Genomic DNA, 72,089 nt, shown 5'->3' on the forward strand with positions numbered 1-72,089 from the left:
TAACACAACACAGACCGCAGCTCCCCAAGCTAACACAACATGGACCGCAGCTCCCCAAGCTAACACAACACGGACCGCAGCTCCCCAAGCTAACACAACACGGACTGCAGCTCCCCAAGCTAACACAACACAGACCGCAGCTCCCCAAGCTAACACAACATGGACCGTAGCTCCCCAAGCTAACACAACATGGACTGCAGCTCCCCAAGCTAACACAACATGGACCGCAGCTCCCCAAGCTAACACAACATGGACCGCAGCTCCCCAAGCTAACACAACACAGACTGCAGCTCCCCAAGCTAACACAACACGGACCGCAGCTCCCCAAGCTAACACAAGCTAACACAACACAGACTGCAGCTCCCCAAGCTAACACAAGCTAACACAACACAGACTGCAGCTCCCCAAGCTAACACAAGCTAATACAACACGGACCACAGCTCCCCAAGCTAACACAACACAGACCGCAGCTCCCCAAGCTAACACAACACAGACTGCAGCTCCCCAAGCTAACACAACACGGACCACAGCTCCCCAAGCTAACACAAGCTAACACAACACAGACTGCAGGGGAGCTAACAGGGGAGCTAAAGAGCCTAACAGGAGAGCTAACAGGGGAGCTAAAGAGGCTAACAGGGGAGCTAAAGAGGCTAACAGGGGAGCTAACAGGGGAGCTAACATGGGAGCTAAAGAGGCTAACAGGGGAGCTAACAGGGGAGCTAACATGGGAGCTAAAGAGGCTAACAGGGGAGCTAACAGGGGAGCTAAAGAGGCTAACAGGAGAGCTAACAGGGGAGCTAAAGAGGCTAACAGGGGAGCTAACAGGGGAGCTAACAGCCGCAGCTAAAGAGGCTAACAGGGGAGAAAACAGGGGAGCTAAAGAGGCTAACAGGGGAGCTAACAGCCGCAGCTAAAGAGGCTAACAGGGGAGCTAACATGGGAGCTAAAGAGGCTAACAGGGGAGCTAACAGGGGAGCTAAAGAGGCTAACAGGAGAGCTAATAGGGGAGCTAAAGAGGCTAACAGGGGAGCTAACAGCCGCAGCTAAAGAGGCTAACAGGGGAGCTAACATGGGAGCTAAAGAGGCTAACAGGGGAGCTAACAGGGGAGCTAAAGAGGCTAACAGGAGAGCTAACAGGGGAGCTAAAGAGGCTAACAGGGGAGCTAACAGGGGAGCTAACAGCCGCAGCTAAAGAGGCTAACAGGGGAGCTAACAGGGGAGCTAACAGGGGAGCTAACATGGGAGCTAAAGAGGCTAACAGGGGAGCTAACAGGGGAGCTAACATGGGAGCTAAAGAGGCTAACAGGGGAGCTAACAGGGGAGCTAAAGAGGCTAACAGGAGAGCTAACAGGGGAGCTAAAGAGGCTAACAGGGGAGCTAACAGGGGAGCTAACAGGGGAGCTAACAGGGGAGCTAACAGGGGAGCTAACAGCCGCAGATAAATCCTAGGCCCCATCCACTCCCTCTGCTATAGCTCCACTCTAATACTCCTGCACTAAAGTCGGGGATTCAGTTGGACTCAGATCTGCTGCTGTGTTCCCCCCTACCGCTGGTGACAGTGTACATCTCATAAAGTAGGGATAATCCACCCTGGTACTGCACAGCACCCTCTCCCACCTTGACCGTCAGAAGGGGGGCTATGTGAGACTGTTGTTCATTGACTACAGCTCAGCGTTCAACACCATAGTCCCCACCAGACTGGTGGACAAGCTGATCGAGCTGGGTCTGAGCTCCGCCCTGAGCGCCTGGGTACTGGACTTTCTGAGTGAAAGACCCCAGGCGGTCAGGGTGGGGGGTCAGACCTCCAACACCATCACCCTGAGCATCGGGTCCCCCCAGGGCTGTGTTCTAAGCCCCCTGCTGTACTCACTCTACACACACGACTGTGTGGCCAAGTTCAGCTCCAACTCCATAGTGAAGTTCGCAGACGACACGGTGGTGGTGGGGCTGATCTCGGACAATGACGAGAAGGCCTACCGGGAGGAGGTTGAGGTACTGGAACGCTGGTGCCAGGACAACAGCCTGCTCCTGAACATTGGTAAAACCAAGGAGCTGATCGTGGATTATAGGAGAGGACAGCAGGAGACACACACACCACTGATGATTAACGGGGCTACCGTGGACAGGGTGAGCAGCTTTAAGTACCTGGAGGTCCACATCTCAGAGGATCTGACATGGTCAACACACATAGACACAGTAGTAAAGAAGGCGAAACAGCGCCTCTACCACCTGAGACAGTTAAGGAAGTTCAGAGTATAGGGGAAGATACTCCAGTCCTTCTACTCAGGAGCTGTAGAGAGCATCTTGACCGGAAACATCACTGCCTGGTATGGAAACAGCACGGCACAAGACAAGAAGGCCCTACAGAGAGTGGTGCGCTCAGCCGAGCGTACCACGGGTATTGCACTACCTCCCCTGCAGATTCTATACAACAAGAGGTGCAAATCCAGAGCCTGCAGGATAATGAAAGACCCTCACCACCCCAATAACAGCCTGTTCCAGCTGCTGAGGTCAGGCAGACGCCTGCGAACCCCAGATACTAGGACAGAGCGGCTTAGGCTCAGCTTCTTCCCCCAGGCCATCAGAGCCCTGAACAATGAACATTGAGTGCCACAGAACACTGAACTATCCACACACAAGCACACATGAACACACACACGACATGCACGCTGTGCACGCTCACACACTAGCAGCCACTTAACACTTTAACATGAGCGTGCACACACTCATGCCGCACACTTATGGTCAAAAGGAAAGGCCACTTTAAATTAGAATAACAGGAACAGTGTATTGCACTACCAAAGCTACCTAGCATGTCCTATATGCCCTGTAAATAACTATGTACAAATACCGAGATGTCACACCATGTTACCTGTTACCTGTTTATTGCACAATGTTTTTTTTTTATTGGATTCTATTATATGTTGTACCACTGTATTGCACATCGTTGCGGGCAAGACCACCCGCATTTCATTGTATACTTGTATGCCGTGACAATTAAAACTCTTGACTTGACTTGACTTGACCCTGCTACACAATTCATCTCAAAACAAACTGGTCAGACTACTGCTTGACCTTACTCCTAGAACCCACCTCGCCCCTGCCCACGTGACAACGGCTTAGAGTAGATGACAGAGTACAGCAACTTGCAATGGGCCTGTCTACAAGATACACTATACACGATCAAGGTACCCATATGTGTACATGTCAAAATACTTCCCAAAGGTCAGTGAATACCACCACCACAACACCATAGAGGGAGCTCCACAAATCATGTTAAACCCAGATTCGGCTCAAACAGGAACACGTTTCGCAATTATGCCACATCAATGTGGAACGCCCTACCCAAAGCTGTAAAGGAATGTGAATCACTACCCACTTTCAAAACCACTCTCAAAGAACACCTACGGGAGACTGCAATTCGAAACTGGCCCCTGTAAATGTCCTAACCCAACCCAATGTACAGTCAATTACCAAACATGGTTTTGTAATATATTCCAATGTACAGTTGCTTGTGCAGTTGTACAGTGTCCAGTGTCCACCCCTACCCAACCCCCCCACCCCACCCACCCCCCCACCTATAATGTACGTTTTCATAAATGTATTGCCGTATATCCTGATGAATTGAAAATGGGGGACCCTAATGCAAGACGAAAGTCTTTCTCTGGTCTGCATCCCCTTAACAATTGTGTGTATTGAGCTGTACTGTATTGTACCCATTCTGCAATCTGTTAATAAAGTTTTCAATCAATCAATCAAAACCGTGGTCAGTCTGTGCGGAGAAACAAGGATCCGAGCATGGTTGCCAGATCGGATTAACAATATCCGAACCGCCCATTATTATCAAAGGTCTGTCAGATGAAGGCGGACTCTCAAATCTGGCAACACTGATGCGTTGCATTGTGGGGGATCCCGGTTTGAAATTTGAATTGAAGCGCGTTACAGAAGAGTCTGCACCACGTCGTGAGCATTGCAACTGTTGCATCTTCTCCTCAGGTAATTGTGTGCAACACATATATTTTATTATTTATAAGTAATGCGTGCCACTGATATAAATGAGTGCTGTTTAGTCTGTGTTTTCAGTGACTACTGTAACGTTATTAGCTCGATATTATGAAACTGGCGGGGTAAACTACCCGAGCTGCTAACTGGCTAACGGTATGACTAGCTAACGTTGCTATACTGTACCCGGAGCTGATAGCGTTATGACTATGAGAGCTAACTTTTGTTAGCTTGGGGAGCTGTGGTCCGTGTTGTATTAGCTTGTGTTAGCTTGGGGAGCTGCGGTCTGTGTTGTGTTAGCTTGTGTTAGCTTGGGGAGCTGCGGTCTGTGTTGTGTTAGCTTGGGGAGCTGTGGTCCGTGTTGTATTAGCTTGTGTTAGCTTGGGGAGCTTACTAACCCTTACTGTCATGCACTAATAAACTAACCTACGCTGTAACACGCAACACTTTGATGAATATTGTTACTCAGCTGATAGAGTTGTAATAAAATATATAATTTCATTGTTGCAAATATACTGTTACAGTGCTGGATCTCATCAATGAGATGAACGCAGAAGACGGCTCAAGAACAACTACTTCAAGTGGTCGTAAGTGATGTATACATTTTTTTTATTGTGTGTGTGACTGTGTATATATAATATATACTTTTTAATCTGGGACATCATTTTCAAAGAGTCATCCTGTAATGCCTTCTCTATCTCTCTCTCTCCCAAGACGGTCAAGATCTACCAAGTCTTCAAGATCTTCAAGTGGTCATGCTTGTAAGTGATGTATAAAATGTTTTATTGTGTGTGTGACTGTGTATATATATACTTTTCAATCTGGGACTTTCATTTCAACAGCTGGAAAGGGTCATCCTGTGTTGATGGATGCTACAGTATATTGTATGTAGATGTGCATGACGTGGACTAAATTAGAGGTCCTAGATATGCAAAATAATATTGAGAATCACTGGCCTTAGACTATCTACTAACGTATTCTCGCTCTCTCTAGGTTCATGGCCACTAATGACTTCAGACCTTCAGAAGGACAGTATGCTGGATGAGGAAGGTCTTGGCCATGCTGCGATGGCTCCTAGAAGACAAGAACGGAGAGGTGCTGGACCTGGCTGTCAAATGGTTTGTAATGCTACAGTATATTGTATGTAGATGTGCATGACATGGACTAAATTAGAGGTCCTAGATATGCAAAATAATATTGAGAATCACTGGCCTTAGACTATCTACTAACGTATTCTCGCTCTCTCTCTTTAGGTTCATGGCCACTAATGACTTCAGAGCTTCAGAAGGACAGTATGCGTGTAGCTTATTGCCAGCGGAAGAGTGCAAGAATGCTTCCGCATTCGTCACCGCACGCCAGTACGGTAATGCGCCTTTCCTTTCGCCCCGCTCAGACAAATGCATGTAGTACATTGCAACACAACGCAGCATTTCCACGTACATTGCAATGAATCACTTGGAGTTTGAAAGTGATATCAGAAGAAACTACTCAACCTCGGCTGTCTTTAACTAGCAGGACGCTAGTGGGCTAGTCGCTAAAATATATATCGTTTTATATATAATTGTACCAACACAGATATTAGGCAGTACACACATTGTCCTGCAATACATACAGTGAATGCACAGCTACATTCGCCATATATTTCTATCGCTGCTGCGGTCTACAGTGAAATGCAATATTATTATTATTATTGTAAAGATTATCATTACAATCGCAGCCTGGAGAGGCAATGTTACAAGTGTACGAGGGTTGTGTGCAAAGAGCACAGCCTCTCAATTTGCACAACGTGCACAAAATAATAATTGTAATGATCTTTACAATAATAATAATATTGCATTTCACTGTAGACCGCAGCAGCGATAGAAATATATGGCGATTGTAGCTGTGCATTCACTGTACATGTATTGCAGGACAATGTGTGTACTGCCTAATATCTGTGTTGGTACAATTATATATAAAACAATATATATTTGAGCGACTAGCCCACTAGCGTGAAGGGGCTCCTTTCCTCAGAGCAGCCCGCTTGTATCACCACGCTCGGCGCTGCTGCGATGGTGCAGGAGGTTGCCTCGCTAGTGGGCTAGTCGCTCAAATATATATATCGTTTTATATATAATTGTACCAACACAGATATTAGGCAGTACACACATTGTCCTGCAATACATGTACAGTGAATGCACAGCTACATTCGCCATATATTTCTATCGCTGCTGCGGTCTACAGTGAAATGCAATATTATTATTATTGTAAAGATCATTACAATTATTATTTTGTGCACGTTGTGCAAATTGAGAGGCTGTGCTCTTTGCACACAACCCTCGTACACTTGTAACATTGCCTCCAGGCTGCGATTGTAATGATAATCTTTACAATAATAATAATAATAATATTGCATTTCACTGTAGACCGCAGCAGCGATAGAAATATATGGCGAATGTAGCTGTGCATTCACTGTACATGTATTGCAGGACAATGTGTGTACTGCCTAATATCTGTGTTGGTACAATTATATATTTTAGCGACTAGCCCACTAGCGTCCTGCTAGTTAAAGACAGCCGCGGAAATGCTGCGTTGTGTTGCAATGTACTACATGCATTTGTCTGAGCGGGGCGAAAGGAAAGGCGCATTACCGTACTGGCGTGCGGTGACGAATGCGGAAGCATTCTTGCACTCTTCCGCTGGCAATAAGTTACACGCGGACAGTATGCTGGATGAGGAAGGTCTTGGCCATGCTGCGATGGCTCCTAGAGGACAAGAACGGAGGTGCAGGACCTGGCTGTCAAATGGTTTGTAATGCTACAGTATAAATTATTGTATTACATCACACTCACCATCAATGACTCCACCATCACCCCCTCCCCCCTAGTCCGCAACCTCGGTGTCATCCTCGACCCCACCCTCTCATTTGACCCCATGTCCGCTCCATTGTCAAAACTTCATATTTTCACCTCCGCAACATTGCCAAAATCCGTCACTGCCTCTACCCCCTGCTGCTGAATCCCTCATACACGCCTTCATCTTTTCCCTCCTGGACTACTGTAACTCCCTCCTCACTGGCATCACCTCCCGCTGCTTCCATAAACTGCAGATGGTCCAAAACTCAGTTGCCCGCCTCCTCACTAACACCCGGTCCCGCGAACACATCACTCCTGTCCTCCACTCCCTCCACTGGCTCCCGATCAAGGAACGCATTAACTTCAAAACACTACTCCTCACCTTCAAAGCCATCCATAGCCTGGCCTCACCCTGGTCTTAAACTTTTTACACCAAGAGAACGGTGGGGAGAGAATATATAGATATGATGGGGAGAGAATATATACATACAGTGGGGAGGAGACTGTACATTAGGAGGGGGTGGTTGGGAGAGAAATATACATATAATAGACAGTCTCCTCCCCACCGTATGTATATATTCTCTCCCCACCATATGTATATTTCTCTCCCACCCACCCACCCCCTCCTAATGTACAGTCTCCTCCCCACCGTATGTATATATTCTCTCCCCACCATATGTATATATTCTCTCCCCACCATATGTATATTTCTCTCCCACCCCCTCCTAATGTACAGTCTTCTCCCCACCGTATGTATATATTCTCTCCCCACCATATGTATTTTCTCTCCCACCCACCCACCCCCTCCTAATGTACAGTCTCCTCCCAAGTTCAAGTTTCAAGTTTCTTTAATAGTTGTCATACAGAAGTACAGAATACTTTTATACAAAATGCTTCTTACTGTTGCGCTCCAGAGACTGTGCAAGACAAGATAAGTATGAAATAAAATAACATAGTAAAATTAGAAGTAAAAAAATGAGGTCACAGTGTTCAGTTTAGACATATGTACAATGTTCGATGCAGAATAGACGTAGTTACCATACAATATACAATACTGTGCAGTGTACTAATATACAATACTATATAGTGCAAGGCAGAAATGGAGAAATGGGACGAGGTGCAATTTAGGTACAATTCACAGTAGGTGTACGAGTTGTAGTGCAAATCCTTTATCAATAAATATAAAGTGTAAGTGTGTTTGTGTGATCTAAAGTGTGGAGAGTGGGTGCTGCAGTGTGTTGTTTGTTTGAGTGAGTGTGTGCGTGTGGGTGTGTGTGCTGTGTGCATTTGATGGTTGTTGCATAGTGATTATTGTTCGTTTAGCGATTATTGTTCGTTTAGCAGCCTGATGGCCTGGGGATAGAAGCTTCTTCTGAGTCTTTCTGTGCTCGCCTTAAGACTCCGGTATCGCTTGCCTGACCGCAGCAGTTCAAAGAGGCAGTTGTTTGGGTGGCTCGAGTCCTTAATAATTCTCTTAGCCTTCCCCTTGCACCGCTTGTTGTAAATGTTCTGGAGGGTGGGAAGCCCCCCTCCAATTGTGCGTTCGGCTGAACATGTCACTCTTTGTAGTCTGCTACGGTCTTGTGCAGTGCTATTCCCAAACCAGGAGGTGATGTTGCCGGTCAGGATGCTCTCTATTGTACATGAGTAGAAGTTGCTAAGGATCTTCTGACTGACTTGGAACTTCCTTAGGCGCCTGAGGAAGTAGAGGCGTTGTCGTGCCTTCTTCACAACACTGTCAATGTGTGTGGTCCATGTCAAGTCCTCGGATATGTGGGCTCCGAGGTACTTGAAACTGTTCACTCTCTCAACCGGTGCCCCGTCGATGCTGAGGGGGCTGTAGTCCTTGACCCCCGACCTCCTGAAGTCCACAATCATCTCTTTTGTTTTGCTGACGTTCAGGGAGAGGCAGTTCTCCTGACACCACTGTGACAGGTTCTCTACCTCTTCCAGGTAGGCCCTTTTGTCGTTGGCAGAGAGTATGTATATATTCTCTCCCCACCATATGTATATATTCTCTCCCCACCATATGTATATTTCTCTCCCACCCCCTCGTAATGTACAGTCTCCTCCCCACCGTATGTATATATTCTCTCCCACCCCCTCCTAATGTACAGTCTCCTCCCCACCGTATGTATATATTCTCTCCCCACCATATGTATATTTCTCTCCCACCCCCTCCTAATATACAGTATCCTCCCCACCGTATGTATATATTCTCTCCCCACCGTATGTATATTTCTCTCCCACCCACCCCCTCCTAATGTACAGTCTCCTCCCCACCGTATGTATATATTTTCTCCCACCCCCTCCTAATGTATAGTCTCCTCCCCACCGTATGTATATATTCTCTCCCCACGTATGTATATTTCTCTCCCACCCACCCCCTCCTAATGTACAGTCTCCTCCCCACCGTATGTATATTCTCTCCCCAACGTATGTATATATACCGCCATCTTTCTCCCGGGTTGGTGTGATCACATGACTGACAAAGCCGTGCAGTGATAGGCCAGAAGTCAATTCGATTGCATCCAGGCTCGGTTGCTTATCCTGTCTGGGTAGCCCTGATGATGGTTTTTTACATCGAATTTTATACACCGCAATTATGCATCGAATTTTTTACATTGAATTTTATTATACATTCGAATTTTTTACATTGAATTTTTATTTCACATAGGTAAATTCGGAGCAAAAAAATTCAGATACATGATTTTCAAAGTAATTATTTTCAATGCTATAAATTCGGTGTCTGAAAAAATTCAGATACATTTTTCAAAGTAATTATTTTCAATGCTATAAATTCGGTGTCTGAAAAAATTCAGATACATGTTTTCAAAGTAATTATTTTCAATGCTATAAATTCGGTGTCTGATAAAATTCAAAAATCAGATACATGTTTTCAAAGTAATTATTTTCAATGCTATAAATTTGGTGTCTGAAAAAATTCAGATACATGTTTTCAAAGTAATTATTTTCAATGCTATAAATTCAATTCAGATACATGTTTTCAAAGTAATTATTTTCAATGCTATAAATTCGGTGTCTGATCAAATTCAAATACTTCTGTCACTCATTTGCTTCCATACTGTGGCTCTTGTTGTATTTTGTTATCTTGCTTTCCTTCTCTCTCTTCTCTCTCTCTTCTCTCTCTTCTCTCTCTCTATCTCATCCTCTTCTCTTCTGTCGTTGAATTTGTGGTTCGTTCTTTTTATTTGCCTTTTTCACTTTTCGTGTAGGGCAGTGAGTGGAAGTCCCGTCCCCTCCACGTCTGGGACCAGCACGCCTCGCCGGGGCCGGCGACAGCTCCCCCAGACCCCCGCCACGCTACGCCCCCACGTCACCTATTCCCCCGTGGTCCGTAAGGCTATGCCCACGCCTCCCGGGGTGCCCCAGGGGCGCCTCCCGGCCCTGCCCCCTGGCGCTTTTCTCCGGAGCCCCCCCACAGGGCCAGGGGCCTCCCCCTGCCGGCCCCCCGCCACCCCACCATGGCTCACCTCGTCAGGGTCGCCACCCGCCACCTCGCTGGGGTGACGCGGGAGGAGGGGGGTCTCCATGGAGGGCGACGGTTGCTTCTACAACCAGGACTACGAGCCACGCCACGAGCCGCCCGCCTATGAGCAGAGCCCCGCATAACATTGGGGTCTTGTGCTTGGCACTCCGAGCATGGCACTAACACTGTCACGGTTAGGAGTTTGATTCCTGCTGGGGCCACCCGTTGTGAATGATGTATACAGTCATTCCAAAGCACTTTATGTCCTAGTAATAGAGCTGTGCTATAGAGATGCTGTCATTCATTCATAACCAAACCAAAAGACATTTATAAACAACGTCTTACTAAATGCAGGCTTTCATTTACAACTGAACGGCCATATCACTCGTTTTTGTATTAATTCTCCTAAAAAAATTTGCTAAGCTAGACTAACATGAAAGTTTAAGTGAAAGTACACACTTGAGTAAAAGTCAAAGTTTCTACTTTTAAATGTACTTAAGTAGTAAACAGTGAACTTTTTTTCTGACTGTCTATATTCTTCTGATAGCAGGTGTTTAATCAAAGATCCCCTGTGGGAGAAGCTGTTGCAGGGGAACAATGGGTTCATTTCATTGGAGGCTTTGTCGTTGGGTTCAGAGAGGAGGATGTGATATTTTTTTGTTAATAAATGTTTAAATATCTATTCAAGTTGTCATTTTTAACTGGAAAAGGTAGCATGTATGGGGGTAATTGTTACTTTACTTGATATTTGAGCTTCACTGCAGAATGGTGTATATTGTGTACAATGTGCACATACACTGAGAATATATTTCAGTGAGGTAGGAGACAGCATGTAAACTTCTGAATTGTTCAATGAGGGACATGCCAATACTCCATTGGTAAAGGGAAGGGTCCTTAAATATGTGGCATTGTATTACTAATCAACCATTTCCTACTGTATTTCCGGTAATGTATGGTCATAGGCAGATAGTGGAGTAGCTCTGGCAGAATACTGGGTACACAGTAAATTCCGCAAAGTAAATTTGACTCAAACTGAGTACATTTCATTCAAACTGAGTCAAATTTCTTTACTCAGTTTGAATCAAATGTACTCAGTTTGAGTCAAATGTACTCTGCGGAATTTACTGTGTAGTACCATTGCATTGGCAGTGTCGGCTAGGCTTCGGGCAACCAGACCTGGCCCAGTGTGTTTGGGCCGCATCTGGGCTGCTTTAGGCAACCGGACGTTCACCGCTTCCGGCAACCCCGGACATGGCCCAGTGTACTCGGGCTGCAATCGGCCAGTCAGTCATTGCCGCCTACTTGGCCGATTCCGCCAATTCCGGACGTTCGCCGCTTCCGGCAACCCCGGACATGGCCCAGTGTACTCGGGCTGGAATCGGCCAGTCAGTCATTGCCGCCTACTTGGCCGACTCTGGCAACCGGACTTGGGCCGACTAATTTCTTCCGGCCTGCCGGATACAGGCCATTAATGGGCCGGAACTTTTTGGCCACCTGGGAAGCATCGGCTTGCAGTTGTGCATCATGGGACTTGTGACAAGAGGGGCCTGAGCAACCAAGATGAGCTCCAGGCCAGGCACGCAGGAAGTAATTTATACTTGGGGGTGCGGTTGGAGTCGGATAAATAATAATAATAACGTCATATTAAATGCATGCGCGAAGCGCATCATTCGTGATTTTCCATTCATTTGAAAGATCAATATTTTACAATACAACAGACAAACTTGAACACCAACATGTGGACAGTTCACACACGAAATGCAGCAGTTTTTCTCTAATCAGAAGACGAGCGTCAACAAGCGTCAACAACTAGCGTTTGGAATTTCGTTTCGCACACCGCACAGGATCGTATAACCAATGCAGAGTATAGATTAAACAGATTAATGATGTATATTATATTAATGAATATAGGCTTCTAACAGTCAGTGCGCTAGTGACAATTTACACATTTTTGTGACAGAATGAAGTGAACAAACAGACACGCAACCATCTGAAAATATTCATTTCTTTATTTGAAATATTTATTTCGAACATGTAATAATAGTATACAAACTAAGAGTAACTGAACTTTGTGTGCGTGTGTGTGTGTGTGTGTGTGTGTGTGTGTGTGTGTGTGTGTGTGTGTGTGTGTGACTCTGTCACAACAACAGTCGCCGTCCGTGGTGCTGAAACATTAACCAAGTGAGCACGGCGCACTGCGCAGCCAGCCAGGCCGCCGCAGGAGCAATAATAAACACATTATCTATTCCAAAGACGGTGGAAGAACACCGAAGGTGGTCTTGCGTTCAGGAGTGGTGGAAATAAACTCCTTCATGACAACATGAATGTCCAGTGAGTCCAGAATGATGCATATGCAGCAAGGCCAGGTGAGTGAGTCCCTTCTGGGTAACTGTGTTACGCAGCCAGGTTTTCAGGCGACAGAGCGCCGAGAAGGATCTCTCTGAAGAGGCCACGGAGATGGGCATGGAAAGACAGAGATGGAGGAGATTTTCCACGTCTTTGAAGAGTCCTCTTGTTTGCATGTGCAGGTTGGACATATACACAGCGAGTTCGTGAACAGTGCAAAAAGGGAGTTGTTGTTGACAGAGACGACAGCTGTCACTGACACTGGCTGTGTTCTCTCCTCCGGAGGCTCCGGAATGCTGCTGGCATCTGTGTCCATCGACGGCAGGGACTCAGACTCTGAGTCGAGTGTATTTCTTTTTTTGCCTTTGGCTTTGGGCTGATTATTGTTAAAGAAATCGGATATTCGTTTTTGAGACATTAAAATATCATTAAATAGTGGATTTTAACCATTAAAAAAAAAGCATGTTTTAGACTGCTTACACTAAAATGCTAACTAAAAAAATTAAAGTTTTGGATTTTCTTTTTTTTTTGTAAATCTTCTGACACAGCTTGCAGTTACACTCCCTGCCAGCAGGGGGTGCTGCAGCACCCGTCGCACCTCTAGTTCCCGCGTCCTTGCTCCAGGCTGCCATCAACAGCAACAGGAGGGAGGGCCGGTGACAGAACTTTGGCAGCTCCCTGTTCACCTACTGGGCCAACGGGACCCGACCAGGCTGTCATCCCCAAGCTCTCCATGGTCATGGCTGTGGGAATCAACGGAGCCTCGATGACCTCCAACCATGATGATCAAGAAAGTACAGAAGCTGAGCGCTGCTCTAAGTGAGCAGGTTGATGAAAGAAAGGAACAGGTGGACTGACTATTGGGATAACTTCCCAGTTAGAAGATACGCAAGATATGGAAGTGTGCCAGGTCATGGGTGTACACTGGACTCAATGGAATAAGGAGAAAATTGTTATGCTTATAGGGAAATGTTAACATGTTCACAATATATTGCTAAAAGGGAAAATAGATATGACAATTTTGGCAACAAACAAATGCCCCAGATGAGAGTGTGATAACAAAATTGTGTCTATGGCTCTGTTGTGTCTTCACACTAGAACTGGAGGAAAGGCCATGTCATATCTCTTCAACCTTGGCTGTGTTTAAGAGACAGACACTGTTTAAAACTGTTGCCTATAGTGTTTGGGCTGTATACTAGTCAGACTAGTTAAAGTTTTGTACAGAGAAATATGTATTTAACACGAAGTGGATAATATTTCCCTCACAGGAAAAAAGCTTACAGGAAAATAAGATACCCATGCACGAGCAAGGGTCTAGGCATGGTGTAGTGGCTATATTAATGTATAATTAATAGTAATTAAAGTGTTTAAGGGGTTGTAATACCATATCCCTCCACTAGGACATAAAAGGTCATATTAAAGGTCACTTGCAGACATGCCTGTCTTTGAGTGTCAACAAGTAATGAAATGCAATGTCATGTTGTTGATGCAAAATTGAATTCTGAAGTATCATGTAATTTGGCCATATTGTAATTTGGGATAGTATGTCATCATGTGTTGACGGGCCAATTACAAGGTATAATGTAATATTGTGAAGGGATGTCATCATGTGTTGACCGGCCAATAACAGGGTATATGTCATCAGGTATTATTGACATGTTGAATTCTGTGTCAAACTGATAAGAGATTTGCTTTTGGGATAAGGAGCAGAGCCTTCAAGCTGATTGGTTTAATGATCATTTACATCATGAATCAGATGTCCAATAGGCCACAGGATAAATTACACAAGGGTCATTGATTGGTTAAGATCAGTTTAGTACGATAAGAATAACCCACCTCTTTTGTTTGTTATAAAAACTGATGTTATTGTGATGTATTTTAGTCTCTCCTTCAGAAGAACGCTGAAGGTAGTCAGATAGTTATCTCTGTTGGACGTAGCTGCATTGGGCAGAGGTAATGATGCGATATCTCTGATTAGCAGAGACACAGAGACTCAGTTACCGTGTGAAATTGTCGGTATCTTTAATAATAAACTTCTTCAAATTCACTTTAAGGTAAGACTCTGTTTTTATATTATTGCTGTGTAATTATTCTCACCGTATGGGTTCTTAACTGTGATTTACATAATTGTGTAGAAAAGAAATTGCATAATTGTCACGACAGAGGGTTTTGAGTTCACCCACCAGTTTCAGAAAATGCTGATAAAAAGACATAGACACAATCCCTTCTGGACAAAGTTCACTGCGTTATGTGTCAACATAATGAAACACATTTTTTTTCATCTGGCAGCATCCAATGTTTATGCAAATTAGTGCATATTTAATTAGGTAACGCTTATTTTGCATATATAAACATAAGATCTCAGAAAACTTGCAATCCATTTTTTCTTAGTTGTTATGTACATAACAAACTGGGTAAAGTTTCATAGTGATATCTATTCAAATATTTGTTTTGCCTATTCACCTGGCGTGTCTCGCCTTAATCATAACATCTAACTTTTATAGATCAACATCTTACCATGGTCGGCTGTGCAGCATTCGGGTGCACCAATCGGTCAGAGAAAGGGATCCGTATGTATGGGTTCCCAAAGGACACAGACAGGAGAAGAAAATGGTTGGCCAAAGTCAGCAGAAGCAACCTGACCATCACAAGAAATTACAATAATAGAAAACTGTGTGCGGTAAGTTATGTTTCTACTCCACATTTGGACATTTCACTTGTGGATTAAGGTTCAATTTATTTTACTGTAATATGTACATGACTACAATGAAATTGTGATTAGCAATTATGGGGTAAAGTCTGGAATTATTCTGCAGGCACATTTTGAGGGAGACCAGTTCACAGCAAACAGAAAAGGCCATCTGAAATTGAAGACTGATGCTGATGCAAACACCTTGATCGTTGCCATGGACGTGTTTGGTCTGACCGTTGCTCCTACAAATGTCCCACCACCTAGCGTGGCTGTCCATCGTCCCACCAGCCTCTCCATCGCTTCTACACAAATGGTAAGTCAATATATAAATTTAATATGAATTAAATCATTTGTGAAAATTATTTCAGACAATAACGTTCCACCTTATTTAATATTACAGGCTCTCCATCGCCCCACCAGCTCCAGCACTCCACCGTTTTGTAAGCCCCACTTACCAGCTTCATCGTCGCTCCACGGCTTACAGCAGGGCTATTCAACTAAATTGTTCAGGGGGCCACATTGTCAGAAACCCAAGGGGCCAGGGGCCGGACTGCCACGGCGCCTCCCCGTGCTATGAATATATGTACACTTGACACAACACGCAACCACATTTTCACAACTTTTATTTAACTACATTGCAAAAGTAGTATACTTTTCAAAAAAAGTGCTTCATTTATGTGCCACATCTGCAACATCTCCTGCAAAAAGTGCTTCATTTATGACTGTGCAACAACTGCAACATCTCCTCTTCAACATTTCAATATAAAAATAAAAAACAAACAAGTGCATGATGTGCATCTGAACATTCTAACATCAACACTTGAACAAAAAAACACATTTATAGTGCAGCTGAGCTTATGAAAAAGTGCTTCATGTCTGTGCAACAACAGCAAATCACAGCATCTTATTAGCACTTATTGTCCACTCTTAACTCTCAAACATCAGGGGGTGGGGGGCAGACAGGCCTAGCCTACATACACACATCTAATGAGAGCGATTGCACTTCTTTGACTGGGCAATGGCAGAGAAAGAGGGTTCATAGGAAGTGAGGGCTACCCGCAAACAGTGATGCAAATGCTCATTTGTCAAGGAGGCACGGTTGCTTATTTTAATGGCATTCATGTGAGAGAAACTGGATTCACAGGTGTATGTTGAGCCAAACATTGTTAGCACAGATATTGCCAGCGTTTTTATTTTGGGGAATGTCTTGACATGAATACATTTTATCCAAAATGTTGTGGTGGATTCATTCTCAAGTGCCTGCTTCAGAGCAGATGATGCTTGCATGTCAATTATTTCAAGTTGCAGGAGACCTTCATCAATGTGAAGTGATGCAAGGAACTCTTGTCCTTTTGTGGAAATAGCAGCTACATTGGCAAATGGGTTGCTCACAAAATGCATCAATTCTCTGGACATGTCAAATTCATCAAATCGACTTGCAAAGTTTTCCCTCAATTTATCAATGCAATCTGTCATTAATTGAGTGACTTTTGGCTCAATTGTGCGTGTTAACGTTGACATGAAAAAAAATATATAATTTTTTTTTTTTTTTTTTTTATCATGTAATCTTTGGCGGGCCGGCCATAATCATCCCGCGGGCCGGATCTGGCCCGCGGGCCGCCAGTTGAATAGCCCTGGCTTACAGGAATGGCAAGCTCCACCAGGCTTTCCATCCCTCCACTAGCCTGCACTGCAGAGTACAATTACAGTAATGTACAGTAAACATGAGATATACATGCTTCACAGTAACCCATATTACTGTAGTGTACAATAACAGTGCTTCCCACTTCCCAAATGCTGCAGAACAGTACCATACTGTAAATATGGCAAATCTTTACTGTAACACTACAATACAGTAAATCTGCTGCAGTAAAGCTGTAAGTCTAAATGTAAAATGTAAATAAGTTCTTGTCCCACTGTAAGCTTCATGTATGACACAATAGTATAGTTTAGATACATTAAGAGTTAACATTGTAAATTGTATATTGTATAGAAGTGTATATAGGAACCAGTTTCTCAGGAACCTAGCATGTCCTTTTTTTTTTTACCATGCAGATCTCGTGTCTTGATCTATTTTCTTTTTTTCTATGCCCATTTTATTATTGTATTTTGCACAATCAATGCGGGCATGGCCACCCGCATTTCACTGTATGCCCTGGTATGATGTGACAAATAAACCTCTTGATTCTTGGTTGTAATCAGATGTACTAATACGAATACGATCGAAACTAGTGTTGCTCACTTTAACAACGTCAGTATGGTAACGTTATCTAACTGCATTTAGAATCTAACAAGCTATTAACTTATGATAAACATTAACTAAAGATTGCTACATAAAATACCACTATTGACTACATCCATGAGTGGTCTGTGTTGTGAAGGGCCAGATTAAACCGAATATATATATTTATTTATATATATATATTTAATTGTATTTGTATATTCTCTAATATTCCTTGTATATTCCTTGTACAATATGCATTGAATATCCATTCTAGCCTACTGAACATCCCATAATAGTCTCCATTCTACTATTGGTCGAGACCTTGGTGCCAGGCTGCCATACCCCTCAGACCCAGTTCAAACGTACCGCTCAACATGTACGAACAAGTCCTAGTTCCGCGTAGGAATCTGGCTACCGCACCACTAATGGGACTATTTGTTCATAGTGCGTATATATACTGCGCTACTAAAGTAGTACTTCCTTTTCAGTCCAGTTTCTTACCCTCCAATAGAGTCACAGACGTAAAGCCTCCCCGCGACGCCACGTGTGGGAGTAAGGCCAAGTTCGCCTACCATCGGTATTGAGACATCGTGTATATTAATATTTGAATAGTCATATTTGGCACTATATCGTCGAGTTGGACGTAGTCTATTAAGCTAATAATAGTCTGTTAATATATAGTGCTTCGTACGGTGAGAATACTACCGTAGTCAGTACCCCATCGTTTCGGGCAGAGAACTGGCTGCTTATCCAGGGTGGTTGACCCCACGTGAAGCTGCACCCGAGGAGCCCCAGAGCCGACGAGCGAGTGGACCTGTATACCGGATTATTCTACCGACGACAGCCCGCCTTCCCAGGCACGGATTATGCTTTGTATACATTGATTATTCCATGGATAAAGACCCCCGACACTGCCGTGTGTTGGAACCCCCCCCCCCTGGAGAGGACGCAAGGTGAGGAGACGCTCTGCAAGACGAGGTCGCTTCACGTCTCTCCTCCGTGGACCGGAGGACGCCGGCCCACAAAGAGTCCACCTGCTTTCATCTGTGGTCCAAGGATCGCCGGCGCATTGAACGGCACTACAGTGGGTTCACCTGGGATACCCTTGGCCGGATGAGGCAGCCGGATTCTACCCCCCCCCCCTTCCTACTCCTGTCGGCTTACAAGCGACCGGATTAACCCCCCCTAGTGTATCCAGTATATAATCATTAAAGTATCATTGCTGTTATTCCTTAAACTATTCCAGGTCGTATATGTACCACCTGCGCCTTCAGAGATTGGACATTCTCTATTGATATACCGACGAATACTCTTGCCATAAAAGTGCATACTAATTCCCATTCATAAATGTGATTGATTTGATTAAGTGCTTGCTCTACACACCATCGCTGTGTAGAAATAAAGACCTATTTCTAATTCGTACATTTGTGTTGGATCCGTTTCATCTACGTGACAGTGTTCATCATAATATATTTATGCCGAGTACTGGGTGGCCGAATATTAAGTACAAAGGTAGTGGTAGTAAGTATCATATCTAGTAATACAGTCAGGGAATTGTACCCCTCAGTTACAATTGGTCCTTCGAGCCGGATGGTAATTAGTGTAATATTAATATAGTGTTATTAATATTGAAATGGCCTATGATGAACACTCCACGAAACGATCCTCCTAACCAACGCCCGCAGCGCGAACGACGGCTCCCTCAGTACTTAGAGGCTTACGCTGTCAGTCAACAACCTAGTCTTCTACTAACAGTAAACGCGGTAAAACTAGAAAGTAAAAGTATGTCTAACCCCAACACCCAGACTACCCCGACCATAGAGGCCCCTACGGGTTCTAATGTAACTGACCAAGTTCACGGTGGGGACCAGTGGGAACCAGACATGACTTCACACCCCGCCAGTACTGAAGAAGTAGTCCCCGATGAGTCCCGGGAGGAATACAACGCTACCGAGAGAGAACTCGGCACGGAAGAAGACGGGGAGAGCACCGTGGAGATAGAGCTCCAAGGCTCCGCAAGGAGTACCCCGAGGGAAGGCTCCCCTATACAACCGCCTTCTCCCAGCGAGGCAGAGAGGACCCTACAGCAGGCCTTCCTCATCAGCCTGAACGCCGCTGCTGAACGCGACCGACTGCAGATCCAGCAGCGGAGCGAAGAAGAGCATATACGTCTAGAAATAAGACGCATTCAGAGGGAAGAGAATGTGGCCCAAGACCGAGCAGACAGCCAGCGAGCAGCTGCTGGTGCTCTACGGGACGCAGAGCGCGACAGACAGCAAGCGCAACTAATAGAACAGCTGATCAGACAGACAACACCCCCTCCCTCCGCCAGAGGCTCCAGGAACTCGTCTAGACACACCTCCAGGGCGGCATCCCCTAGCCGAGTAAACAACCCTGAACTTGACCAACAGACGAGGTCTATACCCCCCACAGACCACCTCCCCCCACCGGTCCAAGCGAGACCTAGCAACCGGGAAGGAGCAGCATATCCTGTGGAGAGGCTAAACCAGAGACTACAAGCACTGGATGACCTAATTGAAGACGAAGAGGAAGAGGAGGAGAACCACGCCCGACGACAGCACAGTACTCTACCGGACCAGGAGGTCCGGTACAGCCCAGGCTATACTCCCGCGGAGCTGCGCTACAGACCCCCGACTCTATACACGGGTGAGCACGACGCACGACCCGCACCGAGGAACAGCACCTGGACAAGCGGGCCATGGTACACTGCCGGTACCAGCCCATACCAAGGAGCGGGAGGAGACTCGCCTAGGAGGCCTCTCCCCCAACGCTCGCCGATGTATCCACAGTCAGCGTCATACATTGGCACGCCTATGGTACCCGACTTCACCCAAGAGAACCGGGCCCAGTATACAGAACTCTGCATGTGTCTGGAGACCATGTTGGTGGATGTATTGGATGAACGCCATAAATACGCCATCCTACTGAAGCACTTAAAGGTACCCCGCGCACATAATATAGCGCTCGCCTACGCGACTTCCACCACCCCATACACAGCAGCGTTGGTAGCATTGGACCAGAGGTATGGGCGCATATGGGATTACGTGATCCAGGAGATCCGACACATCGACCGCTTACCCCCAGCAATAGACAATCGAGCACTGGACGACCTGTCCATCAGAGTGCAGTCCCTGGTAGGGATGTTGGGAGCGCAGAGAGAGAAGGGGAGGCATGAACTTTACGCCAACTCAAATGTGGAAAGGATCTTGGAGAAGCTGCCGCCCGCTCGACAGGAGCGTTTTAGGCGGCAGAGAGACCAACGAGACCCGAATGGCCCCGAACCGAACCTCCTCGATCTAGCAGACTTCCTGGCGAGAGAAGTCAGCAGCCTACGGCTAGATACATTCGGACGGAGCACCCCTGGCTCCAGAGAAGGAACCAGACGACTAAATGATGGAAGAAGATCGGTGACTGTGATGCACCAATCGGAGTCAGTACCGAGCAGCAGGAGCCACAGTACCCCCTCCAGAACGGAGAAGTGGAAGATAGTGTGCCCCTACTGTGAGAAAGAACACTGGCTAGCGCAATGTGACTCCTTCCCCAAGCTGAACGCGGAGGAAGCAAGTCAATGGATAAAGTCCAACAAGCGCTGTTTTCGCTGTGCGCGCTCACACATGGCAGCCGAATGCCGCTTAAAGAAAAGGTGCACCAAGTGCGATGGAGCCCATCTGGACATACTTCACGACAGTAACAGACGGCGCCCTTCACCCGCACCATCCAGCAGCAAAGCGAGCGTCATGTACATCGATCCCGCCAGCAGCAGTGGAGCCCGAGTACTCCTAAAAGTAGTGCGTGTGACACTAAGCTACCAGAATAAAGTCCTGGACACTTACGCCGTCCTCGATGACGGGTCAGAGAAGACCCTGCTGCTCGCCTCCGCTGCGGCCCAGCTAGGGCTGCGGGGAAGCGAAACCCAAATGACAATTCGGACAATAAGACGAGATTTGAAGACGATAAAGGGCGAGAATGTCTCATTCTCTATCGCAGCAAGCGGCCAGCCTGAGCGACGGTACCAGATTACAGACGCTTTCACCAGCCAAGAAATAGGACTGTCGCGGTACACATACCCCGTCGCCAAGCTGATGGAGAAATATGTACATCTGCGCAAGTTACCGATCCCGCTCATAGACAATGCTATGCCGACCCTGTTGATAGGCTCCGACCATGCAGACCTCATTGTCCCGATAGACCGGGTTCATACCGGACCCCGAGGCTGTCCTGCAGCAGTCGAGACCCGTTTGGGATGGACTCTCCAAGGCCCGCTCGCCAAATCTCTCAACCGAAGTACAGCCACTAGATGTCTCCACTCCCGAGTCACGGAGGGAGAAACCGCACTCCTGCAACACGTAGAGCGGCTATGGACCTTGGAACAAATGCCTTTTGAGAACGGAAAGAAAGACATTCGCTCTAAAGATGACATTTACGCCATTCACCTCCTCGAGACAGGGACCAAGAGAGTCCCGGTCAACGGCGTGTTGAGATACGCCACGCCACTCCTGCGGCGAGAAGGAATGCCTACTTTCCACGCCAAGACAGACGCCACAGAACGGTACCTGCTGAACACGGAGCGGCGCTTAGCCAAGAACCCCGCCCAAGAGAGTGTATACCGCGCTGAGATTGAGAAGCTCATCACAGCGGGACACGTCACAAAGATGGACATTAAAGAGGCTGACCAGACCACTGAATCGTGGTACGTGCCTCACCACAAGGTCCATCACAACGGTAAAGACCGCATAGTATTTAACTGCAGCTACCAGATCGGATCCCAAAATCGGAATAAAGAGTTACTGCCCGGTCCCACACTCGGCCCCTCCCTACTCGGCGTTCTACTCCGCTTCCGCCAGGAAAGGGTGGCCATCAGCGGGGACATTAAAGGAATGTTCCTGCAGGTGAGATTAGTAGAGGAGGACAAGCCCCTGTTACGGTTCCTATGGAGAGAGAAGCCAGGAGATGAGCACCCAGCCATCTACCAATGGGAAGTCCTCCCCTTCAGAACGACGTGCAGCCCCTGCTGTGCTACATTTGCACTACAGAAACATGTAGCAGAGGACCCAGCAGCGGACGAAGAGGTCCGACACAGCGTAAAGAACAGCTTCTACGTAGACAACTGTCTACAAAGCCTTTCAACCCAGGAAGAAGCCGAGGCTCTCCTGATTAAACTCCGCGCCTCATTGATCAAAGGCGGCTTTGATCTCAGGCAGTGGGCCAGCAGCGATCCGCAAGTACTGCGCAGCCTCTCCTCCGAGGACAAGGCAGCCAGCAGCGAGACCTGGATGGCTACAATCCCGGGAGAAGCCCAGGAGATGACCCTGGGATTGGTGTGGCGATTCAAAACAGATTTGCTTCACTACAGACACAAGCCCCTGACTACGGAGCAGGGAAGGCCGGCGGCGGCGCCGACCACCAGACGGAGTGTGTACACAACACTCGCCCGACAATATGACCCGCTAGGATGTATTCTACCGTACACCACCAGGGCAAAAATGATTGTACGAGCATTGTGGGACAAGGACCAGGGCTGGGACGACCCCATTCCCGCACACCTTGCATCCACCTGGAGAGAGTGGGAGATGGAGCTCCACTCACTCCCAGGCGTTAATATGCGCCGAAGCTACTTCCCACCCACGGTGAGGCCAGAGACATGTAAATGGACTTACACGTCTTCAGTGACGCCTCAGAGGTCGCATACGGATCAGTAGCCTACTTGCGGGCCCAAGAAAGGGGGGGAGAGATCTACACAGCATTTGTCCTCGCCCGCTCAAGAATAGCCCCACGCAAGCAACAATCTATCCCACGTCTAGAGCTCTGCGCAGCCCTAGCCGGAGCGCACCTAGCCACGCTCATCCAACGTGAGCTCACCATACCGGTGTCTAGAACAATCCTGTGGTCAGATTCCACGACAGTACTCGCCTGGATCAAATCGGACTCATGCAAGTACAAAGTCTTCGTGGGAGTCAGAGTCACCGAGATTCAAGACTTAACCGAAGAGTTAACCGGAGAAACAGAGTGGCGCTACGTTGATACAAAACAGAACCCAGCTGACGTCATCACCCGGGGAATGCCCCTAGATGACCTCACCCGTCACAATGCTTACAGTGACGGCCCCGCATTCCTAAGACTCCCGGAAGGACAGTGGCCCATGCCTATCCCGAGGGAAGCAAGTCCAGAGGAGGTGGAAAATAAGAAGTCTGTGTTCTGTGGATTGAGCACCGTAGCCTCCACCGACCCTAACATAGACGATTGCACGTCCATAGAGAGTGCACAACAAAGAACATTCCTGCGGTACCACCCGGAGTGCAAGTCCCCCGCTGATATGTCAGCAGCTAACTACGAGGAAGCAGAATTGCTTCTACTGCAGCGAGCCCAGAGAGACTCGTTCCCCGATGAATTGGCCTGTCTACAGGGAGGAAAGCCCGTCCCATCCGACAGCAGATTAATTCATCTGGCCCCCGAGAGCGACGCTCATACCCTCATCAGAGTGGGTGGTCGCCTACGCAGAGCCCCCAATCTACCGGATGACATTAAATACCCGATCGTATTGAACAGCCGACACAAGGTCACAGAGCTGATTATAAAGAAATACGATGAGGATGTACATCACGCAGGAGCAGAAAGAGTCTTCGCGGAAATCAGACGTCGTTACTGGATCCTACAAGGAAGAGAGGCGGTACGACGCTTCCAGCGAACATGTCTAGACTGCCGCAAGTGGCGCGCGCAGCCCAGCATACCAAGGATGGCTGACCTTCCTCCATGTCGCCTCCGAATCGGTGACAAGCCATTCCACTCAACGGGTATGGACTGCTTTGGCCCGCTGCACATAAAGAAAGGAAGAGGAACCGAGAAGCGGTGGGGTATTGTATTCAAATGCATGACCACCAGAGTGATACACATCGAGCTTCTCCCGACCATGAGCACAGACTCATTCCTTATGGCCTTCCGTAGATTCACATCAAGGAAAGGAAGACCGTCTACCCTATTGTCCGATCATGGGACAAACTTCAAAGGCGGCGAAAGAGAGCTGAGAGAGAGCTTCCAAGCTATGGGCCCAGAACTTAAGACCCACCTCGCTCCAGCACAGGTTGATTTCCAATTCAACCCCCCAAACGCACCCCACTTCGGTGGCACTTGGGAACGAGAAGTGCGCTCCATAAAGACCGCCCTGTACGCAGTACTTGGGGCCCAGACTGTGGCGGAAGAAGTCCTAATGACAGTCCTCACGGAGATTGAGGGAGTACTTAACTCGAAGCCCCTCGGATATGTCTCCAGTGATGTGGCGGATATCGACCCAGTTACCCCCAACACACTCCTGATGGGGCGGCTAGATCCTGCATTACCCCAGACAATGTACCGGCCTGAAGAAGCGAACGGCCGACGAATGTGGAGGTACAGCCAAGTATTAGCCGACAAGTTTTGGAGCAGTTTCCTACTGCACTACCTACCGTCTCTACAGACCCGCCAGAAGTGGGTAAAGGAGAGAGACAATTTGACAGAAGGAACAGTCGTCATGATTATTGATCAATCACTGCCCAGAGCTATGTGGCCGGCCGGCCGAGTAAGCAAAGTGATCACCGGTGCCGACGGCAAGGTCCGAGCAGCTGAAGTGCTCATCCAGGGTCGCACTTACACCCGTCCCGTGGCGAGGCTCATAGAACTGCCCCGACTCCCAGACACAATCGATGATGACCATGACCCTATAACCCTATGACTTTGTGAAGTTGACTGACCCTACAGCAAACCCTTATGTGTAAATAGACAACGCGATTAATCTGTCTCTGTTTAACTGATTAGGTCTGGGACCAATCAGGGGGTGGCTGTTGTGAAGGGCCAGATTAAACCGAATATATATATTTATTTATATATATATATTTAATTGTATTTGTATATTCTCTAATATTCCTTGTATATTCCTTGTACAATATGCATTGAATATCCATTCTAGCCTACTGAACATCCCATAATAGTCTCCATTCTACTATTGGTCGAGACCTTGGTGCCAGGCTGCCATACCCCTCAGACCCAGTTCAAACGTACCGCTCAACATGTACGAACAAGTCCTAGTTCCGCGTAGGAATCTGGCTACCGCACCACTAATGGGACTATTTGTTCATAGTGCGTATATATACTGCGCTACTAAAGTAGGACTTCCTTTTCAGTCCAGTTTCTTACCCTCCAATAGAGTCACAGACGTAAAGCCTCCCCGCGACGCCACGTGTGGGAGTAAGGCCAAGTTCGCCTACCATCGTTATTGAGACATCGTGTATATTAATATTTGAATAGTCATATTTGGCACTATATCGTCGAGTTGGACGTAGTCTATTAAGCTAATAATAGTCTGTTAATATATAGTGCTTCGTACGGTGAGAATACTACCGTAGTCAGTACCCCATCGTTTCGGGCAGAGAACTGGCTGCTTATCCAGGGTGGTTGACCCCACGTGAAGCTGCACCCGAGGAGCCCCAGAGCCGACGAGCGAGTGGACCTGTATACCGGATTATTCTACCGACGACAGCCCGCCTTCCCAGGCACGGATTATGCTTTGTATACATTGATTATTCCATGGATAAAGACCCCCGACACTGCCGTGTGTTGGAACCCCCCCCCCTGGAGAGGACGCAAGGTGAGGAGACGCTCTGCAAGACGAGGTCGCTTCACGTCTCTCCTCCGTGGACCGGAGGACGCCGGCCCACAAAGAGTCCACCTGCTTTCATCTGTGGTCCAAGGATCGCCGGCGCATTGAACGGCACTACAGTGGGTTCACCTGGGATACCCTTGGCCGGATGAGGCAGCCGGATTCTACCCCCCCCCCCTTCCTACTCCTGTCGGCTTACAAGCGACCGGATTAACCCCCCCTAGTGTATCCAGTATATAATCATTAAAGTATCATTGCTGTTATTCCTTAAACTATTCCAGGTCGTATATGTACCACCTGCGCCTTCAGAGATTGGACATTCTCTATTGATATACCGACGAATACTCTTGCCATAAAAGTGCATACTAATTCCCATTCATAAATGTGATTGATTTGATTAAGTGCTTGCTCTACACACCATCGCTGTGTAGAAATAAAGACCTATTTCTAATTCGTACATTTGTGTTGGATCCGTTTCATCTACGTGACAGTGTTCATCATAATATATTTAAGCCGAGTACTGGGTGGCCGAATATTAAGTACAAAGGTAGTGGTAGTAAGTATCATATCTAGTAATACAGTCAGGGAATTGTACCCCTCAGTTACAGTCTGCTAATGTGTTAAAATGTAAAAAAATTCAGTAAAAGTAAAGTAAAGTAAACTTACCAGCGAGTGCCGCCTCTGCAACAATGAAAATGCATGGCTTTGAGCTGAAAGCTTTCTGAGACTTGAACTACGTACCGCCCATGAGGCGCTTTACTTCCGCATTCCACGATAACAACGCAGTCCTATGGGAGTGTCTGAACTCTCAATTATACGGCTCTGGGATGTATGAGCTTCATTGTGTGACAAAATAGCACTCTCTTTGGTGGGAAGGCATGAGTAGACAAACAGATTATATTTATAATAATAATCTTTATTTATATATAGCACCTTTCATACATAGAATGCAGCTCAAAGTGCTTAACAGAGCAAAAAATTAATAAAAAATTTACAATAAAGCAAAAAAATAAGTAAAGAAAAGAAAAGCAGGAGTTTAAAATCACAAAAACAAATTTAAATTGCAAAACATGATTAAGAAAATAACTAAAAAGCATAAATGACAACAGGGATTTTAAAATCAGCTAAAAACAAGAGTATAAAAATAGGTCTTGAGCTGTGCTTTAAAGCTATCCACAGAGGCTGCCTGTTTTATATGTAGTGGGAGATTATTCCAAGCCGTCGACCCATAGAAACAAAAAGCTGCTTCGCCATATTTTTTATATTTCATTGTAGGCACCTCGAGCATGTCCGCACTAGAGGACCTGAGGGGGCGGCTTGGAACATATCTATGTAGGCAGTCGCAGAGGTAGGACGGTGCCAGACCATTAAGAACTTTAAAAACAAGCAAGAGAATTTTAAAATCAATCCTAAAAACAACCGGGAGGCGTCTATACTTTCCGTAGCCGCATTTCTGGCAGACGCTCTCTGATTGGCCACTGTTGCCCAATCGCGTGACGAGCTGTGTCTTTGCCCATTTCCGCGTCGAACAGCCTGCAAACTACCTGGCGTTCTATCGCCATGCTCTTAGTCTAAGACAAACTCTAACCTTAACCAACTTCGAAAGAGTGCCTAAGCTTAACCGTCGAAAGAACTTGCCGTCACGCTCTAAGACAAACTCTAACCTTAACCAACTTCGAAAGAGTGCCTAAGCTTAACCAGTGTAGAAACAGGCGTCGGCCAATCAGAGAGCGTCTTGCCAGAAATGCGGCTACGGAAAGTATAGATGCAACTGGGAGCCAATGCAGTGAAGCTAAAACTGGAGTAATAATGTTCCCTCATCTTAGTTCTAGTTAAAATGTTGGCTTTTTGGGAGAAGCATGCAGCTGCAGAACGGCATCCCCCCGCGCTCACAGGCCCACACTCTCAGGCCGCTCAGGAATATGCCCGCTCAGCAGCGCCACCCACCTAATGGCTGAAATGGTTTGATTGATTGATTGATTGATTGAAAACTTTATTAACAGATTGCAGAATGGGTACAGTACAGTACAGCTCAATACACACAATTGTTAAGGGGTTGCAGACCAGAGAAAGACTTTCATCTTGTTTACATCAGGGTCCCCCATTTTCAATTCATCATAACATATATGACACACACGACATACAGATAGACAGTACTGCTACATCTATACATTTATGACATACGAGATCTGCAAATACAGTACTGTTTGTGATACAACAAGTGTCCAGAAAAGAGTGTATACATTTGACGTAGAAACTGTACATTGGAGGAGGTTGGGACATTGGAGGAGGTTGGGTAGGTAGGGTGGGGTTGGGTGGGTGGGGTGGGGGGGGGGGCGGACTGTACATTGGAGGTGGGGGGGGGGGGGGGGGGGGGTTGGGTAGGGGGTGGGTGGGGGACACTGTACACTGTACATTGCAGATCCGCGGGCAGATCCGCGATGTGTTTATTTAAACTTTATTTAACAGATTGCAGAATGGGTACAGTATAGTAAAAAACTACCTGTGGGTTGTCCAGCTTTGACAAATCGCAAATGCAGTTACTGGTAAGATACCGACACACATCCCAATGCTTTTGTCCACCAGACACACGCCGATAATGTACTGTAATAAATGTACAGTTCCCCCCCCCACCCGCCTACACCCCCCCCCCCAACCACCTCCAATGTACAGTTTCCCCCCCCCCCACCTACCCAACCCCCCCCTCCACCCCACCTACCCAACCTCCTCCAATGTACAGTTTCCCCCCCCCCACCTACCCAACCCCCCCCCTCCACCCCACCCACCCAACCTCCTCCAATGTACAGTTTCTTCGTCAAATGTATATACTCTCTTTTTTAGACTATTTTTGTATCACAAACAGTACTGTATTTGTAAATCTGATATGTCATAAATGTATAGTACTGTCTATCTGTATGTCATGTATGTCATATATGTTATGATGAATTGAAAATGGGGGACCCTGATGTAAACAAGACAAAAGTCTTTCTCTGGTCTGCATCCCCATTAACAATTGTGTGTATTGAGCTGTACTGTACTGTACCCATTCTGCAATCTGTTAATAAAGTTTTCAATCAATCAATCAATCAATCAAACCCGCACAGTGCAATACTCCAATTCAGCCATTGGCAATTCAGCCATTGGGTGGGTGGCGCTGCTGAGCGGGCAAATTCCTGAGGGGCCTGAGAGTGTGGGCCTGAGAGTGTGTGCCTGAGAGTGTGGGCCTGTGAGCGCGGGGACTGAGAGTGCGGGGGGATGCCGTTCTGCAGATGGATAGTATTGCATTTTGGACAAGTTGTAATCTGTCCGTTGTTTTCTTTGGCAGGCCAGAAAAAAGTGCATTACAATAATCAAGCAGAGAGAAAACAAAAGCGTAAGGGAACTTCTGGTGTACCCAACAAAGTCTGAATCTGTGAGCAACTCCTCATACCTTCTCTGCAAAGAATACAGAAAGCATCTCTGGAATGTTGGCGTGACTTAAAAGAACACGCCAACATTTTGGGAAATTCATCTTCTTCACTGTTGATGTTGGCAGTCCTGACACTGACACTGACTGCAAACACTTGGAAGCATATAGGTGGGGAAGTCAAAACATTTGCCATGAAGTACCGATACAGTGACCACACACTGAACTTCTTATGAACACTACCTGGTGAAGAAGATTGAGATTTTTAGGGGTAAGAATGATCACTGTCTGTATTGATGAAGCCTCTAGAATCATTAGTAATTATTATTGAAGATCACGGGTCAGATCAGCAGTTTTCATTGTGTAAAGTCTGATATGACTGTCGGAAAACTGTTTTCAGACCAGGAATCCTGTTCGAACACATTGCATGAAAACAGGTCCGGAGCCACTTATTGTTCTGTGAGCTTCTTTCCAAGAAGGAAGTAATATATATTTGTTTGACCTTTATTTACCCAGGGTAGGTTCGCTGAGCACAGATGCTCTTTGTGATGTCCTAATGTGAAAAACTGTGATTTTATATGTCTGCACTTTGAGCTGCAGTTTCTGTATGAAAGGTGCTATACAAATAAAGTTTATTATTATTATTATTATTATTATTATTATTATTATTATTATTATTATTATTATTATTATTATTATTATTATTATTATTATTATTATTATTATTATTATTATTATTATTATTATTATTATTATTATTATTATTATTATTATTATTATTATTATTATTATTATTATTATTATTATTATTATTATTATTATTATTATTATTATTATTATTATTATTATTATTATTATTATTATTATTATTATTATTATTATTATTATTATTATTATTATTATTATTATTATTATTATTAATATCGTAAATCCTTTGCAAAAACAATGATAAATGTGCTTTTCCGAGACGGGATGCTCAGGGTGTATTCTGACTGGTCTCGGTTTGCTCTCCAGTGAAATGTATCACAATCTGAACATGTTTCTGTGCGTTATGGCCACCCTCTCTACAACTTACTAGCTAGAGTGCAGACGTTTACAGATTCAGATTCCTTTACTGTCACGTCATTGAGCACCTTACAGCTAAAAAAATAGTGAAATTCACTTTGTTGTGGTTCCTCGACCAGCATCCAATATAATATAAATAACCTCAAATAAAAATAGCATAGAATAATAAAATAAGATAAAACAGCAAGGTGACTATATACAGTTCTAAAATAAAGTGTGTAGTGCAGATAACAGGATGTAGATATTATACTATATACATTTTAAATAACAAAATGGCTATGTACAGTTCTAAAGACAAATTAACTTTATGTGATGTGCAATGTGCAATAATTAGCAGTGGGTAAAAAATACAATGTGCAATACAGTTTAGCAGCAGCAACAGGGGGGGGGTTAGAGCAGGGTGGGACTGCGGGGGGGGTGCGTGAATACTACAGTGCATAGTATGGTCGGCAAAATAGTTCAGGTTCATTTTTGCGATACATTTTTGACAAAGATAATGGAGGAGGGATATTTTATAGTTGAACAAACCTTATTATAGTATACACATATAATACTTATAAAACTGCATGGCTTGGGTCTCAATCTGCATGGGACTAGCATTATATATTAGCCTGGCTGTAAAAAGGAGACATGTCCCTTGTGGTTCCAGTGAGCCCATTCTCATTCAGATTATATTTTGAGTTGAGAGGTCAAGGGCCCCCTCTGAAAAGGGCCTTCAGTCCCGGCATAGGGTGCCTGAAGAAGAGGTAGTCTGGCAGTCCCTGTGGGGCTCCAGTGCTGTGTCTTGAAATTATGGGTTCCGAGCCTGACAGTCGGTGGTCGGTTTGTCAGAAAACCCTTGATCCATTCGCATGTGTTGACCGTCACCCGAGTCGAGCAGGTGGATCACCATCCTGCTACAACTAAAACACGTGTTTCTCCATAACGTTTCGTCCATGGTATGATTCTAGTGTTATAGATATCTAGTTAATAAACAAGGTTGTATGACTTTGTTACCTTAGAGGTCAGTCATCGAAACATTCTATGTTCAAGGAACACGCCAACATTATGGGAAAATCTCTCGCCGTCTTCTCCAGAGTCAAGACAAGAAGATGGATATACCAATTCCCCCTCTGTGTTCAGTAGAAAGCTAGCCTATAGCTTAGCACAAATGGATGGAAGCGGATATGGATCGGCTAGCCTAGCTGTTGATCAAAAACAGAGTTTTAAGCTAGGCTAGCTGATCCATATCCGCTTCTATTCATTATGTGCTAAACTAGGCTAGCTTGCAGTCTGACTTATTTTCTACTGAAGCACAGAGAGGAAATCGGTATCTTATCTCGTCTGACTCTTTTGGCTTTTGACTGTTTGTCTCTGTTAACAGAACTCAGCTATAGGGCGACAATAATGTGGTCAAGAGGCATGGTTTCCAGTCTTTAGCCTTTAACTGGCTTGGTTTGTTTATTCACATGGTAGGAGCAGTAACACATGAGTCCTCTCTTGTTGAGAGACTGGGGGGGAGAGAAAGAAGGGGGAGGAGACACAGCTACTTATACTCGCCACCTGGTAGTAAGAAAAGCACCTTGCATCATTAGTACGGGCGAGATATCAAAGAGGAACACTGTTTATCACGTCTTTGTGCACACAGGGGAAGTAACAGGTTAAGTCAGCACTTCTGAATAAATAGCAGAATATTCAGGATGCTACACATGCTATAGTGCAGCCGCTAATCAAAAAAACAAACTTGGACCCTTCTGTTCTCTCAAATTTTAGGCCCATCTCGAAACTGCCCTTTCTGTCCAAAGTGCTGGAGAAAGTAATCTCCATCCAGCTGCAATCTTTTTTAGAGACAAACGACATCTACGAGAAGTTTCAGTCGGGTTTTAGACCTTGTCATAGTACTGAGACTGCTCTTTTAAAAATGTTCAATGACATTATTTTAACTGTGGACTCTGGGTGTGATGCCATTATGGTAACATTGGATTTGACCGCTGTTTTTGATACGGTGGATCATAAGACCCTTTTATCCCGCCTAGAACAGTGTGTTGGCATAAGAGGTTTCAAGTTTCAAGTTCCTTTAATAGTTGTCATACAGAAGTACAGAATACTTTTATACAAAATGCTTCTTACTGTTACGCTCCAGAGACTGTGCTAGACAAGATAAGTATGAAATAAAATAGTATATCATGTAAAATAGAAGTAAAAATAGAGGTCACAGTGTTCAGTATAGACATATGTACAATGTTCGATGCAGAATAGAAGTAACTGAGTTACCATACAATATACAATATACTATGCAATGTACTAATATACAATACTATATAGTGCAAAGCAGAAATGGGATGAGGTACAATTTAGGTACAATTTACAGTAAGGTGTACGAGTTGTAGTGCAAATCCTTTACCAATAAATATAAAGAGTGTTTAGGTGATCTAAAGTGTGGAGAGCGGGTGCTGCAGTGTGTTGTTTGTTTAAAGTGAGTGTGTGCGTGTGGATGTGTGTGCTGTGTGCATTTGATGGTTGTTGCATAGTGTTTATTGTTCGTTGAGCAGCCTGATGGCCTGGGGATAGAAACTTCTTCTGAGTCTTTCTGTGCTTGCCTTGAGACTCCGGTATCGCTTGCCTGACCGCAGCAGTTCAAAGAGACAGTTGTTCGGGTGGCTGGAGTCCTTGATGATTCTCTTAGCCTTACCCCTGCACCGCTTGCTGTAAATGTTCTGGAGGGTGGGAAGCCCCACTCCAATTGTGCGTTCGGCTGAACGTGTCACTCTTTGTAGTCTGCTTCGGTCTTGTGCAGTGCTATTCCCAAACCAGGAGGTGATGTTGCCAGTCAGGATGCTCTCTATTGTACATAAGTAGAAGTTCTTAAGGATCTTCTGACTGACTTGGAACGTCCTTAGGCGCCTGAGGAAGTAGAGGCGTTGTCGTGCCTTCTTCACAACACTGTCAATGTGTGTGGTCCATGTCAAGTCCTCGGATATGTGGGCTCCGAGGTACTTAAAACTGTTCACTCTCTCAACCGGTGCCCCGTCGATGCTGAGGGGGCTGTAATCCTTGACCCCCGATCTCCTAAAGTCCACAATCATCTCCATTGTTTTGCTGACGTTCAGGGAGAGGCTGTTCTCCTGGCACCATCCCGCCAGGACCTTGACCTCTTCCAGGTACGCCCTCTCGTCGTTTGCAGAGATCAGGCCCACCACTACTGTGTCGTCAGCCAATTTGATGATTGTGTTGTTACTCCGCTGAGCCACACAGTCGTGTGTGTACAGGGAGTAGAGGAGGGGACTCAGAACACAGCCCTGGGGGGCCCCTATGTTGAGGGTGATGGATGAGGAGGTGCAGTTGCCTGCTCTCACCACCTGGGGTCTGCCCGTCAGGAAGTCCAAGACCCACTGGCAGATGTCATAGTTCAAGCCCAGGTCCCTGAGCTTGGCTATGAGTTTGGAGGGGACTATGGTATTGAATGCTGAGCTGTAGTCGATGAATAGCATTCTCACATAGTTCCCCTGCCTCTTGTCCAGGTGTGATGCTGCTGTGTGCAGCACATGGGCTATGGCGTCCTCCGTGGACCTGTTGGGGCGGTATGCAAATTGCAGGGGGTCCCGGTTGATGGGGAGGGAGGAACAGATGTAGCCCTTCACTAGCTTCTCAAAGCACTTCATGGCTATGGAGGTGAGAGCTACAGGGCGGTAGTCGTTGAGGCAAGTGGGCGTAGATTTTTTGGGTACAGGGATGATGGTGGACTTCATCAAACAGGTGGGGATGACAGCCTGTTCTAAGGACAGGTTAAATATGTCAGTGAATACCGGGGCCAGTTGGTCGGCACAGAGTTTTAGGACGCGGCCGGGGATGCCGTCCGGTCCTGCTGCCTTCCTGATATCCACTTTCTTAAAGGTCCTCCTCACCTCATGTTCTGTTATTCTGAACACTGAATCTCCATCAGCAGCACCCGCCCCCTCCATTGCAGTGGTTTGTAGGCTGGTGTTGTTATTCACCGCCTCAAACCTCGCATAGAAGGTATTGAGATCATTTGCTAAGGAGATGTCACTGTTCAGCTTGAGGGAGGTGCCTTTGTAATCTGTCATCGTTCTGAGGCCCTTATGTTAATTCAGTCGTACCTGACGGATAGGACTTTCTCTGTCCATCTGGGAAAGTTCTCCTCAACTGTGGCCCCTCTTTCATGTGGTGTTCCCCAAGGTTCCATCCTGGGTCCCTTGTTGTTTTCCTTATACATGCTGCCCTTAGGATCTATTATGCGCAAGCATAATGTCTCCTTTCACTGCTACGCGGACAATGTCCAAATTGACCTTCCTCTAAAAATAGAAAGCAATAACTGTCTTGAACCTCTGCTGGCCGCTCTTGCCGACATTAAGATTTGGATGGATCTAAATTTCCTAAATCTTAATGACGGAAAGACGGAGGTTATTGTGTTTGGGCAGTTGGACCGCTTGGGAAACTCGGCTGGTATTTTAGGGCCCCTCGATGCCAAAAAACAAAATTCTATAAAAAGCCTTGGTGTCACTTTTGACAGGGATCTGAAATTTAACAAACAGATTGGATGTGTCTCAGGAGGGAGAGCTATGTTGACATTAAGACAATAAGAATAAGACAGTGTCTCAGGAGGGAGAGCTATGTTGACATTAAGACAATAAGAATAAGACAGTGTCTCAGGAGGGAGAGCTATGTTGACATTAAGACAATAAGAATAAGACAGTGTCTCAGGAGGGAGAGCTATGTTGACATTAAGACAATAAGAATAAGACAGTGTCTCAGGAGGGAGAGCTATGTTGACATTAAGACAATAAGAATAAGACAGTGTCTCAGGTGGGAGAGCTATGTTGACATTAAGACAATAAGAATAAGACAGTGTCTCAGGAGGGAGAGCTATGTTGACATTAAGACAATAAGAATAAGACAGTGTCTCAGGTGGGAGAGCTATGTTGACATTAAGACAATAAGAATAAGACAGTGTCTCAGGAGGGAGAGCTATGTTGACATTAAGACAATAAGAATAAGACAGTGTCTCAGGAGGGAGAGCTATGTTGACATTAAGACAATAAGAATAAGACAGTGTCTCAGGAGGGAGAGCTATGTTGACATTAAGACAATAAGAATAAGACAGTGTCTCAGGAGGGAGAGCTATGTTGACATTAAGACAATAAGATTAAGACAGTGTCTCAGGAGGGAGAGCTATGTTGACATTAAGACAATAAGAATAAGACAGTGTCTCAGGAGGGAGAGCTATGTTGACATTAAAGACAATAAGAATAAGACAGTGTCTCAGGAGGGAGACACTGCCATTATAGAATAAACTTGTGAAATCATGGTTTACAAAAAATGTAAGGGCACACAAGCCTGTCTTTCTTAAGATGTATATTTAATTACTGATACCTGTTAAAATATTAGTAATGTTAAGGAAATATATTAATTTTGAGATAAATTACGGTCGCCCCAAATGACTTTTATTAAGGCCATGACCTATTAATTCAACTTTAAAAACATTAAAATCTCTTAATTTGTTTTTTTTGCATAAATGCATGTATACACTACATTCCAAATGTTTGAAAAATGGCCAAATATATCCTTATTTTTTGTATTTTAAAATTGGCCTATTGAAAAGTCTTATCCGTCAATGACCCACACACTGTAAGGGAACGTCAGGCTATTGTCCCCCCCCCACTTCCAGTGATGAAGCTAAGCTACGCTAACGGAGCGACTGTTCCCTAAGCTAAATGCACGCACAGAGACAAAAAAGGTATGTATCTTCTTGTTTAACTCCAGGGAAGATGTTAAATAAGCTAATTTCCCAAAATGTTGGAGTTTTCCTTTAAGGAAACCACAACATCAATTCTTCTTACCTTTGTCTGGGTGTATGTACTTGACATGTAAACAGGTAACCTTGTCAGTTTTAAACACAGCATGCGATGCAGCATCTTTTTTCGGGTCAATTCTTCTCGGCATTGTGTAATCTGCAAAGAATAATAGTCATACAGTCATAGTTGGTAAACATCTTATTTATAAAATGATACAATATTTATGATTCATACATTAGTGATATGTCCAGCACACATACTATAATACAACATATTAGGTACAAGCAAGCAGACATCAAGCCCCCCCCACCCACCCAACCCCACCCCGGGCGGGCCATACTTTTTTATTTTGGAAAATCAATCGAGTGGGGTGTCTAAAATATGTGTTTTTTTGTGGGGAATTCAAATATGGGATTATTTTTCTAATCGGATAACTCCTACCTACATTGTTTTGGATTTCAAAATGGCCGATTTGACCATTTTTTACCCCTTGGCCATACATGGATGTCAACATGAATCTGAAGGAAATCCTAACATGCAATGTGTCTAAATGATGTGTTTCTTAATGGGGAATTCAAATATGAGGTCATTTTTGGGATAGGATAAATATAACCTGCATAATTTTGGATTTCTAAATGGCTGATTTTACCATTTGAACCCATTGGTATTGTATTACAAAATTGCAAAGATAAAAAATATATGGGAAATCATTTATAATGACAAAGCCATCAAATGTATTAACAAGTGAACTGTATATAACTGGATACAACTCCAAAGATCAATAATAATACTAACAATAATAAATTGTATTTGTAATGCACACAAACACCTAAGTGCTAAATCTCGATCTCCTGACTTCTTGAACTTTGCCAGGTTCCAATATCTTGATTGGACTCATTCTTGGATGGCAAGATCTCCTACTGTACTGCTTTAGCCACCAACCTACAAACACAAACTTAAAGTCAACGTCAGCCATAAATAGGTGAGCTCTTTCCAGAACTACTCAGCAGAAACCTCTGTAACCATTTTAACAAACGTCTCAATGTATTGAGAAAATCCATGGGGCTCCATCAATCCTCTATCTTCTTAAAACATTGGAAAGGCAGGGGATGGAAAAGAAGGCAGAGAAAAGGAGAAGGGGCAAAGAAGAAAGCTTTGCAGCAGCAGACAAGGTTGCCAGGAAGGATGTTGAGAGCTTCCTTACAGTCCCTGAAGTTGAGCTCATTCCTGAAACTGACCCTGCAGCTTCAGCAAAGCTACGGAAAAATTATGATGAGATTCCAAACATCGCCCTTGCTAGTGTAAGGTATGGCATAGGTCTAAGGCCAACTGCAGCTATAGCAACTGCAGCTCTGATTGATGCAGGACTCATCTTAGAAGATGACACAAGTAAAGTGATTGATAAGAACAAGGTTAAGAGAGCACAAGAAAAGTTGATGCAAGAGCTGGGGGAAGAGTTTGAGGAGAAGTGCTGTATCCTCTTTGATGGCCGGATTTACATGACCAATGTGATGATGGAAGCTGAGGGCAGTGACCAATCTTTTCCTGCAAAGATCAAGGAAGAACACTATAGTGTTGCTAGTGAGCCTGGCAGCAACTATCTGTTCCACTTTACACCAGAGAAAGCAACTAAAGAGGAGTCCCATGCAGAGAAGATTGCTAAGGTCCTGTTTGCCTGGCTGAAAGAGAGAGGTTCTGATAAGACCTTGTGGGCCATTGGAGGAGACTCGACCAATGTCAACACTGGAGTGAAGGCAGGTGTAATGCGGAAGCTGGAGCTGCACCTGGGGAGAAAGCTGGTCTGGTTGGTGTGCAACCTGCACACTGGTGAACTTCCACTGCGCCGTCTCATTGTTGAAGTTGATGGGGCTACTCTGTCAGACAACAAATTGTCTGGGCCAATAGGACAGCTCCTTGATTCTGTTACAGACTTGGAGATCAATCCTAACTTCACCAGGATCTTTCTTGGCCCTCCGCTGATCAAGCTGCCTGAGAAGATCATTCAAGATCTCTCAACTGATCAACACTATGGCTATAAGCTGGTCTGTGCAATCAGGGATGGAGTGCTTTCTGCAAGGCTGGCTCTGCTGGAGATTGGACCGGTAAACCACAGCCGCTGGCTCACCACAGCAAACAGACTCCTCAGGCTCTGGGTGTCAAAGCATCAACTTAAAAGAAAGAACCTGAATAATCTACAATGCATTGTGGAATTCATCATTGGAGTGTATTATCCATGTTGGTTCAACATGAAGGTCAAGCACTCCTGGATCGAAGGGCCTAGGCACATCCTGTTTCAGCTGGACTGCCTCAAGTCTCAGAGGAAGGAGGTGCTGGATGTTGTGATGCCAACTGTGAGAAGATCTGCTTGGTATGCCCACAGTGAAGCCATCCTCCAAACACTGCTGTGCTCTGATGATCAAAAAGAGAGAATTGAGGGGGTGGAGAGAATCCTGGCCATCAGGGGAGAGGGGGATCCAGACACACAGCTGGGAGACTCCTGTGTCAGGATCAGAAGAACACCTCACATCAATAGTGACGCTTCCAGCATTGGTGGCTTAATCAGCTGGTCAGAAGATTTGTCAGAGCCACCTCTCACCTGCTCCCTAAGCACCTCCGAGGTGAAGAACTTAATCAACACCCCCATGGAGGTTCTCGACTGGCCTTGCCACACACAAAGCATCGAGAGGGTTGTTAAAATGGTGACTGAGGCCTCTGCTAAGTACTTTTCACAAGAAAAAGGGGATGGAGGGATCAGGGCTCAGGAGACCAGCAGGAGGCTGATGTCCAAGAATGAATCCAAGCAGGACTTGTGCAACCTGATCAAATTTAAGAAGATAGAGGATTGATGGAGGCCCATGGATTTTCTCAATACATTGAGACGTTTGTTAAAATGGTTACAGAGGTTTCTGCTGAGTAGTTCTGGAAAGATCTCACCTATTTATGGCTGACGTTGACTTTAAGTTTGTGTTTGTAGGTTGGTGGCTAAAGCAGTACAGTAGGAGATCTTGCAATGTACAAATAATGTATATACTCTTTTTTCTGGACTATTTTTGTATCACAAACAGTACTGTATTTACAAATCTGGTATGTCATAAATGTATAGATGTAGCAGTACTGTCTATCTGCATGTCATGTATGTCATATATGTCCTGATTAATTGAAAATGGGGGACCCTGGTGTAAACAAGATGAAAGTCTTTCTCTGGTCTGCACACCCTTAACAATTGTGTGTATTGAGTTGTACTGTATTGTACCCATTCTGCAATCTGTTAATAAAGTTTTCAATCAATCTATCAGGTATATAGTAATGTTACATTTGTGACATACAATATGCAAATATACAGTACTGTTTGTTAGCCATAGATCCTACTTGTTTTTAATGGGCCTACATTTTGAGAAATTAGCTCAGAGACAATAAGATATATACCAGTTTCCTCTCTGTGCGTTCAGTAGAAAGCTATCTGGCTGGATGTTAGCCTTAGCTTAGCAAAATGAATGGAAGCGGACATGACCGGTTAGCCTAGGCATTGTCCAACTAACACCTCTGCCTAGGCTAACCGATCATGTCCGCTTCCATTCATTGTGCTAAGCTAAGGCTATATATAAAACAACACACACACACACACACACATTTCGGACCAGTATCTGAGCCACGAAGCCACGACTAAGTTAATATCAAGCCCTGAACCAACAACCATAAGAATATGAATTATATCATCAACGTACCTACCCACATTAGTCTCCTGTTCTCCGGGTAGAAGGCTAATTGGCTGCATGTATTAGCTAGCTAGCTACCTAGCTTAGCACAATGAATGGAAGCGGACAGTGCCCGTTAGCTTTCATGCGTGCTTCATTACATTCATTGTGCTAAGCTAGGTAGCTAGCTAGCTAAGATACAAGCAGCCAGGTAGCCTTCGGAGAGAAAAGTGTCTCTCTGGAGAAGACGATACGATAATACCTCAAAATGTGGCCTGGGAGGGAGTTACAAACATGCACAAGCTGTATGCAATATGTATGCAATACTTACATTTCAAATGTAAGTCCTTCTCATCAGATTAGTAGCAAGTGTTCTTCACCAAGGTGGTTGTGGAGTGTAGCCGTAAACACGTAGAGCCTTTTACTTACGTGGGGCGGCGTGGCTCAGGGGTAGAGCGGGGCATCCAATGATCGAAAGGTTGGTGGTTCGAATCCCGCTCAAGCCCATGTCCATCCCACTGCCGTTGTGTCCTTGGGCAAGACACTTAACCTACTTGCCTCGTATGAGTGTGTATGCATGTGAATGAATGTTGGTGGTGGTCGGAGGGGCTGTAGGCGTTGATTATTCGCCACGCTTCCGTGAGTCTGCCTCAGGGCAGCTCTGGCTGCAATTGTAGCTTACCACCACCGGGATGACTGTGTATGAACGAATAATGGACTCTGTGAAGCGCTCTGAGTCAGAGAAGAGCGCTATATAAATCCAATCCATTATTATTATTATTATTACTTAAAGCGATAGTGTACAGGTATTTTTAATTACCTACATAAAATATAAAATATTTATGAATGCTTTGTTTTATAGATAAATATATCTTATTAATTATATTAACCCATTTACACCTAAAACGCCTGCTAATAATGCATTATACAGCCTGCATACATACACAAATGTGTTTATAATACATCCCAGGTGCAATGGGTTAATACTGATTTCAGAGCTGACAAACGAGGCAACCATCACCCCTCCCCCACACTGCAATGTTACACTCGCTTGTGGGGGAGGGCTGCAAGAATACACACAGTTCGTTTTCTGATCTCAGTCTGAGAGACTGATTGATTGATTGATTGATTGATTGATTGAACATTTTATTAATGTGAGACTTTCACTGTTATGTACATATAAACTAAGAAACAATATATTACAAGTTTCCTGAATTTTATGTGTATATATGCAAATGAGGCACTTCCCACATTAAATATCACACATCTTGAGGCTGGGGGCAAAAGAGTGTCCTCTTTTTTGGAAATCACAATATGGTCACCCTAGCTAACTGGACTGTGATGAAGCCCTGAGTTAGGCCCACATGCTTGCAATGGTTGCCGGGGCAGAGCCGAAGTTTCAGTCAAGCGACGCCGCCCCCACACACAACAGCGGTGTGATTGGCAGAATCGACTGTCAATCAAAATTGTTCCGTTGAGACCACTTCCGTCAAATGAGTGAATATACAGCTGTACTGTACCCACTCTGCAGTCTGTCAATAAAGCTTTCAATCAATCAATCAATCAGACAGGGCTAACTCATGTTGTTAGTGGTAGCCTGTAGGAGCTATGGTCTACATTGCAGCGCTAGCCAGGGTTAACTCATGTTGTTAGTGGTAGCCTGTAGGAGCTATAGTCTACATTACAGCGCTAGCCAGGGTTAACTCATGTTGTTAGTGGTAGCCTGTAGGAGCTATAGTCTACATGGCAGCGCTAGCCAGGGCTAACTCATGTTGTTAGTGGTAGCCTGTAGGACCTATAGAGTCTACTGCACCACAACATCGACAAAGCAACAGTGTTGCAAACACTGTACATTGGAGGTGGTTGGGTGGGTGGGGGGGGGTGGGAGTGGGGGGGGGGGGGGGGGGAGGTTGGGTAGGAGGGGTGGGTGGGGGACACTGTACAACTGTACAAACAAAACTGTACATTGGAATATTGACAAGACCATACTTGGTAATTTACTGTACATTGGAGGGGTTGGTTGTGTTAGGACATTTACAGGGGCCAGTTTCGAATTGCAGTCTCCCTGTCTCAGTGTACTGAGATCCTTATGGGAGATGAGCAAAGCTGAATCATCTGCAAATAAGAATAAATTACAAGAACATGCTTCTCTCATATCATTTATGTACAATAAAAATAGCAATGGTCCTAAAACATTGTGTTGTGTTTTGATAAATTGAAAATGGGGGACCCTGATGTAAACAAGACAAAAGTCTTTCTCTGGTCTGCATCCCCTTAACAATTGTGTGTATTGAGCTGTACTGTATTGTACAGCAACTTGCAATGGGCCTGGTCTACAAGATACACTACACGACCAAGGTACCCGGTGTACATGTCAAAATACTTCCCAAAGGTCAGTGAATACCACGACCACAACACAGGGAGCTCCACAAATCATGTTAAACCCAGATTTGGCTAACAGGGGAGCTAAAGAGGCTAACAGGGGAGCTAACAGGGGAGCTAACAGCCGCAGCTAAAGAGGCTAACAGGGGAGCTAACAGGGGAGCTAAAGAGGATAACAGGAGAGCTAACAGGGGAGCTAACAGCCACAGCTAAAGAGGCTAACAGGGGAGCTAACAGGGGAGCTAACAGCCGCAGCTAAAGAGGCTAACAGGGGAGCTAACAGGGGAGCTAAAGAGGCTAACAGGGGAGCTAACAGGGGAGCTAACAGCCGCAGCTAAAGAGGCTAACAGGGGAGCTAACAGGGGAGCTGAAGAGGCTAACAGGAGAGCTAACAGGGGAGCTAACAGCCGCAGCTAAAGAGGCTAACAGGGGAGCTAACAGTGGAGCTAACAGCCGCAGCTAAAGAGGCTAACAGGGGAGCTAACAGGGGAGCTAAAGAGGCTAACAGGGGAGCTAACAGGGGAGCTAACAGCCGCAGCTAAAGAGGCTAACAGGGGAGCTAACAGGGGAGCTAACAGGGGAGCTAACAGCCGCAGCTAAAGAGGCTAACAGGGGAGCTAACAGGGGAGCTAAAGAGGCTAACAGGGGAGCTAATAGGGGAGCTAACAGCCGCAGCTAAAGAGGCTAACAGGGGAGCTAACAGGGGAGCTAAAGAGGCTAACAGGAGAGCTAACAGGGGAGCTAACAGCCGCAGCTAAAGAGGCTAACAGGGGAGCTAACAGGGGAGCTAACAGCCGCAGCTAAAGAGGCTAACAGGGGAGCTAACAGGGGAGCTAAAGAGGCTAACAGGGGAGCTAACAGGGGAGCTAACAGCCGCAGCTAAAGAGGCTAACAGGGGAGCTAACAGGGGAGCTAAAGAGGCTAACAGGAGAGCTAACAGGGGCGCTAACAGCCACAGCTAAAGAGGCTAACAGGGGAGCTAACAGCCGCAGCTAAAGAGGCTAACAGGGGAGCTAAGAGGGGAGCTAAAGAGGCTAACAGGAGAGCTAACAGGGGAGCTAACAGCCGCAGCTAAAGAGGCTAACAGGGGAGCTATAAACTACCGTCTTCTCCAGAGAGAGACAAGAAGATAGATACCAGTTTCCTCTCTGTGCGTTCAGTAGAAAGCTATCTGGCCGCACGTTAGCCTTAGCTTAGCACAATGAATGGAAGCGGACATGACTGGTTAGCCTAGGCATTGTCCAACTAACACCTCTCCCGAAGGCTACCCAGTCATGTCCGCTTCCATTCATTGTGCTAGGCTAACATGCAGCTTAGCTAGCCTACAGTCAGGAAATATACAATCAAAATACAACTCCCAAACGTTCCTGTAAACATGTTGTGACCTGTGTATTTACCACGTCTCCCAATCACACAAGTCTCCCAGTCACACAAGTCGCTATAGTCTACATTACAGCGCTAGCCAGGGCTAACTCATGTTGTTAGTGGTAGCCTGTAGGAGCTATATAGTCTACATTACAGCGCTAGCCAGGGCTAACTCATGTTGTTATTGGTAGCCTGTAGGAGCTATAGTCTACATTACAGCGCTAGACAGGGCTAACTCATGTTGTTAGTGGTAGCCTGTAGGAGCTATGATCTACATTACAGCGCTAGCCAGGGTTAACTCATGTTGTTAGTGGTAGCCTGTAGGAGCTATAGTCTACATTACAGTGCTAGCCAGGGTTAACTCATGTTGTTAGTGGTAGCCTGTAGGAGCTATAGTCTACATGGCGGCGCTAGCCAGGGCTAACTCATGTTGTTAGTGGTAGCCTGTAGGACCTATAGAGTCTACTGCACCACAACATCGACAAAGCAACGGTGTTGCAAACACTGTACATTGGAGGTGGTCGGGTGGGGGGGGGGGGGGGGGGGGGAGTGGGGGGGGGGGGGGTTGGGTAGGAGGGGTGGGTGGGGGACACTGTACAACTGTACAAACAAAACTGTACATTGGAATATTGACAAGACCATACTTGGTAATTTACTGTACATTGGAGGGGTTGGTTGTGTTAGGACATTTACAGGGGCCAGTTTCGAATTGCAGTCTCCCTGTCTGAGTGTACTGAGATCCTTATGGGAGATGAGCAAAGCTGAATCATCTGCAAATAAGAATAAATTACAAGAACATGCTTCTCTCATATCATTTATGTACAATAAAAATAGCAATAGTCCTAAAACATTGTGTTGTGTTTTGATGAATTGAAAATGGGGGACCCTGATGTAAACAAGACAAAAGTCTTTCTCTGGTCTGCATCCCCTTAACAATTGTGTGTATTGAGCTGTACTGTATTGTACAGCAACTTGCAATGGGCCTGGTCTACAAGATACACTACACGACCAAGGTACCCGGTGTACATGTCAAAATACTTCCCAAAGGTCAGTGAATACCACGACCACAACACAGGGAGCTCCACAAATCATGTTAAACCCAGATTCGGCTAACAGGGGAGCTAAAGAGGCTAACAGGGGAGCTAACAGGGGAGCTAACAGCCGCAGCTAAAGAGGCTAACAGGGGAGCTAACAGTGGAGCTAAAGAGGCTAACAGGAGAGCTAACAGGGGAGCTAACAGCCGCAGCTAAAGAGGCTAACAGGGGAGCTAACAGGGGAGCTAACAGCTGCAGCTAAAGAGGCTAACAGGGGAGCTAACAGGGGAGCTAAAGAGGCTAACAGGGGAGCTAACAGGGGAGCTAACAGCCGCAGCTAAAGAGGCTAACAGGGGAGCTAACAGGGGAGCTAAAGAGGCTAACAGGAGAGCTAACAGGGGAGCTAACAGCCGCAGCTAAAGAGGCTAACAGGGGAGCTAACAGGCGAGCTAACAGCCGCAGCTAAAGAGGCTAACAGGGGAGCTAACAGGGGAGCTAAAGAGGCTAACAGGGGAGCTAACAGGGGAGCTAACAGCCGCAGCTAAAGAGGCTAACAGGGGAGCTAATAGGGGAGCTAAAGAGGCTAACAGGAGAGCTAACAGGGGAGCTAACAGCCGCAGCTAAAGAGGCTAACAGGGGAGCTAACAGCCGCAGCTAAAGAGGCTAACAGGGGAGCTAAGAGGGGAGCTAAAGAGGCTAACAGGAGAGCTAACAGGGGAGCTAACAGCCGCAGCTAAAGAGGCTAACAGGGGAGCTATAAACTACCGTCTTCTCCAGAGAGAGACAAGAAGATAGATACCAGTTTCCTCTCTGTGCGTTCAGTAGAAAGCTATCTGGCCGCACGTTAGTCTTAGCTTAGCACAATGAATGGAAGCGGACATGACTGGTTAGCCTAGGCATTGTCCAACTAACACCTCTCCCGAAGGCTACCCAGTCATGTTCGCTTCCATTCATTGTGCTAGGCTAACATGCAGCTTAGCTAGCCTACAGTCAGGAAATATACAATCAAAATACAACTCCCAAACGTTCCTGTAAGACCCCAGGCGGTCAGGGTGGGGGGTCAGACCTCCAACACCATCACCCTGAGCATCGGGTCCCCCCAGGGCTATGTTCTGAGCCCCCTGCTGTACTCACTCTACACACACACGACTGTGTGGCCAAGTTCAGCTCCAACTCCATAGTGAAGTTCGCAGACGACACGGTGGTGGTGGGGCTGATCTCGGACAACGACGAGAAGGCCTACCGGGAGGAGGTTGAGGTACTGGAACGCTGGTGCCAGGACAACAGCCTGCTCCTGAACATTGGTAAAACCAAGGAGCTGATCGTGGATTATAGGAGAGGACAGCAGGAGACGCACACACCACTGATGATTAACGGGGCTACCGTGGACAGGGTGAGCAGCTTTAAGTACCTGGGGGTCCACATCTCAGAGGACCTGACATGGTCAACACACATAGACACAGTAGTAAAGAAGGCGAAACAGCGCCTCTACCACCTGAGACAGTTAAGGAAGTTCAGAGTATCGGGGAAGATACTCCAGTCCTTCTACTCAGGAGCTGTAGAGAGCATCCTGACCGGAAACATCACTGCCTGGTATGGAAACAGCACGGCACAGGACAAGAAGGCCCTACAGAGAGTGGTGCGCTCAGCCGAGCGTACCACGGGTATTGCACTACCCCCCCTGCAGGTTCTATACAACAAGAGGTGCAAATCCAGAGCCTGCAGGATAATGAAGGACCCTCACCACCCCAATAACAGCCTGTTTCAGCTGCTGAGGTCAGGCAGACGCCTGCGAACCCCAGCTACTAGGACAGAGCGGCTTAGGCTCAGCTTCTTCCCCCAGGCCATCAGAGCCATGAACAATGAACATTGAGTGCTCAGAACATTGAACTATCCACACACAAGCACACATGAACACACACACGACACGCACGCTGTGCACGCTCACACACGAGCAGCCACTTAACACTTTACCATGAGCGGGCACACATTCATGTCGCACACACGCACACTTATGACCAAAGGAAAGGACACTTTAAATTAGAATAACAGGAACAGTGTATTGCACTACCAAAGCTAACTAGCATGTCCCATATGCTCTGTAAATAACTATGTACAGATACCGAGATGTCACTCCATGTTACCTGTTACCTGTTTACTGCACAATGTTGTTTTTTCATTTTTTGATTCTATTATATGTTGTACCACTGTATTGCACATCGTTGCGGGCAAGACCACCCGCATTTCATTGTATACTTGTATGCCGTGACCGTGACAATTAAAACTCTTGACTTGACTTGACTAAACATGTTGTGACCTGTGTATTTACCACGTCTCCCAGTCACACAAGTCTCCCAGTCACACAAGTCGCTATAGTCTACATTACAGCGCTAGCCAGGGCTAACTCATGTTGTTAGTGGTAGCCTGTAGGACTCGAGCTATATAGTCTACATTACAGCGCTAGCCAGGGCTAACTCATGTTGTTAGTGGTAGCCTGTAGGAGCTATAGTCTACATTACAGCGCTAGACAGGGCTAACTCATGTTGTTAGTGGTAGCCTGTAGGAGCTATGGTCTACATTACAGCGCTAGCCAGGGTTAACTCATGTTGTTAGTGGTAGCCTGTAGGAGCTATAGTCTACATTACAGCGCTAGCCAGGGTTAACTTATGTTGTTAGTGGTAGCCTGTAGGAGCTATAGTCTACATGGCGGCGCTAGCCAGGGCTAACTCATGTTGTTAGTGGTAGCCTGTAGGACATATAGAGTCTACTGCACCACAACATCGACAAAGCAACGGTGTTGCAAACACTGTACATTGGAGGTGGTTGGGTGGGTGGGGACGGGGGGGAGGTTGGGTAGGAGGGGTGGGTGAGGGACACTGTACAACTGTACAAACAAAACTGTACATTGGAATATTGACAAGACCATACTTGGTAATTTACTGTACATTGGAGGGGTTGGTTGTGTTAGGACATTTACAGGGGGCAGTTTCGAATTGCAGTCTCCCTGTCTGAGTGTACTGAGATCCTTATGGGAGATGAGCAAAGCTGAATCATCTGCAAATAAGAATAAATTACAAGAACATGCTTCTCTCATATCATTTATGTACAATAAAAATAGCAATGGTCCTAAAACATTGTGTTGTGTTTTGATGAATTGAAAATTGGGGACCCTGATGTAAACAAGACAAAAGTCTTTCTCTGGTCTGCATCCCCTTAACAATTGTGTGTATTGAGCTGTACTGTTGTACAGCAACTTGCAATGGGCCTGGTCTACAAGATACACTACACGACCAAGGTACCCGGTGTACATGTCAAAATACTTCCCAAAGGTCAGTGAATACCACAACCACAACACAGGGAGCTCCACAAATCATGTTAAACCCAGATTCGGCTAACAGGGAAGCTAAAGAGGCTAACAGGGGAGCTAACAGGGGAGCTAACAGCCGCAGCTAAAGAGGCTAACAGGGGAGCTAACAGGGGAGCTAAAGAGGCTAACAGGAGAGCTAACAGGGGAGCTAACAGCCGCAGCTAAAGAGGCTAACAGTGGAGCTAACAGGGGAGCTAACAGCCGCAGCTAAAGAGGCTGACAGGGGAGCTAACAGGGGAGCTAAAGAGGCTAACAGGGGAGCTAACAGGGGAGCTAACAGCCGCAGCTAAAGAGGCTAACAGGGGAGCTAAAGAGGCTAACAGGAGAGCTAACAGGGGAGCTAACAGCCGCAGCTAAAGAGGCTAACAGGGGAGCTAACAGGGGAGCTAACAGCCGCAGCTAAAGAGGCTAACAGGGGAGCTAACAGGGGAGCTAAAGAGGCTAACAGGGGAGCTAACAGGGGAGCTAACAGCCACAGCTAAAGAGGCTAACAGGGGAGCTAACAGGGGAGCTAAAGAGGCTAACAGGAGAGCTAACAGGGGAGCTAACAGCCGCAGCTAAAGAGGCTAACAGGGGAGCTAACAGCCGCAGCTAAAGAGGCTAACAGGGGAGCTAAGAGGGGAGCTAAAGAGGCTAACAGGAGAGCTAACAGGGGAGCTAACAGCCGCAGCTAAAGAGGCTAACAGGGGAGCTATAAACTACCGTCTTCTCCAGAGAGAGACAAGAAGATAGATACCAGTTTCCTCTCTGTGCGTTCAGTAGAAAGCTATCTCGCCGCACGTTAGCCTTAGCTTAGCACAATGAATGGAAGCGGACATGACTGGTTAGCCTAGGCATTGTCCAACTAACACCTCTCCGGAAGGCTACCCAGTCATGTCCGCTCCATTCATTGTGCTAGGCTAACATGCAGCTTAGCTAGCCTACAGTCAGGAAATATACAATCAAAATACAACTCCCAAACGTTCCTGTAAACATGTTGTGACCTGTGTATTTACCACGTCTCCCAGTCACACAAGTCTCCCAGTCACACAAGTCGCTATAGTCTACATTACAGCGCTAGCCAGGGCTAACTCATGTTGTTAGTGGTAGCCTGTAGGAGCTATAGTCTACATTACAGCGCTAGACAGGGCTAACTCATGTTGTTAGTGGTAGCCTGTAGGAGCTATGGTCTACATTACAGCGCTAGCCAGGGTTAACTCATGTTGTTAGTGGTAGCCTGTAGGAGCTATAGTCTACATTACAGCGCTAGCCAGGGTTAACTTATGTTGTTAGTGGTAGCCTGTAGGAGCTATAGTCTACATGGCGGCGCTAGCCAGGGTTAACTCATGTTGTTAGTGGTAGCCTGTAGGAGCTATAGTCTACATTACAGCACTAGCCAGGGCTAACTCATGTTGTTAGTGGTAGCCTGTAGGACCTATAGAGTCTACTGCACCACAACATCGACAAAGCAACGGTGTTGCAAACACTGTACATTGGAGGTGGTTGGGTGGGTGGGGGGGGGGGTGAGTGGGGGGGGGGGGGGGGGAGGTTGGGTAGGAGGGGTGGGTGGGGGACACTGTACAACTGTACAAACAAAACTGTACATTGGAATATTGACAAGACCATACTTGGTAATTTACTGTACATTGGAGGGGTTGGTTGTGTTCGGACATTTACAGGGGCCAGTTTCGAATTGCAGTCTCCCTGTCTGAGTGTACTGAGATCCTTATGGGAGATGAGCAAAGCTGAATCATCTGCAAATAAGAATAAATTACAAGAACATGCTTCTCTCATATCATTTATGTACAATAAAAATAGCAATGGTCCTAAAACATTGTGTTGTGTTTTGATGAATTGAAAATGGGGGACCCTGATGTAAACAAGACAAAAGTCTTTCTCTGGTCTGCACCCCCTTAACAATTGTGTGTATTGAGCTGTACTGTATTGTACAGCAACTTGCAATGGGCCTGGTCTACAAGATACACTACACGACCAAGGTACCCGGTGTACATGTCAAAATACTTCCCAAAGGTCAGTGAATACCACGACCACAACACAGGGAGCTCCACAAATCATGTTAAACCCAGATTCGGCTAACAGGGGAGCTAAAGAGGCTAACAGGGGAGCTAACAGGGGAGCTAACAGCCGCAGCTAAATAGGCTAACAGGGGAGCTAACAGGGGAGCTAAAGAGGCTAACAGGAGAGCTAACAGGGGAGATAACAGCCGCAGCTAAAGAGGCTAACAGGGGAGCTAACAGGGGAGCTAACAGCCGCAGCTAAAGAGGCTAACAGGGGAGCTAACAGGGGAGCTAAAGAGGCTAACAGGGGTGCTAACAGGGGAGCTAACAGCCGCAGCTAAAGAGGCTAACAGGGGAGCTAACAGGGGAGCTAAAGAGGCTAACAGGAGAGCTAACAGGGGAGCTAACAGCCGCAGCTAAAGAGGCTAACAGGGGAGCTAACAGGGGAGCTAACAGCCGCAGCTAAAGAGGCTAACAGGGGAGCTAACAGGGGAGCTAAAGAGGCTAACAGGGGAGCTAACAGGGGAGCTAACAGCCGCAGCTAAAGAGGCTAACAGGGGAGCTAACAGGGGAGCTAAAGAGGCTAACAGGAGAGCTAACAGGGGAGCTAACAGCCGCAGCTAAAGAGGCTAACAGGGGAGCTAACAGCCGCAGCTAAAGAGGCTAACAGGGGAGCTAAGAGGGGAGCTAAAGAGGCTAACAGGGGAGCTAACAGCCGCAGCTAAATAGGCTAACAGGGGAGCTATAAACTACCGTCTTCTCCAGAGAGAGACAAGAAGATAGAGACCAGTTTCCTCTCTGTGCGTTCAGTAGAAAGCTATCTGGCCGCACGTTAGCCTTAGCTTAGCACAATGAATGGAAGCGGACATGACTGGTTAGCCTAGGCATTGTCCAACTAACACCTCTCCCGAAGGCTACCCAGTCATGTCCGCTTCCATTCATTGTGCTAGGCTAACATGCAGCTTAGCTAGCCTAGTCAGGAAATATACAATCAAAATACAACTCCCAAACGTTCCTGTAAACATGTTGTGACCTGTGTATTTACCACGTCTCCCAATCACACAAGTCTCCCAGTCACACAAGTCGCTATAGTCTACATTACAGCGCTAGCCAGGGCTAACTCATGTTGTTAGTGGTAGCCTGTAGGAGCTATAGTCTACATTACAGCGCTAGACAGGGCTAACTCATGTTGTTAGTGGTAGCCTGTAGGAGCTATGGTCTACATTACAGCGCTAGCCAGGGTTAACTCATGTTGTTAGTGGTAGCCTGTAGGAGCTATAGTCTACATTACAGCGCTAGCCAGGGTTAACTCATGTTGTTAGTGGTAGCCTGTAGGAGCTATAGTCTACATGGCGGCGCTAGCCAGGGCTAACTCATGTTGTTAGTGGTAGCCTGTAGGACCTATAGAGTCTACTGCACCACAACATCGACAAAGCAACGGTGTTGCAAACACTGTACATTGGAGGTGGTTGGGGGGGTGGGGGGGGGGGTGGTTGGGTAGGAGGGGTGGGTGGGGGACACTGTACAACTGTACAAACAAAACTGTACATTGGAATATTGACAAGACCATACTTGGTAATTTACTGTACATTGGAGGGGTTGGTTGTGTTAGGACATTTACAGGGGCCAGTTTCGAATTGCAGTCTCCCTGTCTGAGTGTACTGAGATCCTTATGGGAGATGAGCAAAGCTGAATCATCTGCAAATAAGAATAAATTACAAGAACATGCTTCTCTCATATCATTTATGTACAATAAAAATAGCAATGGTCCTAAAACATTGTGTTGTGTTTTGATGAATTGAAAATGGGGGACCCTGATGTAAACAAGACAAAAGTCTTTCTCTGGTCTGCACCCCCTTAACAATTGTGTGTATTGAGCTGTACTGTATTGTACAGCAACTTGCAATGGGCCTGGTCTACAAGATACACTACACGACCAAGGTACCCGGTGTACATGTCAAAATACTTCCCAAAGGTCAGTGAATACCACGACCACAACACAGGGAGCTCCACAAATCATGTTAAACCCAGATTCGGCTAACAGGGGAGCTAAAGAGGCTAACAGGGGAGCTAACAGGGGAGCTAACAGCCGCAGCTAAATAGGCTAACAGGGGAGCTAACAGGGGAGCTAAAGAGGCTAACAGGAGAGCTAACAGGGGAGCTAACAGCCGCAGCTAAAGAGGCTAACAGGGGAGCTAACAGGGGAGCTAAAGAGGCGAACAGGGGTGCTAACAGGGGAGCTAACAGCCGCAGCTAAAGAGGCTAACAGGGGAGCTAACAGGGGAGCTAAAGAGGCTAACAGGAGAGCTAACAGGGGAGCTAACAGCCGCAGCTAAAGAGGCTAACAGGGGAGCTAACAGGGGAGCTAAAGAGGCTAACAGGGGTGCTAACAGGGGAGCTAACAGCCGCAGCTAAAGAGGCTAACAGGGGAGCTAACAGGGGAGCTAAAGAGGCTAACAGGAGAGCTAACAGGGGAGCTAACAGCCGCAGCTAAAGAGGCTAACAGGGGAGCTAACAGGGGAGCTAACAGCCGCAGCTAAAGAGGCTAACAGGGGAGCTAACAGGGGAGCTAAAGAGGCTAACAGGGGAGCTAACAGGGGAGCTAACAGCCGCAGCTAAAGAGGCTAACAGGGGAGCTAACAGGGGAGCTAAAGAGGCTAACAGGAGAGCTAACAGGGGAGCTAACAGCCGCAGCTAAAGAGGCTAACAGGGGAGCTAACAGCCGCAGCTAAAGAGGCTAACAGGGGAGCTAAGAGGGGAGCTAAAGAGGCTAACAGGAGAGCTAACAGGGGAGCTAACAGCCGCAGCTAAATAGGCTAACAGGGGAGCTATAAACTACCGTCTTCTCCAGAGAGAGACAAGAAGATAGAGACCAGTTTCCTCTCTGTGCGTTCAGTAGAAAGCTATCTGGCCGCACGTTAGCCTTAGCTTAGCACAATGAATGGAAGCGGACATGACTGGTTAGCCTAGGCATTGTCCAACTAACACCTCTCCCGAAGGCTACCCAGTCATGTCCGCTTCCATTCATTGTGCTAGGCTAACATGCAGCTTAGCTAGCCTACAGTCAGGAAATATACAATCAAAATACAACTCCCAAACGTTCCTGTAAACATGTTGTGACCTGTGTATTTACCACATCTCCCAATCACACAAGTCTCCCAGTCACACAAGTCGCTATAGTCTACATTACAGCGCTAGCAAGGGCTAACTCATGTTGTTAGTGGTAGCCTGTAGGAGCTATAGTCTACATTACAGCGCTAGACAGGGCTAACTCATGTTGTTAGTGGTAGCCTGTAGGAGCTATGGTCTACATTACAGCGCTAGCCAGGGTTAACTCATGTTGTTAGTGGTAGCCTGTAGGAGCTATAGTCTACATTACAGCGCTAGCCAGGGTTAACTCATGTTGTTAGTGGTAGCCTGTAGGAGCTATAGTCTACATGGCGGCGCTAGCCAGGGCTAACTCATGTTGTTAGTGGTAGCCTGTAGGACCTATAGAGTCTACTGCACCACAACATCGACAAAGCAACGGTGTTGCAAATACTGTACATTGGAGGTGGTTGGGTGGGTGGGGGGGGGGGGGGTGAGTGGGGGGGGGGGAGGTTGGGTAGGAGGGGTGGGTGGGGGACACTGTACAACTGTACAAACAAAACTGTACATTGGAATATTGACAAGACCATACTTGGTAATTTACTGTACATTGGAGGGGTTGGTTGTGTTAGGACATTTACAGGGGCCAGTTTCGAATTGCAGTCTCCCTGTCTGAGTGTACTGAGATCCTTATGGGAGATGAGCAAAGCTGAATCATCTGCAAATAAGAATAAATTACAAGAACATGCTTCTCTCATATCATTTATGTACAATAAAAATAGCAATGGTCCTAAAACATTGTGTTGTGTTTTGATGAATTGAAAATGGGGGACCCTGATGTAAACAAGACAAAAGTCTTTCTCTGGTCTGCATACCCTTAACAATTGTGTGTATTGAGCTGTACTGTATTGTACAGCAACTTGCAATGGGCCTGGTCTACAAGATACACTACACGACCAAGGTACCCGGTGTACATGTCAAAATACTTCCCAAAGGTCAGTGAATACCACGACCACAACACAGGGAGCTCCACAAATCATGTTAAACCCAGATTCGGCTAACAGGGGAGCTAAAGAGGCTAACAGGGGAGCTAACAGGGGAGCTAACAGCCGCAGCTAAAGAGGCTAACAGGGGAGCTAAAGAGGTTAACAGGAGAGCTAACAGGGGAGCTAACAGCCGCAGCTAAAGAGGCTAACAGGGGAGCTAACAGGGGAGCTAACAGCTGCAGCTAAAGAGGCTAACAGGGGAGCTAACAGTGGAGCTAAAGAGGCTAACAGGGGAGCTAACAGGGGAGCTAACAGCCGCAGCTAAAGAGGTTAACAGGGGAGCTAACAGGGGAGCTAAAGAGGCTAACAGGAGAGCTAACAGGGGAGCTAACAGCCGCAGCTAAAGAGGCTAACAGGGGAGCTAACAGGGGAGCTAACAGCCGCAGCTAAAGAGGCTAACAGGGGAGCTAACAGGGGAGCTAAAGAGGCTAACAGGGGAGCTAACAGGGGAGCTAACAGCCGCAGCTAAATAGGCTAACAGGGGAGCTAACAGGGGAGCTAAAGAGGCGAACAGGAGAGCTAACAGGGGAGCTAACAGCCGCAGCTAAAGAGGCTAACAGGGGATCCGGCCCGCGGGATGATTCTGACCGGCCCGCGAAAGATTACATGATAATATTTTTTTTATTTTTTTTTAACTTTTTTTTTCATGTCAACGTTCACACGCACAGTATACGCTTAGGAGACATGCTCAGAAGATGTTGGTTCTCTTTGGATCCACCTACATATGTGAACAGACATTCTCAGTCATGACGTTTACCAAGTCCAGGTACAGATCCTCTCTCACTGATGAACATCTGGCAGCTGTGCTTCGCATCTCCACCTCAGACATGCAACCTGACTTTGATGGACTTGTTAAAGCTCAACAGAGACTGGATTTCTCACACTGAATGAAAAAAAAAGAACTGAAGAACACTAAAATGTGGAAATATAACAAGTGAAATGGGACACTTGATCTTTTTTTTCTTTTTTTGCACAGTTCTGAAAACATTAAATGTTTAATATAGGCATGTAAAGTAAAAAAGGCTACAAAACTGGGACACTTTTCTTTACACAGTTCAGTGACATGTCTTGTTTATTTTTGCTATAAGATGATGTGATGTCTTTAGAAAGCTAAGAAAATCCTTGTTTCAATAGTATATGAAACTCAAAATGCCCTTTGTTATTAATGTTTCACATTTTGTTTATCATTTTGGAAATAAATTCTATTTGAATAAATTATATTTTTGAAAGCTAACCTCACCTTTTAATTGCCAAATAATAACATACACTCTTACCAGGGGTCAAAACAATGCCATTTACTGCTTTTTATATAGAAATAAAATGTATATTATGCATAATTGAGTTTGGAATTTTGGCCCGGCCCCCCAACATATTTTCAGTTGCTCATTCGGCCCCCCGGGAAAAATAATTGCCCACCCCTGGTCTACATTACAGCGCTAGCCAGGGCTAACTCATGTTGTTAGTGGTAGCCTGTAGGAGCTATATAGTCTACATTACAGCGCTAGCCAGGGCTAACTCATGTTGTTAGTGGTAGCCTGTAGGAGCTATAGTCTACATTACAGCGCTAGACAGGGCTAACTCATGTTGTTAGTGGTAGCCTGTAGGAGCTATGGTCTACATTACAGCGCTAGCCAGGGTTAACTCATGTTGTTAGTGGTAGCCTGTAGGAGCTATAGTCTACTCTACATTACAGCGCTAGCCAGGGTTAACTCATGTTGTTAGTGGTAGCCTGTAGGAGCTATAATCTACATGGCGGCGCTAGCCAGGGCTAACTCATGTTGTTAGTGGTAGCCTGTAGGACCTATAGAGTCTACTGCACCACAACATCGACAGAGCAAAGGTGTTGCAAACACTGTACATTGGAGGTGGTTGGGTGGGTGGGGGGGGGGGTGAGTGGGGGGGGGGGGGGGGGGGGGGGGTTGGGTAGGAGGGGTGGGTGGGGGACACTGTACAACTGTACAAACAAAACTGTACATTGGAATATTGACAAGACCATACTTGGTAATTTACTGTACATTGGAGGGGTTGGTTGTGTTAGGACATTTACAGGGGCCAGTTTCGAATTGCAGTCTCCCTGTCTGAGTGTACTGAGATCCTTATGGGAGATGAGCAAAGCTGAATCATCTGCAAATAAGAATAAATTACAAGAACATGCTTCTCTCATATAATTTATGTACAATAAAAATAGCAATGGTCCTAAAACATTGTGTTGTGTTTTGATGAATTGAAAATGGGGGACCCTGATGTAAACAAGACAAAAGTCTTTCTCTGGTCTGCATCCCCTTAACAATTGTGTGTATTGAGCTGTACTGTATTGTACCCATTCTGCAATCTGTTAATAAAATGTTCAATCAATCAACCAAACTCCCCCCTCCCCCATGCTGCTATGATGCCTGAATTTCCTCAAGGGGATCAATAAAGGAATATCTTATCTTATAATTATCTAAATGAATAACAAACTGTTAATTATGACTATTGTAAACAAGACAAAGTCTTTCTCTGGTCTGCATCCCATTAACAATTGTGTGTATTGAGCCGTACTGTATTGTACCCATTCTGCAATCTGTTAATAAAGTTTTCATTCATTCATTCTCCTTTTGGATTGCCCAGCTGCTGCTAGCCTGCTAGCTAGCGTTTTAGCTTGCTAGCCTGCTAGCTAGCGTTCATTCTCCTTTACGATTTTGATTATGATGTTCAGCCAAACATTACTTTGCATAATCTATAGGCGCCCTTGTTGTATAATAGTAGAATTATTATATGCTAGTACTGTACTACACTACCCAGAATGCACGTTAGGTCATGAGCAGCCAATAAAAAAATCCCCTCTCAGACCATGTGAGGTCACGTAGCTAGCAGATGAGTGACAGGTCACGAGCAGCCAATCAAAACAATCCCCTCTCAGACCAACCAATCAAAAATAGTCTCCAAAGGTCCTCACACACATCTGCGCCAAACGCATATTTCCCCCTGCAGTACTCGAGTGTGTCCTGTAGGAATGCTGTAGAGTCGGGTGAAATCAACAATTATACCAGTGTGAGGACCTAGTCTAAAAAATTTATATTAGGGACTTAATGATCATTTCAAAGTCATCTAAAGTATATTATTTCTGGGGACCAGGAAAAAGTCCTCGCAAGTGGATTTGACCTCACAATGAAGGTTGGCGGAGCATAGTATGTCCTCGCAAGTACCTATAGACACACACACACACACACACACACACACACACACACTATGTCTGAAATCCTTCAGTACCTACACAATCAGACAGAAGCTACTAACCTCTCAGGTCCAAACACCATGGCTCAATGACTCCATGCACGTTCTCAGACGCACATGTAGGCGCACGGAGAGAGAGTGGAATAAGGATAGGCTCCACGTCTCCCTCGAACTCCTACGTGACTCTTTTTAACTATATACAAGGTACAGACTCATTATGTTTATCTCTTTAACTATATACAAGGTACAGACTCATTATGTTTATCTCTTTAACTATATACAAGGTACAGACTCATTATGTTTATCTCTTTAACTATATACAAGGTACAGACTCATTATGTGTATCTCTTTAACTATATACAAGGTACTGACTCATTATGTTTATCTCTTTAACTATATACAAGGTACAGACTCATTATGTTTATCTCTTTAACTATATACAAGGTACAGACTCATTATGTTTATCTCTTTAACTATATACAAGGTACAGACTCATTATGTTTATCTCTTTAACTATATACAAGGTACAGACTCATTATGTTTATCTCTTTAACTATATACAAGGTACAGACTCATTATGTTTATCTCTTTAACTATATACAAGGTACAGACGCATTATGTTTATCTCTTTAACTATATACAAGGTACAGACTCATTATGTGTATCTCTTTAACTATATACAAGGTACATACTCATTATGTTTATCTCTTTAACTATATACAAGGTACAGACTCAGTCACATTTATCTTTTTAACTATATACAAGGTACAGACTCATTATGTTTATCTCTTTAACTATATACAAGGTACATACTCATTATGTTTATCTCTTTAACTATATACAAGGTACAGACTCATTATGTTTATCTCTTTAACTATATACAAGGTACAGACGCATTATGTTTATCTCTTTAACTATATACAAGGTACAGACTCATTATGTTTATCTCTTTAACTATATACAAGGTACAGACTCATTATGTTTATCTCTTTAACTATATACAAGGTACAGACTCATTATGTTTATCTCTTTAACTATATACAAGGTACAGACTAATTATGTTTATCTCTTTAACTATATACAAGGTACAGACTCATTATGTTTATCTCTTTAACTATATACAAGGTACAGACTCATTATGTTTATCTCTTTAACTATATACAAGGTACAGACTCATTATGTTTATCTCTTTAACTATATACAAGGTACAGACTCATTATGTTTATCTCTTTAACTATATACAAGGTACAGACTCATTATGTTTATCTCTTTAACTATATACAAGGTACAGACTCATTATGTTTATCTCTTTAACTATATACAAGGTACAGACTCAGTCACATTTATCTTTTTAACTATATACAAGGTACAGACTCATTATGTTTATCTCTTTAACTATATACAAGGTACAGACGCATTATGTTTATCTCTTTAACTATATACAAGGTACAGACTCATTATGTTTATCCCTTTAACTATATACAAGGTACAGACTCATTATGTTTATCTCTTTAACTATATACAAGGTACAGACTCATTATGTTTATCTCTTTAACTATATACAAGGTACAGACTCATTATGTTTATCTCTTTAACTATATACAAGGTACAGACTCATTATGTTTATCTCTTTAACTATATACAAGGTACAGACTCATTATGTTTATCTCTTTAACTATATACAAGGTACAGACTCATTATGTTTATCTCTTTAACTATATACAAGGTACAGACTCATTATGTTTATCTCTTTAACTATATACAAGGTACAGACTCATTATGTTTATCTCTTTAACTATATACAAGGTACAGACTCATTATGTTTATCTCTTTAACTATATACAAGGTACAGACTAATTATGTTTATCTCTTTAACTATATACAAGGTACAGACTCATTATGTTTATCTCTTTAACTATATACAAGGTACAGACTCATTATGTTTATCTCTTTAACTATATACAAGGTACAGACTCATTATGTTTATCTCTTTAACTATATACAAGGTACAGACTCAGTCACATTTATCTTTTTAACTATATACAAGGTACAGACTCATTATGTTTATCTCTTTAACTATATACAAGGTACAGACTCATTATGTTTATCTCTTTAACTATATACAAGGTACAGACTCATTATGTTTATCTCTTTAACTATATACAAGGTACAGACTCATTATGTGTATCTCTTTAACTATATACAAGGTACAGACTCATTATGTTTATCTCTTTAACTATATACAAGGTACAGACTCATTATGTTTATCTCTTTAACTATATACAAGGTACAGACTCATTATGTTTATCTCTTTAACTATATACAAGGTACAGACTCATTATGTTTATCTCTTTAACTATATACAAGGTACAGACTCATTATGTTTATCTCTTTAACTATATACAAGGTACAGACTCATTATGTGTATCTCTTTAACTATATACAAGGTACAGACTCATTATGTTTATCTCTTTAACTATATACAAGGTACAGACTCATTATGTTTATCTCTTTAACTATATACAAGGTACAGACTCATTATGTTTATCTCTTTAACTATATACAAGGTACAGACTCATTATGTTTATCTCTTTAACTATATACAAGGTACAGACTCATTATGTTTATCTCTTTAACTATATACAAGGTACAGACTCATTATGTTTATCTCTTTAACTATATACAAGGTACAGACTCATTATGTTTATCTCTTTAACTATATACAAGGTACAGACTCATTATGTTTATCTCTTTAACTATATACAAGGTACAGACTCATTATGTTTATCTCTTTAACTATATACAAGGTACAGACTCATTATGTTTATCTCTTTAACTATATACAAGGTACAGACTCATTATGTTTATCTCTTTAACTATATACAAGGTACAGACGCATTATGTTTATCTCTTTAACTATATACAAGGTACAGACTCATTATGTGTATCTCTTTAACTATATACAAGGTACATACTCATTATGTTTATCTCTTTAACTATATACAAGGTACAGACTCAGTCACATTTATCTTTTTAACTATATACAAGGTACAGACTCATTATGTTTATCTCTTTAACTATATACAAGGTACATACTCATTATGTTTATCTCTTTAACTATATACAAGGTACAGACGCATTATGTTTATCTCTTTAACTATATACAAGGTACAGACTCATTATGTTTATCTCTTTAACTATATACAAGGTACAGACTCATTATGTTTATCTCTTTAACTATATACAAGGTACAGACTCATTATGTTTATCTCTTTAACTATATACAAGGTACAGACTAATTATGTTTATCTCTTTAACTATATACAAGGTACAGACTCATTATGTTTATCTCTTTAACTATATACAAGGTACAGACTAATTATGTTTATCTCTTTAACTATATACAAGGTACAGACTCATTATGTTTATCTCTTTAACTATATACAAGGTACAGACTCATTATGTTTATCTCTTTAACTATATACAAGGTACAGACTCATTATGTTTATCTCTTTAACTATATACAAGGTACAGACTCAGTCACATTTATCTTTTTAACTATATACAAGGTACAGACTCATTATGTTTATCTCTTTAACTATATACAAGGTACAGACGCATTATGTTTATCTCTTTAACTATATACAAGGTACAGACTCATTATGTTTATCCCTTTAACTATATACAAGGTACAGACTCATTATGTTTATCTCTTTAATTATATACAAGGTACAGACTCATTATGTTTATCTCTTTAACTATATACAAGGTACAGACTCATTATGTTTATCTCTTTAACTATATACAAGGTACAGACTCATTATGTTTATCTCTTTAACTATATACAAGGTACAGACTCATTATGTTTATCTCTTTAACTATATACAAGGTACAGACTAATTATGTTTATCTCTTTAACTATATACAAGGTACAGACTCATTATGTTTATCTCTTTAACTATATACAAGGTACAGACTCATTATGTTTATCTCTTTAACTATATACAAGGTACAGACTCATTATGTTTATCTCTTTAACTATATACAAGGTACAGACTCATTATGTTTATCTCTTTAACTATATACAAGGTACAGACTCATTATGTTTATCTCTTTAACTATATACAAGGTACAGACTCAGTCACATTTATCTTTTTAACTATATACAAGGTACAGACTCATTATGTTTATCTCTTTAACTATATACAAGGTACAGACGCATTATGTTTATCTCTTTAACTATATACAAGGTACAGACTCATTATGTTTATCCCTTTAACTATATACAAGGTACAGACTCATTATGTTTATCTCTTTAATTATATACAAGGTACAGACTCATTATGTTTATCTCTTTAACTATATACAAGGTACAGACTCATTATGTTTATCTCTTTAACTATATACAAGGTACAGACTCATTATGTTTATCTCTTTAACTATATACAAGGTACAGACTCATTATGTTTATCTCTTTAACTATATACAAGGTACAGACTCATTATGTTTATCTCTTTAACTATATACAAGGTACAGACTCATTATGTTTATCTCTTTAACTATATACAAGGTACAGACTAATTATGTTTATCTCTTTAACTATATACAAGGTACAGACTCATTATGTTTATCTCTTTAACTATATACAAGGTACAGACTCATTATGTTTATCTCTTTAACTATATACAAGGTACAGACTCATTATGTTTATCTCTTTAACTATATACAAGGTACATACTCATTATGTTTATCTCTTTAACTATATACAAGGTACAGACTCATTATGTTTATCTCTTTAACTATATACAAGGTACAGACGCATTATGTTTATCTCTTTAACTATATACAAGGTACAGACTCATTATGTTTATCTCTTTAACTATATACAAGGTACAGACTCATTATGTTTATCTCTTTAACTATATACAAGGTACAGACTCATTATGTTTATCTCTTTAACTATATACAAGGTACAGACTAATTATGTTTATCTCTTTAACTATATACAAGGTACAGACTCATTATGTTTATCTCTTTAACTATATACAAGGTACAGACTCATTATGTTTATCTCTTTAACTATATACAAGGTACAGACTCATTATGTTTATCTCTTTAACTATATACAAGGTACAGACTAATTATGTTTATCTCTTTAACTATATACAAGGTACAGACTCATTATGTTTATCTCTTTAACTATATACAAGGTACAGACTCATTATGTTTATCTCTTTAACTATATACAAGGTACAGACTCATTATGTTTATCTCTTTAACTATATACAAGGTACAGACTCAGTCACATTTATCTTTTTAACTATATACAAGGTACAGACTCATTATGTTTATCTCTTTAACTATATACAAGGTACAGACGCATTATGTTTATCTCTTTAACTATATACAAGGTACAGACTCATTATGTTTATCCCTTTAACTATATACAAGGTACAGACTCATTATGTTTATCTCTTTAACTATATACAAGGTACAGACTCATTATGTTTATCTCTTTAACTATATACAAGGTACAGACTCATTATGTTTATCTCTTTAACTATATACAAGGTACAGACTCATTATGTTTATCTCTTTAACTATATACAAGGTACAGACTCATTATGTTTATCTCTTTAACTATATACAAGGTACAGACTCATTATGTTTATCCCTTTAACTATATACAAGGTACAGACTCATTATGTTTATCTCTTTAACTATATACAAGGTACAGACTCATTATGTTTATCTCTTTAACTATATACAAGGTACAGACTCATTATGTTTATCTCTTTAACTATATACAAGGTACAGACTCATTATGTTTATCTCTTTAACTATATACAAGGTACAGACTCATTATGTTTATCTCTTTAACTATATACAAGGTACAGACTCATTATGTTTATCTCTTTAACTATATACAAGGTACAGACTCATTATGTTTATCTCTTTAACTATATACAAGGTACAGACTAATTATGTTTATCTCTTTAACTATATACAAGGTACAGACTCATTATGTTTATCTCTTTAACTATATACAAGGTACAGACTCATTATGTTTATCTCTTTAACTATATACAAGGTACAGACTCATTATGTTTATCTCTTTAACTATATACAAGGTACAGACTCATTATGTTTATCTCTTTAACTATATACAAGGTACAGACTCAGTCACATTTATCTTTTTAAATATATACAAGGTACAGACTCATTATGTTTATCTCTTTAACTATATACAAGGTACAGACACATTATGTTTATCTCTTTAACTATATACAAGGTACAGACTCATTATGTTTATCCCTTTAACTATATACAAGGTACAGACTCATTATGTTTATCTCTTTAATTATATACAAGGTACAGACTCATTATGTTTATCTCTTTAACTATATACAAGGTACAGACTCATTATGTTTATCTCTTTAACTATATACAAGGTACAGACTCAGTCACATTTATCTTTTTAACTATATACAAGGTACAGACTCATTATGTTTATCTCTTTAACTATATACAAGGTACAGACGCATTATGTTTATCTCTTTAACTATATACAAGGTACAGACTCATTATGTTTATCCCTTTAACTATATACAAGGTACAGACTCATTATGTTTATCTCTTTAATTATATACAAGGTACAGACTCATTATGTTTATCTCTTTAACTATATACAAGGTACAGACTCATTATGTTTATCTCTTTAACTATATACAAGGTACAGACTCATTATGTTTATCTCTTTAACTATATACAAGGTACAGACTCATTATGTTTATCTCTTTAACTATATACAAGGTACAGACTAATTATGTTTATCTCTTTAACTATATACAAGGTACAGACTCATTATGTTTATCTCTTTAACTATATACAAGGTACAGACTCATTATGTTTATCTCTTTAACTATATACAAGGTACAGACTCATTATGTTTATCTCTTTAACTATATACAAGGTACAGACTCATTATGTTTATCTCTTTAACTATATACAAGGTACAGACTCATTATGTTTATCTCTTTAACTATATACAAGGTACAGACTCAGTCACATTTATCTTTTTAACTATATACAAGGTACAGACTCATTATGTTTATCTCTTTAACTATATACAAGGTACAGACGCATTATGTTTATCTCTTTAACTATATACAAGGTACAGACTCATTATGTTTATCCCTTTAACTATATACAAGGTACAGACTCATTATGTTTATCTCTTTAATTATATACAAGGTACAGACTCATTATGTTTATCTCTTTAACTATATACAAGGTACAGACTCATTATGTTTATCTCTTTAACTATATACAAGGTACAGACTCATTATGTTTATCTCTTTAACTATATACAAGGTACAGACTCATTATGTTTATCTCTTTAACTATATACAAGGTACAGACTCATTATGTTTATCTCTTTAACTATATACAAGGTACAGACTCATTATGTTTATCTCTTTAACTATATACAAGGTACAGACTAATTATGTTTATCTCTTTAACTATATACAAGGTACAGACTCATTATGTTTATCTCTTTAACTATATACAAGGTACAGACTCATTATGTTTATCTCTTTAACTATATACAAGGTACAGACTCATTATGTTTATCTCTTTAACTATATACAAGGTACATACTCATTATGTTTATCTCTTTAACTATATACAAGGTACAGACTCATTATGTTTATCTCTTTAACTATATACAAGGTACAGACGCATTATGTTTATCTCTTTAACTATATACAAGGTACAGACTCATTATGTTTATCTCTTTAACTATATACAAGGTACAGACTCATTATGTTTATCTCTTTAACTATATACAAGGTACAGACTCATTATGTTTATCTCTTTAACTATATACAAGGTACAGACTAATTATGTTTATCTCTTTAACTATATACAAGGTACAGACTCATTATGTTTATCTCTTTAACTATATACAAGGTACAGACTCATTATGTTTATCTCTTTAACTATATACAAGGTACAGACTCATTATGTTTATCTCTTTAACTATATACAAGGTACAGACTAATTATGTTTATCTCTTTAACTATATACAAGGTACAGACTCATTATGTTTATCTCTTTAACTATATACAAGGTACAGACTCATTATGTTTATCTCTTTAACTATATACAAGGTACAGACTCATTATGTTTATCTCTTTAACTATATACAAGGTACAGACTCAGTCACATTTATCTTTTTAACTATATACAAGGTACAGACTCATTATGTTTATCTCTTTAACTATATACAAGGTACAGACGCATTATGTTTATCTCTTTAACTATATACAAGGTACAGACTCATTATGTTTATCCCTTTAACTATATACAAGGTACAGACTCATTATGTTTATCTCTTTAACTATATACAAGGTACAGACTCATTATGTTTATCTCTTTAACTATATACAAGGTACAGACTCATTATGTTTATCTCTTTAACTATATACAAGGTACAGACTCATTATGTTTATCTCTTTAACTATATACAAGGTACAGACTCATTATGTTTATCTCTTTAACTATATACAAGGTACAGACTCATTATGTTTATCCCTTTAACTATATACAAGGTACAGACTCATTATGTTTATCTCTTTAACTATATACAAGGTACAGACTCATTATGTTTATCTCTTTAACTATATACAAGGTACAGACTCATTATGTTTATCTCTTTAACTATATACAAGGTACAGACTCATTATGTTTATCTCTTTAACTATATACAAGGTACAGACTCATTATGTTTATCTCTTTAACTATATACAAGGTACAGACTCATTATGTTTATCTCTTTAACTATATACAAGGTACAGACTCATTATGTTTATCTCTTTAACTATATACAAGGTACAGACTAATTATGTTTATCTCTTTAACTATATACAAGGTACAGACTCATTATGTTTATCTCTTTAACTATATACAAGGTACAGACTCATTATGTTTATCTCTTTAACTATATACAAGGTACAGACTCATTATGTTTATCTCTTTAACTATATACAAGGTACAGACTCATTATGTTTATCTCTTTAACTATATACAAGGTACAGACTCAGTCACATTTATCTTTTTAAATATATACAAGGTACAGACTCATTATGTTTATCTCTTTAACTATATACAAGGTACAGACACATTATGTTTATCTCTTTAACTATATACAAGGTACAGACTCATTATGTTTATCCCTTTAACTATATACAAGGTACAGACTCATTATGTTTATCTCTTTAATTATATACAAGGTACAGACTCATTATGTTTATCTCTTTAACTATATACAAGGTACAGACTCATTATGTTTATCTCTTTAACTATATACAAGGTACAGACTCATTATGTTTATCTCTTTAACTATATACAAGGTACAGACTCATTATGTTTATCTCTTTAACTATATACAAGGTACAGACTCATTATGTTTATCTCTTTAACTATATACAAGGTACAGACTCATTATGTTTATCTCTTTAACTATATACAAGGTACAGACTAATTATGTTTATCTCTTTAACTATATACAAGGTACAGACTCATTATGTTTATCTCTTTAACTATATACAAGGTACAGACTCATTATGTTTATCTCTTTAACTATATACAAGGTACAGACTCATTATGTTTATCTCTTTAACTATATACAAGGTACAGACTCAGTCACATTTATCTTTTTAACTATATACAAGGTACAGACTCATTATGTTTATCTCTTTAACTATATACAAGGTACAGACACATTATGTTTATCTCTTTAACTATATACAAGGTACAGAATCATTATGTTTATCCCTTTAACTATATACAAGGTACAGACTCATTATGTTTATCTCTTTAACTATATACAAGGTACAGACTCATTATGTTTATCTCTTTAACTATATACAAGGTACAGACTCATTATGTTTATCTCTTTAACTATATACAAGGTACAGACTCATTATGTTTATCTCTTTAACTATATACAAGGTACAGACTCATTATGTTTATCTCTTTAACTATATACAAGGTACAGACTCATTATGTTTATCCCTTTAACTATATACAAGGTACAGACTCATTATGTTTATCTCTTTAACTATATACAAGGTACAGACTCATTATGTTTATCTCTTTAACTATATACAAGGTACAGACTCATTATGTTTATCTCTTTAACTATATACAAGGTACAGACTCATTATGTTTATCTCTTTAACTATATACAAGGTACAGACTCATTATGTTTATCTCTTTAACTATATACAAGGTACAGACTCATTATGTTTATCTCTTTAACTATATACAAGGTACAGACTCATTATGTTTATCTCTTTAACTATATACAAGGTACAGACTCATTATGTTTATCTCTTTAACTATATACAAGGTACAGACTCAGTCACATTTATCTTTTTAACTATATACAAGGTACAGACTCATTATGTTTATCTCTTTAACTATATACAAGGTACAGACGCATTATGTTTATCTCTTTAACTATATACAAGGTACAGACTCATTATGTTTATCCCTTTAACTATATACAAGGTACAGACTCATTATGTTTATCTCTTTAATTATATACAAGGTACAGACTCATTATGTTTATCTCTTTAACTATATACAAGGTACAGACTCATTATGTTTATCTCTTTAACTATATACAAGGTACAGACTCATTATGTTTATCTCTTTAACTATATACAAGGTACAGACTCATTATGTTTATCTCTTTAACTATATACAAGGTACAGACTCATTATGTTTATCTCTTTAACTATATACAAGGTACAGACTCATTATGTTTATCTCTTTAACTATATACAAGGTACAGACTAATTATGTTTATCTCTTTAACTATATACAAGGTACAGACTCATTATGTTTATCTCTTTAACTATATACAAGGTACAGACTCATTATGTTTATCTCTTTAACTATATACAAGGTACAGACTCATTATGTTTATCTCTTTAACTATATACAAGGTACATACTCATTATGTTTATCTCTTTAACTATATACAAGGTACAGACTCATTATGTTTATCTCTTTAACTATATACAAGGTACAGACGCATTATGTTTATCTCTTTAACTATATACAAGGTACAGACTCATTATGTTTATCTCTTTAACTATATACAATGTACAGACTCATTATGTTTATCTCTTTAACTATATACAAGGTACAGACTCATTATGTTTATCTCTTTAACTATATACAAGGTACAGACTAATTATGTTTATCTCTTTAACTATATACAAGGTACAGACTCATTATGTTTATCTCTTTAACTATATACAAGGTACAGACTCATTATGTTTATCTCTTTAACTATATACAAGGTACAGACTCATTATGTTTATCTCTTTAACTATATACAAGGTACAGACTCATTATGTTTATCTCTTTAACTATATACAAGGTACAGACTCATTATGTTTATATCTTTAACTATATACAAGGTACAGACTCAGTCACATTTATCTTTTTAAATATATACAAGGTACAGACTCATTATGTTTATCTCTTTAACTATATACAAGGTACAGACGCATTATGTTTATCTCTTTAACTATATACAAGGTACAGACTCATTATGTTTATCCCTTTAACTATATACAAGGTACAGACTCATTATGTTTATCTCTTTAATTATATACAAGGTACAGACTCATTATGTTTATCTCTTTAACTATATACAAGGTACAGACTCATTATGTTTATCTCTTTAACTATATACAAGGTACAGACTCATTATGTTTATCTCTTTAACTATATACAAGGTACAGACTCATTATGTTTATCTCTTTAACTATATACAAGGTACAGACTCATTATGTTTATCTCTTTAACTATATACAAGGTACAGACTCATTATGTTTATCTCTTTAACTATATACAAGGTACAGACTAATTATGTTTATCTCTTTAACTATATACAAGGTACAGACTCATTATGTTTATCTCTTTAACTATATACAAGGTACAGACTCATTATGTTTATCTCTTTAACTATATACAAGGTACAGACTCATTATGTTTATCTCTTTAACTATATACAAGGTACAGACTCAGTCACATTTATCTTTTTAACTATATACAAGGTACAGACTCATTATGTTTATCTCTTTAACTATATACAAGGTACAGACGCATTATGTTTATCTCTTTAACTATATACAAGGTACAGACTCATTATGTTTATCCCTTTAACTATATACAAGGTACAGACTCATTATGTTTATCTCTTTAACTATATACAAGGTACAGACTCATTATGTTTATCTCTTTAACTATATACAAGGTACAGACTCATTATGTTTATCTCTTTAACTATATACAAGGTACAGACTCATTATGTTTATCTCTTTAACTATATACAAGGTACTGACTCATTATGTTTATCTCTTTAACTATATACAAGGTACAGACTCATTATGTTTATCCCTTTAACTATATACAAGGTACAGACTCATTATGTTTATCTCTTTAACTATATACAAGGTACAGACTCATTATGTTTATCTCTTTAACTATATACAAGGTACAGACTCATTATGTTTATCTCTTTAACTATATACAAGGTACAGACTCATTATGTTTATCTCTTTAACTATATACAAGGTACAGACTCATTATGTTTATCTCTTTAACTATATACAAGGTACAGACTCATTATGTTTATCTCTTTAACTATATACAAGGTACAGACTCATTATGTTTATCTCTTTAACTATATACAAGGTACAGACTAATTATGTTTATCTCTTTAACTATATACAAGGTACAGACTCATTATGTTTATCTCTTTAACTATATACAAGGTACAGACTCATTATGTTTATCTCTTTAACTATATACAAGGTACAGACTCATTATGTTTATCTCTTTAACTATATACAAGGTACAGACTCATTATGTTTATCTCTTTAACTATATACAAGGTACAGACTCATTATGTTTATCTCTTTAACTATATACAAGGTACAGACTCAGTCACATTTATCTTTTTAAATATATACAAGGTACAGACTCATTATGTTTATCTCTTTAACTATATACAAGGTACAGACGCATTATGTTTATCTCTTTAACTATATACAAGGTACAGACTCATTATGTTTATCCCTTTAACTATATACAAGGTACAGACTCATTATGTTTATCTCTTTAATTATATACAAGGTACAGACTCATTATGTTTATCTCTTTAACTATATACAAGGTACAGACTCATTATGTTTATCTCTTTAACTATATACAAGGTACAGACTCATTATGTTTATCTCTTTAACTATATACAAGGTACAGACTCATTATGTTTATCTCTTTAACTATATACAAGGTACAGACTCATTATGTTTATCTCTTTAACTATATACAAGGTACAGACTCATTATGTTTATCTCTTTAACTATATACAAGGTACAGACTAATTATGTTTATCTCTTTAACTATATACAAGGTACAGACTCATTATGTTTATCTCTTTAACTATATACAAGGTACAGACTCATTATGTTTATCTCTTTAACTATATACAAGGTACAGACTCATTATGTTTATCTCTTTAACTATATACAAGGTACAGACTCAGTCACATTTATCTTTTTAACTATATACAAGGTACAGACTCATTATGTTTATCTCTTTAACTATATACAAGGTACAGACACATTATGTTTATCTCTTTAACTATATACAAGGTACAGACTCATTATGTTTATCCCTTTAACTATATACAAGGTACAGACTCATTATGTTTATCTCTTTAACTATATACAAGGTACAGACTCATTATGTTTATCTCTTTAACTATATACAAGGTACAGACTCATTATGTTTATCTCTTTAACTATATACAAGGTACAGACTCATTATGTTTATCTCTTTAACTATATACAAGGTACAGACTCATTATGTTTATCTCTTTAACTATATACAAGGTACAGACTCATTATGTTTATCCCTTTAACTATATACAAGGTACAGACTCATTATGTTTATCTCTTTAACTATATACAAGGTACAGACTCATTATGTTTATCTCTTTAACTATATACAAGGTACAGACTCATTATGTTTATCTCTTTAACTATATACAAGGTACAGACTCATTATGTTTATCTCTTTAACTATATACAAGGTACAGACTCATTATGTTTATCTCTTTAACTATATACAAGGTACAGACTCATTATGTTTATCTCTTTAACTATATACAAGGTACAGACTCATTATGTTTATCTCTTTAACTATATACAAGGTACAGACTCATTATGTTTATCTCTTTAACTATATACAAGGTACAGACTCATTATGTTTATCTCTTTAACTATATACAAGGTACAGACTCATTATGT

At 42.4% G+C, this 72,089-nt stretch overlaps 1 long non-coding RNA gene across 1 annotated transcript; it reads left to right on the top strand.

Moving 5' to 3' along the window:
• The first annotated feature begins 14,577 nt into the window (after window positions 1-14,577).
• Window positions 14,578-17,554, top strand: LOC311238294. The gene is made up of 4 exons (XR_014620349.1): window positions 14,578-14,726; window positions 15,177-15,352; window positions 15,489-15,677; window positions 15,765-17,554. It is a non-coding gene; the product is annotated as an uncharacterized lncRNA (long non-coding RNA).
• The last annotated feature ends 54,535 nt before the right edge of the window (window positions 17,555-72,089 follow it).

The sequence above is a fragment of the Notolepis coatsorum genome, assembly GCF_963971535.1.
Source record: "Notolepis coatsorum genome assembly, chromosome: 12".
Lineage (NCBI taxonomy): Eukaryota > Metazoa > Chordata > Actinopteri > Aulopiformes > Paralepididae > Notolepis > Notolepis coatsorum.